Below are 72,089 nucleotides of genomic sequence, written 5' to 3' on the forward strand. Positions count from 1 at the left end.
GTACGCCTAGGAACTTGAACCGTTCCATCTCGCTTATAACATGCCCATTCTGTCTGATTAAAATGTCAGTTCTTGTTGAATTGTGGGTTAGAAACTGTAAAAACTGAGTCTTACTGTGATTTAGCATCAAATTATTTTCCACAAGCCACAAACTTATATCATGAACTACATTATTTGATAATGTTTCAATATTACACACAAGATCCTTCACTACCAAGGTGGTGTCATCAGCAAACAGAAATATTTTTGAATCACCTGTAATACTAGAAGGCATATCATTTACATAAATAAGAAACAGCAGTGGCCCCAGCACCGACCCTTGGGGAACGCCCCATTTAACAGTGCCCCATTGGGACTGAACATCATTACCACTCTCAATATTGCGGAGGATTGCCTTCTGCTTTCTGTTCTTAAAGTAGGAGGCGAACCAATTGTAAGCTACTCCCCTTACTCCATAATGTTCCAACTTCTGCAGTAATATTTTGTGGTCAACACATTCAAAAGCCTTCGTTAAACCAAAGAAAACACCTAACGTTCGCAACCTTTTATTTAATCCGTCCAAAACCTCACAGAGAAAAGAGACTATAGCATTTTCAGTTGTTAAGCCATTTCTAAAACCAAACTGTACATTTGACAGCAAATTATGTGAATTTAAATGCTGCAGTAACCTTGTATATACAACCCTCTCGATAACTTTAGCAAACACCGATGGCATAGAAATAGGTCTATAATTGTCAACATTATCCCTGTCTCCCTTTTTATAAAGTGGCTTCACTACCGAGTACTTTAATCGGTCAGGAAACCAACCACTCCTAAAGGAAAAGTTACAGATATGGCTAAGTACTGAGCTAACATACGTGGAACAATACTTCAGTATTCTGCTAGATACCCCGTCATATCCATGAGAGTTCTTGGTCTTTAGTGATTTAATTATTAACTCAATCTCCCTCTTGTCAGTATCATGGAGGAGCATTTCAGGTAACAGTCTCGGAACACTTTTTTCTAAGAGCGCTATATGATTCCCTGTTGGGACTAGGTTTCTATTTAGTTCACCTGCTATATTCAGAAAGTGATTATTAAGTACTGTACATATATGCGACTTATCAGTAACACGGACACCCCCACTACGCATTGATTCTATATTCTCGATCTGTCTCTGCAGACCAGCCACTTCCTTTACGACTGACCATATGGTTTTAATTTTATCCTGAGACTTAGCTATTCTATCTGCATACCACATACTTTTTGCCTTCCTAATAACTTTTTTAAGCACCTTACAATACTGTTTGTAATGGGCTGCTGCATTTAGATTTTGACTGTTTCTAACGTTCTGATATAATTGCCACTTTGTTCTACAAGATATTCTTATCCCTTTAGTCAGCCACCCAGGCTGCCTGTTTGTGCTAGTACCCTGTTTTGAACGTTCTAACGGAAAGCAACTTTCAAAGAGCACGAGAAAAGTCTTGAGGAAGGCATTATATTTATCGTCTACTGTATCAGCACTATAAACATCTTGCCACTCTTGTTCCTTGATAAGGTGTACAAAAGTCTGTACAGCAACTGGATCAGATTTCCTAAAAAGTTGGTAACTATATTTAACATGTGTTGCAGCACAAAAATCTTTCAGACTTAAAATTTGTGCATCATGATCTGAAAGGCCATTCACCTTTTTGCTAACAGAATGCCCTTCTAATAATGACGAATGAACAAAAATATTGTCTATGGTTGTTTTACTGTTCCCTTGACAATGTCTACCAATGTTTACACTATCTATTCTTAAATAGGTTCGATAGGCTTCTGGGTAATTGTCTCGCAGCTCTTAAAGTAGTACGATTGGAGCAGTATCTGTGCTGCTTCTTATTTATGTCCATGTCTGTAACTGCAATACCTCCTGTTCCAGTGATAACAACAGGCATTCGATTCACTTTAGGACTAATCATGGCTGCAATTAAGGTACTCAACACACAGGATTTTAGAACCGACGAAACACCGCACGCCAAAACTGCCCATATATATCTGTACACAAATTTCACCATTTACACACAGACACTTGTGCACAGCACTCCTGAATGCTGGCTTGCTCGCCCAAGAACACGTCCCTTAATCTCTATCCACACACCTCAGCATCTTTATTTTGTGTGCGTGCAGATCTGCCCCATTCTGTTGCACGGTTAAAACTGTACATCTTAGGGCACCTAACATGAAGCAAATGATCAATAAGGGTGCAATGCTTTATGGTTTCAGTATGTACTTAAGAAAAAGGGTAATATATTTGCATTTGGAGTCAATTATCAATTGTGTTCTGGTGAATAAAATATCTTTCTTGCTTTTCTTATGTGTGGTAATGGAAATACCTCTAACTATTGACCACAGTCTTCCGCTATTGAATGTCTCTTGCTGCACTGCAATGGTTTCTGATAAATTTTGCGATGATACCAATCCATGAAAAATGAAAATGAACTCAAAGCAGTGTAATTTACCATTCATTTCTAAATTACTAATATTCACTGACCTCATACCAAATTTGAAATGTTGTGACTGCAGTTGGGTTTAATGACTGGTTCATGCATATTGTTCTTTATACTATTTGTATTGTTTACCATACCACTGACAACACTAACTAAAATGCAACACACTACCTTCAACTTGTCAGCAACTTCATTAAGATCATCAAACCACAAATGAGCAAAGTTGATATTTTCCTCTAACTGCCATCCATCATTTTATAGAATCCTTCCCACTTTTAATCATTTTGAATTTGCAAGTAAAGTTTCTCAAAACCAAGTTTTCATGTTGCTTGCTTGAACGCCACCGCCCAGATACTTTTATCACATAGTATATTTATTGTAGCTGTAATAACATTAATGAACTACAAACCTGTAATTAGAGGCTCCACCTAATGTCAATTATATAAAAAAATATATCTTGTACATAATGAAATTAGCCTTTCAAAAATTATCACTGGCATTTTAGACAACAGTTATATGAAGTAGAACTTGTTACAATTTTAGAAGGAATTACAGAAGTTTTACCACCACCACCATCACTGAAATAATTTCAACAAAACTTCGATTTCCATGAACAAATTTGTCCAAAGAAGTTAGTGAATTTATGGACACTTCAGAATTCCTTGCAGATTGAAACAGTGCCAGACAGGGACTTGAACCCAGGACCTTTGACTTTTGCAAGCAACTTACATCAGTTACAGAATAGAATTTACAGTTTAGTGTTTACTGATTACATTCTCAAGTAGTCTCAGAAAAAAATAGGACAAAACAGGAGGTTAGGATAAGGAAGTTCACAAACAAATTAAAGAAGAAAGTTTTGTTCAGGACACAATCACTTTAGTGTCATTTCACAATACAAACTTTACAAGTCTCAACCAGTATTATCCATCACATTGCTACCCAAAACCATCTTACATTTATAAGATTTATCACAAGAGTAATGTATAACATTCTCATCAATTCACACCAATTCTAACTTTTGCAATCAAAGTCTTTCTTATTAAATCAGTTTAAGTCAGTTCACCAGAACTGCATTGACTTATGACAATAACTAAAAGTCTTTTACAATTATGATGTTCATTACAAATACGTCAAAGCGGTGTGGGTTATTTATTTGGAAGACTAACAGGGAAACACACAAACACACTGAATAAGGGAATTTGTTTATCGTATTCCTAAATGGCATGTAATGACTCAGTCGCACAGTCAATTTGATACTGGTAACACTGAAGTAATTAAACCAAAGACACACTCACTTAGGACTGGTGGTGGAGGTGGGGTGGTAATAAACAGTGTGACATAGTTCATCAACAATGTCTGCAATGTAAGTGAACCGGATGATTTTTGCCGCTCCTATCACTAAACTGTTGTTTTGGAAATAATTCACACTCATATTTTATATACTTACACAGTATTCTAATAACATCAATTTCATGAACAGTTCCCACACACTGCAATCCTCTTTTCAGAGCTCTATCCTTGGCCTACCCTAATACTCACGCCCTCATCTATATTATGTCAAATTACAATGTTTTTTTCAGGTCACAGTTCCTGCATTTTGATGTAGCATGTGTTCTTTTTTGACATAGTCATGTAATGGTGATCCACAATCTTTTGTTACAATTTAATTTGTTACGTAAATTCTTGTGCTACAGTCATCCAGGCAAGTATACACCAAAGGAAACAAAATATTTTCACTGACTTCTTTGTGGGGAATTTCTAATGTTTTAATATAATGAAATGTTACTGCTCTTCCTATTTTAAGAGTTCTCTTTAAATCCTAGGTGATGCATGCACACACACACACACACACACACACACACACACACACACACACACACACACACACACTTCAAAAAACTAATTTTTTGAAAGAAATACCATCTATACCACACAAAATACAGGAAAGGATATACAAAGGAAGTGCAAATACACTATTTGATACAGAAAGTCTGATTCTGAAAATATAACAGAGCTACACAATTTTTCCTACTTACGTAATTACAATTACATTACATCTGCAAAATATAAAACAAACACCCAGTGTGCAGGGAACTTTTTCGTTATTAGTCTGTATACTATAAATAATTAACAAAATAAACAGGTAATTTGGTGAAATATTAATTTACATCCCTACCATTATCAATATGCTTGAACATGTCAAATACAAGAGTTCAAGTGATTTCTTTCTTTTAAAAAAAAATAATTCCTTATAGTATGCCAAACAAACCTTACACTGTTTACAGTTTTAAGTGTGTGTGTCACCAAAGAGGAAAGGAAGTTACAAGAGATCACCAAGTTATATATCATTACATTAGGTTGTCTTGCTACATTCATCACTAAGTAATCAAATCTTGAAAGGTAATCAAATATATTAAGACACTTATCCAATGAAATTATAATGGAATTTTACACATTGCACATGCAATACTGAAACATGTTTGTTTAAAAACGTTTCCTGGCAATCGATCATGAATGCTTGTGTCAACTTAAGAGCTAGACAGCAGCACAATATGAGCTGCAACATTTTTAACACCACAAAAAAACCTACAACCAGAGACAAGAATGTATCCATCCAACCACCACAGTACTAACAGGTGGTGGTACACAATCAAGCTGCGTGTACTATTAAATGTAGCATGGAAGAAGAATGCATTACCATTATTTTCACAAGCCACTGTGTTACTCTGAATAATATACCTCCACGTGCAGTCATAACAGCTTTACTCTCAATATTTGTTGGTAAATTTTAGTATTTTCCACTACACATATTGTAATTAATGCCATTCACTATGGTGAATGACTTAAGTGACCACACAACAATATTGGTTGTTTTTATTATGTCAACTTTTGCTTTCGTATTTTCATTCCCTAATAAGATTCTCAAAGAAGTAGCAGTACCAAAACCACACCAGAAAATTTAAACGGCAGTAGCAAAACTCTGATAATGCTTTACTCTGGTGGGTGAGAATGTTTTGGGTGTACAAATGATTCTTCGTGCAAAATCATCTGCTGTCATTGACTTTGAATCAGTCCCATTTTCGAAAGAAATGATTTACTATGAATGCAATAGTAATCAAGAAACTATTTGTACACCTGTGAGTATTACACATGATCATTAAACGGTTTGTGACTACACCAAGTAAATATATCAAGTCAGCAAAGTAACCAAATAACACATTGACAGTCACGTATACATGGAAAGATTTCACGGTTTGTTTAAAAAAAAAAACTGTGTACCCTTGCAAATCAAACCACAAAGACCAAGTTCACTCATTATTAAGGGACATACAATACAAAATTACTTCTCTCTCTCTCTCTCTCTCTCTCTCTCTCTCTCTCTCTCTCTGTCACACACACACACACACACACACACACACACACACACACACACACACACTTTTTTTAATCTTTCTTTATTTTTTTAACAAAAACTTATAAATGCTATAACATCAACAAAGTTATGTAACCTGTCCAATGTAACTAAATTAATGCTATGTGATTTTATTATGAATGTGATTCAGAGGGGTTTATCTTTTGTGCAGTTCTTAAACCACTCTATTGCTATTCCACCCAGACTTCTTTCAGATAACTAAGAAGCATTATGCTGTGACAATTATGTCATTATTTTAACCTAAAACAATTCATTCACAAATAGTTTTTGTGAAAATTCTGATGACATGTCAGGAAATCTGAGAACTTAACACACACTGATATGACCAGATTTTGAAGCAGATGTAACATTCAATCTTTTCTTTGTCACAATTATGTCATTGTCAAGTCCAACTTTTTCACAGCAAATTTGACACAAATTACTTTTATCAATTTCTGAGATGAATGAAAATGTCAAACCTTTATTAATTTACTGCGCAGACAGATTTATAAAAGATGGTGTCACAGGAAAAAAACCTTGCAGGTATTCCTAATGCTATTACCAAGAGCCTTGGTAATGTGTGCCAAAAACATAAAAAACATTATAATCCTTAGGTAAATAACTTTCAAGAGATCTATCTTAAGTTTGGGTTACAGGGAAAGGAAGTGCCCAATAATTACAATCAGAGATAGGACACAATTCTTCCTGCATTTCAATCACAGTTGAGAACATTTGAGTAATGTTAAAGTGGTGTGATAAATTCAAACTTTGATATTTGTGGCATCTTTATCATCTGCTTTTATTGGTGGCGATCTTCATGTCACACTATTGACATACAGAGCAGAGAAGTGTCAACAGGCTATTGTTTCAGGTTATACATGTGCACATTGTGTCACCAATTGTCTCTTGCAGTGCAGTTACAGCCCCAAAAACAATAAATAATCAGGAACACTGATGTCTATGACATTTAAAACAATAAGAAACCTCCAAATAGTTCTGCATTACGATGTGACATTGAATTCCATACAGAATATAGTGGGAAATAGTCTGGTACAGCTACAACAAAAGAAAACACTTATCATGCATTTAACTATGTTTCTGATGATTCACAACAGCTACTCAACTAACAGCAGACACTGCTGTGATGGAACAACTTCATCCTGTACGTATGGTGAAAATGGTCTTAGAATAATAGTGTACTCATGCTGCCCATGTCACTCTGTTCTTTCACAAATATTTCAAAATACTGGTATATGATTGTTACAGCAAGGAGGATACCAGTACCAGAACCAATAGCACCCAAGAAGTCAGCTAGAACAGAAAGTGCTCCTATGCACAGACCACCGAAGGCTGCAGCAGTTGGTATGTAACGGTTCAACTCTCTAATCATGGAGTTGTCACGATGTCCACGCATTACCATTTGTTGCTCTTTAAGTTGCTTTGCCACCTGCAAGATAGGAAATATTCTTAGTTCAAGTACATGTTTAAGTAGGTAAGAGAGAACAATTCAGGGGAAAGTGCGAAAAGGGACACAAATGAAACTATGCAATGGTATATAGCCAGTGGGATTGCTATGGTACTATTTCCAATTTTTCTTGAACGATTATCTCTCAACACCACTGCAATATCTCTAAAAGCATGTAGCAAACACCGAGAAATTTTCAGGGGAAACACTTGGTGCAAGTATGTACTGCCTGAACACACAAATTATGGAAAGGCATTGAATTACTGACAAAATTATTATGCCAGCCACCATAGTTCTCGTTTTTTAGTTCATCTCTCTAAGGATACTGTATAGCGTGTCTGGAAAGTTGGTACAGGTGTCGTGAACTGTGAGGTAGTATAAACTCCACAGTGCTTTACATGGCATGGCTGTACTGGAGGAGGCAGGTCACTGCCTTCCTCGTATCTTTGAACTGACCTACTTAACCCTTTAACGCTCACAATACTCTATGTTCTGCGGTTGACAAATGGTTGCTAAATATTTGAACACTTCCACTACTGTCGAATATCTCAGCACATACCCATTAGATTTGAACCCTATCTACAATACTGCACCTGAACATTCTGTGGTCGAATATGTAGCCACTTTTGTTGGGGACAGTCGTCTAGTTAGTGCTGCCACCTATAGGAAATGTGGCCTTTCATTACAAATGATCTTCAGTATTATTAAATACACCACCGAAAATCTAACATAGAAAGGAATATAGTGACAAACAATAAACTACCCAAACATGGAGGAAAAAAAGGAAGAAGAAAAGGGGGGGGGGGGGGGGGGAGAGAGAGAGAGAGAGAGAGAGAGAGAGAGAGAGAGAGAGAGAGAGAGAGAGAGAGAGAGAGGAATGAATAAAATACATTCCATGACACACTTCTTGTACTACTTCACTATCTTGCCCACAACTTACAAACAAAAAAACTATGAGGGCTGCCCACAAAGAGTTATTAGCATATATGTATATATAACAATGAAAAGAAACACACACTGTACATTGCCAACAGTTACGGATTACAGACATTTCTGTACTGACTTTGGCACGAGTCAAACATACAGATTCGAATAGTTATTGTTAGGACAGGCTAGTCACCAATGGTGGCAGCATATTTACTGCTGTCTGAAATTCGGTAATATCTAGCGATTTTATCATGGATTCTGAATATGAATTTATCTGGGTGCAGTTAAGCATCAAACATCAGTCAAAAATGGTAATCAGATGCTTTTATAGACTGCATGGGCCGAGGACTGTAGTGGTAGAATATTTTAGAGAGAACTGACTTCCCTGATCATGCCTTTGTAATACTTCAACTTGATAGGTATAGAGAGGGAGACTCATGACATCAGAACTGCTACCAGAGACAGTCATTTGTGTGACATTATTCTGAATGTTTTTATTCTAAAATTACTTTGAGCAGATAATTAGAAAATAAACTTGAGGAACAAACTTCTCAGAACTCCTACCTACAGACAGACCTGAACCTATTGAATCAGTTAACACTGAAGAAGGTATCAGTGACCGTAAGGCTGTGATGCCCAATTGTGACTACACGTATTACAAGGAATGTTAAGAAAGGTGTGAAAGACACAGTGATTTAAAAACTATGTTAGAATACTGGTACCTAAACAGAGCTGCTCCATAGATTTGGAAGTCAAAACCTAGTATAGAAACGAAACCTGAAGAAAGCAGAAATGAGACTAAGGAGATCTATTACAGAAGCATTTTTACTTTGAAATTAAAGTATTGTCAACCAATCTAACTAGAAACCCTAGGATGCTTGATCTTACATGAAATCAGTAAGCAAGTCAAAATCATCTATTCACACCCACAGACCATAGAGGCACTGAAACAGACGATAGCCGAGATAAGGCCAAAATATTTAAGTCGCAAGGAGAGGACGCCTACTCGTCATTGCTGAATTTGTCCAAATTCATGGTACATGTAGGGCATGGTGAAAAAGTGCCCCAAGTGGAAACTCCAGATGGCCAAGTGTTAAGGAAATAAAAGGAATTTTGATACGGATCTATCGATTTGCATACACGATGTTCCCATGTACGCATTAACTACAATCTCTTTTTAAATGTTTGCAATCCTGCATTTCATCCTGTACCTATACTTCTCGTGCTTATATAGATTAATAAAATAACCTATATGATGTTGCAGTTATTTGTGATGTCAGTAGTGTACACATTGCCAAGGAGCACAAAAATATTTGCCACCTGGCAGAGTCGAACCTGCAACCCTTTCAATGCAAAATCCGATGTCTTACCACTGAGCCAAACACCGCTTCCTAAACACACTGTCAGAGGGACAATTGATATGGTGAACATTGTGATAGATCTGTATCAAAATTCCTTTTATTTCCTAAATGTTTCGCCATCTGGAGTTTCCAGTTTGGGCCACGTTCTTGTCTCACCACACCCTACCATGTACCATGAATTTGGATGAATTCGGCGATGACAAGTTGGTATCCTCTCCTTGTCAGTCTTCCAAAATTGTTTCACCCTCCTCTGAATTATCACACGAACAGCAAAATGACAGATACTGAGATAACTGATCTTGGCATAGGAAAGCATCTACAATTGCTTAATAGAGGAGAGGCATCAGCATCAGATAAGATACCTGTAAGATCCTACAAAGATTATGCGAAAGAACTTGCTACCCTTCTAGCAGCAGTTTATTGTAGTTTGCAGGAGTAAGGTACCTAACAACTGGAAAAATATCTAAGGTCATTCCCGATTTCAAGAAGGGTCATAGCATATATGCACATAATTGCAAGTCTATATTGTTGACGTCGATCTGTTGTACAATTATGGACTGTGTTTTATGCTCAAGAACTATGACATTTTTGAAGACTTAAAATCTCCTCTATTAAAATCAACATGGATTCTGCAAACATAAATCTTGCTGAACTCAGGTCACTCCGTTCCTCGATGAGACCCATATTGCTGTGGATAATTACTCTTAAGTTCATGCAGTGTTCCTCGACTTCAGGAAGGGATTTGACACTGTCCCCAACTGCTTTCTAGTGAGGGGGAAAAGAAAAAGGAGAAAAGAAGAAAAAAGGAAAAACTATGAGCCCACTGAGAATCAGATCAGTTTTGTGACTGGATTCAGGACTTCCTTGCAAACAGAGCTCAATGTGTCACTCTTAACAGAATAAAATCTACAAATAAAGATAATTTCTGGAGTACCCCAGGGAAGAGTGATTGTACCATTACTGTTTACAATGTAGATAAGCAATCTAGTAGACAGTGTCAGAAACTCAGACTATTCACAGTTCATGTGGTTGTCCATAAGAAAGAAGAAACACCAGAAGAGAGTATTTACAAAATGACCTAAGGAAAATTGATGAATGGTGCCATCTCCGGCAGCTGACCCTGAATGAAAATGAATCTAACATATTGCACATCCACAGGGAAAGAAATCCACTGTTGTACAACTACATTGTTGATGACAAACTGCTGCAAATCGTATATACCATAAAATATCTAGGAGCAACTATCCAGAGTGACCGTAAGTGGAATGATCACATAAAACAAATAATAAAAAATCTGACGCCAAACGGAGATTAACAGGAAGCATCTTGCGTAAATGTAACTTAACCACAGAAGTGGCTTACAAGGCATTTTTTCAACTGATTATCTAGCATTTTTCATTAACCTTTGACCCTTACTAGGCTGGACTGATGGAAGATAGAGAAGATCCACTGAAGAGTGGCACATTTCGTCATGTAATCATTTACTCAGTACAGGGATGTTGAACTAATTCCATTGACAGAAGCTGCAAGAGAGGCATTGGGCTTCATGGAAAGGTTTACTACTGTAATTTCAAAAGTGTACTTTTTGGGATGAGTCTTAGCACACGATGTCCTACCACACACATCGTGTGAAATGGTAATGATGAACATTACAGTATTAGAGGTAATACAGAGGTTTACTGACAACCATTCTTCCCACACACCGTTTGGAAGTGGAACAGGAAAGGCGAGGGATCAGTCAGTGGTACCAGAAACACCCTCCATAACACACCAACAAGTGTCTTGCGGAGTACTGATACGGATGTAGTTGTACCGATTCCAAACAATACCAAGTACCATTTGCGAGCTACTGTGTCAGTTTATGATAACATCATGAGGCAATACATTTTGTTGAACGTGTTTGAAAATTACAGTGAAAGTCCACTTTTACACTTTTCAAGGGACTTAAAAAGTGTCATAAAATGTGAGAAACAATATTTTAAGCTGTAAAAGTTACGTGTATGATACCCCTTGCATTTTTGTACTTTGTGTATGATACATGTACATAATAAGCATCAAAATACTTGTCACAGACTGATCTTTATCTAATAAAGGTTTATTCCCTAATAAAAACTGCTGACTTAATGGGAACTGTTAACTGTCTGGGAAGTAGAAATGTTTGCCTCTATTTCACACATCATAATTGACATTTTTGGAAGCCTGAAGCTGTCATTAATTATTTAAATAACGAAACACTGCATCAGTTATGTAGTTTTTCATGCCAGCACGAGTGTTTCGAAAAAATTTTCTTGTTGCCAAGAACTAATTTTTACGCATTGTTTGTCGTGTTTGCGTATGTGCAGTGCTGCGGCTCTTGCATTGTAGTCATCTTTGAGCTTATCAGGTACTCTGCCTCCTGAGTTTTGTAGAAACCCCGCTCATACTGTGTGAGATCACAAAAAACACACACACAAATACTCCATTTGACAATTTGAATAAATTCTTGAAACACATTTTGCTGAGCATGAAAAAATACCGAATTGGCACTGTGTTTAAACCAAAAACATTTGAGTGACACAAAGTGAGAAGTTGTTAACTAGCACTACAACAAAGAACACTAAACATGGTTCGACAAAGGTGTCAAGACGATCACAACAATCACTAAACTGTGCATGTGCAGTACAGACAGTTTGGAAATGTCTCTGATTGGTCACGATACCTTCAGTCACACAAATCAGTTACTCCTGTCAGCCACGACAGTGAGTAGAGCTTGGCTATAGCAAGAGATACAGTGTGAATTGTTCCAATTATTACCCGTTTACCAGTTCAAATCCGCTATTCGAAGAACCCTCTACCAGGCACTTAAATATGATTTGCAGAGTAACCATGTAGAGTGCTCTGGTGTCGAGAAACTCTGCCACATAATGTTTGTAAACACTACTTGATAGCCAACACCATGCGAGCGTCACTATGTCAGTTTTTCTCCATGAACATTTTTTACATAAAGCATAAATCACAAAAAATCATAAATTGCAAAATCGGGTGCAAATTAACATTGTGGACATAGGAAATTTTACGGGAGTAATAAAAAATGTCAAACACAGGGAAAACGTTAATTACGGAAACGTAAAAGCATGGTTATAATGTACATGATGTACAATGCACAATGATGGCCCAGTCTGTCATCTCACATGAACTACTGTGAAGATCCAAGGGTGGTAGATGTCAAAGTGACAAATGTGAATTGTATGCAATCCTTTTAGAGGTGCTCAACATGATATTTCACACAGCTGTGATGAAAATTAGGATCCAAGAAATCTTATGCCTTGGGCTCCCTAAACACTAACAGAGGAATATGAGAAATGCATAGGCTGCACATGTTATATTCTTGTTTGCTATGCACAAGAAAGATATTTTTCTTGGTCCTGTCATGATGGAACTCAAAACCACAAGCTTTAAACTATTACCAAACACATCTGGCACAAAATAAATTTTAAAAGTTTATTTTGATATCACGGCTTCAGGATCAAAACACTAATCTTTTTCATCTCACACCTTCTGGCGTCACCATCTTTTCTCCTGTAAATTCTGAAACATTACATTTGAAAATGTCCACTAACTGAAATCTCCTGCTTTAAAACAATTAACTTCACATGGTGAATGTCACCAATGTCTTTTCGCCAGCTTTCAATGGCTAGAATTGGAACGTATGCCACACAACCCAGGCTATGGGCCCAGGGAGTTCATTTTTCTGTATGTACAGAAGATTCTTTAAAAAATAAGAAACACTATTGGGATGCTTATGGGATTAAAAACCCCCCATGAACCATGGACCTTGCCATTGGTGGGGAGGCTTGCGTGCCTCAGCGATACAGATAGCCGTACCGTAGGTGCAACCACAACGGAGGGGTATCTGTTGAGAGGCCAGACAAATGTGTGGTTCCTGAAGAGGGGCAGCAGCCTTTTCAGTAGTTGCAAGGGCAACAGTCTGGATGACTGACTGATCTGGCCTTGTAACAATAACCAAAACGGCCTTGCTGTGCTGGTACTGCGAATGGCTGAAAGCAAGGGGAAACTACAGCCGTAATTTTTCCCGAGGGCATGCAGCTTTACTGTATGATTACATGATGATGGCGTCCTCTTGGGTAAAATATTCCGGAGGTAAAATAGTCCCCCATTCGGATCTCCGGGCGGGGACTACTCAAGAGGATGTCGTTATCAGGAGAAAGAAAACTGGCGTTCTACGGATCGGAGCGTGGAATGTCAGATCCCTTAATCGGGCAGGTAGGTTAGAAAATTTAAAAAGGGAAATGGATAGGTTGAAGTTAGATATAGTGGGAATTAGTGAAGTTCGGTGGCAGGAGGAACAAGACTTCTGGTCAGGTGACTACAGGGTTATAAACACAAAATCAAATAGGGGTAATGCAGGAGTAGGTTTAATAATGAATAGGAAAATAGGAATGCGGGTAAGCTACTACAAACAGCATAGTGAACGCATTATTGTGGCCAAGATAGATACGAAGCCCACACCTACTACAGTAGTACAAGTTTATATGCCAACTAGCTCTGCAGACGATGAAGAAATTGAAGAAATGTATGATGAAATAAAAGAAATTATTCAGATTGTGAAGGGAGACGAAAATTTAATAGTCATGGGTGACTGGAATTCGAGTGTAGGAAAAGGGAGAGAAGGAAACATAGTAGGTGAATATGGATTGGGGGACAGAAATGAAAGAGGAAGCCGCCTGGTCGAATTTTGCACAGAGCACAACATAATCATAACTAACACTTGGTTTAAGAATCATGAAAGAAGGTTGTATACATGGAAGAACCCTGGAGATACTAAAAGGTATCAGATAGATTATATAATGGTAAGACAGAGATTTAGGAACCAGGTTTTAAATTGTAAGACATTTCCAGGGGCAGATGTGGACTCTGACCACAATCTATTGGTTATGACCTGTAGATTAAAACTGAAGAAACTGCAAAAAGGTGGGAATTTAAGGAGATGGGACCTGGATAAACTAAAAGAACCAGAGGTTGTACAGAGATTCAGGGAGAGCATAAGGGAGCAATTGACAGGAATGGGGGAAATAAATACAGTAGAAGAAGAATGGGTAGCTTTGAGGGATGAAGTAGTGAAGGCAGCAGAGGATCAAGTAGGTAAAAAGACGAGGGCTAGTAGAAATCCTTGGGTAACAGAAGGAATATTGAATTTAATTGATGAAAGGAGAAAATATAAAAATGCAGTAAGTGAAACAGGCAAAAAGGAATACAAACGTCTCAAAAATGAGATCGACAGGAAGTGCAAAATGGCTAAGCAGGGATGGCTAGAGGACAAATGTAAGGATGTAGAGGCCTATCTCACTAGTGGTAAGATAGATACCGCCTACAGGAAAATTAAAGAGACCTTTGGAGATAAGAGAACGACTTGTATGAATATCAAGAGCTCAGATGGAAACCCAGTTCTAAGCAAAGAAGGGAAAGCAGAAAGGTGGAAGGAGTATATAGAGGGTCTATACAAGGGCGATGTACTTGAGGACAATATTATGGAAATGGAAGAGGATGTAGATGAAGATGAAATGGGAGATATGATACTGCGTGAAGAGTTTGACAGAGCACTGAAAGACCTGAGTCGAAACAAGGCCCCCGGAGTAGACAATATTCCACTGGAACTACTGACGGCCGTGGGAGAGCCAGTCCTGACAAAACTCTACCAACTGGTGAGCAAGATGTATGAAACAGGCGAAATACCCTCAGACTTCAAGAAGAATATAATAATTCCAATCCCAAAGAAAGCAGGTGTTGACAGATGTGAAAATGACCGAACTATCAGCTTAATAAGTCACAGCTGCAAAATACTAACACGAATTCTTTACAGACGAATGGAAAAACTAGTAGAAGCCAACCTCGGGGAAGATCAGTTTGGATTCCGTAGAAACACTGGAACACGTGAGGCAATACTGACCTTACGACTTATCTTAGAAGAAAGATTAAGGAAAGGCAAACCTACGTTTCTAGCATTTGTAGACTTAGAGAAAGCTTTTGACAATGTTGACTGGAATACTCTCTTTCAAATTCTAAAGGTGGCAGGGGTAAAATACAGGGAGCGAAAGGCTATTTACAATTTGTACAGAAACCAGATGGCAGTTATAAGAGTCGAGGGGCATGAAAGGGAAGCAGTGGTTGGGAAAGGAGTGAGACAGGGTTGTAGCCTCTCCCCGATGTTGTTCAATCTGTATATTGAGCAAGCAGTAAAGGAAACAAAAGAAAAATTCAGAGTAGGTATTAAAATTCATGGAGAAGAAATAAAAACTTTGAGGTTCGCCGATGACATTGTAATTCTGTCAGAGACAGCAAAGGACTTGGAAGAGCAGTTGAATGGAATGGACAGTGTCTTGAAAGGAGGATATAAGATGAACATCAACAAAAGCAAAACAAGGATAATGGAATGTAGTCTAATTAAGTCGGGTGATGCTGAGGGAATTAGATTAGGAAATGAGGCACTTACAGTAGTAAAGGAGTTTTGCTATTTGGGGAGCAAAATAACTGATGATGGTCGAAGTAGAGAGGATATAAAATGTAGGCTGGCAATGGCAAGGAAAGCGTTTCTGAAGAAGAGAAATTTGTTAACATCCAGTATTGATTTAAGTGTCAGGAAGTCATTTCTGAAAGTATTTGTATGGAGTGTCGCCATGTATGGAAGTGAAACATGGACGATAAGTAGTTTGGACAAGAAGAGAATAGAAGCTTTCGAAATGTGGTGCTACAGAAGAATGCTGAAGATTAGATGGGTAGATCACATAACTAATGAGGAAGTATTGAATAGGATTGGGGAGAAGAGAAGTCTGTGGCACAACTTGACCAGAAGAAGGGATCGGTTGGTAGGACATGTTCTGAGGCATCAAGGGATCACCAATTTAGTATTGGAGGGCAGCGTGGAGGGTAAAAATCGTAGAGGTAGACCAAGCGATGAATACACTAAGCAGATTCAGAAGGATGTAGGTTGCAGTAGGTACTGGGAGATGAAAAAGCTTGCACAGGATAGAGTAGCATGGAGAGCTGCATCAAACCAGTCTCAGGACTGAAGACCACAACAACATGGGATTAAAAATTAATCTGAAATATGACAGTGTCCTGGCTGAACAAGTGATTATCAACAACAACTATGGAGAAGAACTAAGTACACATTTAGCAATAATTTGCCATAAAAATTTCATCAGATAATACTGCTAAAATAATAAAGGGTCAGGAAGACAGCAGAATTTAGATTCAGAAGGTGTAAATCTCAACCCACTTCAAATAAAAATAATATTCCTAACTTTCTGAATTATATGTTCCTTTTACAGGAAGGAAAGAGGGATTGGCTCAGAAGTTGGAGGAAGGGGAGGAAGAGCCAGGCACGCAGACCCTACATTAAGAGGGCCTCCCATTTTGAGGAGAGGTAGGGATGCCTCGAAACAACAATTCATTTTTATCTTCTTTCTCACCAAGTAATTAAAAATATATGGTCACTGTTGAGACAAAATTATGGTTACGAAATACTATTACTACATACATCATATTAAGCTTTAATAAACTTACATCTTTTGCTGATGAGCCAGACACATCAATCCACGTCTTCGAAAAGAATGCACATGATCCAAGCATGAAAATAATGTACAGCAGTGCATGTACAGGATCTTCCAGGATATGCATTATGTTTTCTGGTGGTGATAAGTAATAGCAGAGGCCACCAACTGGATATGCACGAGCTGGGCCACCACCGCCGACATCAGCCCAAACACCAAGAAGGTTCACAAAGAAGTTCCCAGTGAACTTTACAGCCAACATCTGTAAAATCAAATGCATTACACTATGGCAAGCAATACAGCAGTTCATGGCTTTTACACAACTATCACAGAAAACCAAACTGGAACCCTTCAAAAATGTTTAAAGCCCAATCCTACAAGAAAAAAGCAAAATGCTTCCTAATTATCTCCCAAAAAGTAGTTGCAATAAATTTTTATATGTAACCATTAAGAGGTAATTTTTGTAACACTGAAAATAAAATAAACTACCACCACCAACCTTTCACAAATAATTAGTGTCAATATTTTGCACCAATGATTGTGCTGTATTTGCACTTTTCTCTGGAACCAGAATTTTTACATTTTTCTTGAAATCTGATGGTATTTCAGCTGTTTCTCATTTGAGGTGGAATAGTTTTGTCATAGGTGGCTCTCCCAAGCACCTAAATAATTCCGAGAGAATGTTACGTACTCCAGGTGTCTTGCTTTGCCCTTCAATGCTCTGCCACGTTATTCTCACAATATTGGATCTCGAATCCCTTCCTTGCCAACTACAGGGTGATTATAACTAAAGTTAAACTTCCAAAATGCTGTAGAAATAACACCACTGGTCAGAATGATGTCAAATTGAAACGGATTATCATCACAGGAGGAGGAAAACGTATGGCAGAAGAAAAAAGTATTATGAAAACTGATCAACTGATTGCACTGTGTGTCAGAATATGTAAATGAAAACACCCACCACGCACACGACCCATTGAAGTTGGTATAAACACGCTGGGTACACGTCTTTTCCTCCTTTTGCGTCTGCGACGTTCGCCATCACTGTCTCAATGCAGGATCGTGCTGTGCTTGTAAAGCTGTCTACAAGAATGGCGACTGTACACACATAATCTGCAGAAGTTCCGGACACTTAAGTGTTCGAAAAAAGGCGTTGGTCTGATGACTGCCTTGAGTCTGGAGAAAATGATTCGGAAATTCGAAAAGACGAGTTCCTTTGGTGTGCAACCTGGTAGATGAAGTAAAGGAATTGTTTCAAAGTCAGTGGAAGCAGTGACCACAGCAATGCAGGAGACGAGTGGTTATGTACAAACGTGTAGTGCACAGAGAATTGCCCAAACATTGGACAAAACGAGCACAGTGCGTAAAATCCTATGAAACATCCTTCTTTGCTATTCATTCAAAATTACCCATGTGCACGAGTTGTTGCCTGTTGACCTGCCAGAAAGAGACGTTTGCTTTAGAAATTCTTGCTTGCATGGAAGTGGACAATGATTGGTTGTGGAAGACTTTGTTGACAGACAAAGCCTACTTCCATTTCATCTCACAGGATATGTCAATACACAGAATTGTCAAATACGGGCAACGGAAAACTGACACAAATCAACCAGTAGCACCTCATCCTGGAAAGGTCACTGTGTGGTGCACGTTTACGGCATCAATTATCATACGGGCATATTTTTTCAAAGAGAGAGGTGCTTCCGGTCCTGTTACCTGTACTGTCACTGGTAAGCACTATTTGTATCTTTTGCGCAACCACGTCATTCCAGCTCTCTAACAGTGTGGATGTGTGAATGGGATCATTTTTATGCAAGATGGCACACCTCCACATATTGCAAATCCAGTTAAGCTGCAGTTGTAGTGCTATTTCGGAAATGCTAAAATTATTGGCTGCCATTTTCCTACAGCCTGGCCATCCCTATCACCTGATCTTAATCTGTGTGACTTCTGGCTGTGGGGCTATCTGAAAGGTGTTGTGTTCAGTGTTCCAATTGCAAACTTAGCCGCATTGAAGGCAAGCATTGCGCAACACATTCTGAACATGACACCGGAAACACTCCGATCATTTGTGGAACATGCTGTGTCTTGATTTCAATTTGTTGCAGAAAGCAGTGGACAGTATATTGAACATGTTTTGCGCCAGTCACACGGTAATTAATAATCCAATCTGATTTTGATTGATGCTTTTTATGCAGTTTGTGGCCTCAGGACAATTAAAAACTGATTTTACCATCCGATGTGGTATGACCTTGCTGTGGTGGATGGGCTTAGATAACAAACAGCATCACACCTGTACACCCATGCAGTAGTAGTTTGTTTAACGTCAAAACATATGGCTTAGGCATTGTTGTATGATTCATTTGACATTTGTAGTCTAATACTATTAAATTGTGATGCTTACAGCACCATCTATTGCTACATTTTGTAACTCTTTATTTTTCTCCTGCCATACGTTTTACCCCATCTCCGATAATATTCCATTGCAATTTGACGTCATTGTGACCAATGGTGTTATTTCTACAGTGGTTGGAAGATGAACTTTAATTATAATCACACTGTACTACTTCTAGCTCCATAATATTGTCTACAAGGTCATTTCTTTTATGGCCCTTCTATATATTTGTTCTACTATACAACTTTACCTTCTTTGCTTAGAACTGGCTTACCTTCTTAGCACATTATTTTCATACAGCTGCTTCTTTCTCTGAAGGGCTCTGAATCATATGGGCAATAATTATCTCTCACACAGTCATGCCTGTTTCTAAAGCACTTTGTCAATCTCAGCTTTATATTTTCTGCTTTTGTGAAATTCAGTATGTGTCATATTATGATGGTTTTCTACTGGGCCTTGTCATTTTCCATATTTTATGCTCTACTGCTTCCATTATTTCATCTCTCATAGCTGCCCATCGGTCTTCTCAGATTTCTTCCCCCTGTTTCAGTATGGTCATCAGATGTCTCAACAGTGTGGATCCACTATTTTTCGTCTTTCAGGTTTCATGTTACCCTACGTCACTGGTGACTGAAAAAAATGTTTCTCAGCAACTAGTGGAGGAAAAACAAGACATAGCATACTCTAACTTCAAGAACTGTTGTTCACACCATTCTACAAGATATTGAATTAAAAAATATTTCTTTAGATATAGCATACTTCTTGACAAAGCAGCACTTGGCACCCCCTCATACCCCATAGCCTTGTTTGCACATAAGCAAACACAAAAATATATCACTTTAATTGCCTGATACAGTCAAATTCTTACTAAGCATTACACTACACACATCCAATCAATATATGAACAGGTTTCTCTGCCTGTTTTGAAATTGCTACCTTCTCTGCATCACACAGCAAATCTAATTCAGCAGTCTAATGTAACACACTGTCAGTAAAAACTGGTGAATTCTGTTGATGATGCATGTGAATACTGTTAACACAGAAAACATGATTTCAAATCCCCTTGTTAAATTAGGAAAGTTACAGAAAAACACAGGTGAAACCAACTTCACACTGATCATCTCAGAAGGAGAAGCCCCCTTAACTAACTTCCCTTTTGTCTTGGACCAAGAAACATTCTTCCGAGGTAAGACACACAGTCTAGCACATAAGCAGATCATTCTGCAACATGAGACGTGAATGTTGGGTGTTACGGGCTGTGGCATCCACATTGTCGTATCAAGATTGACTGGCACTGTTTTAATGGGTGTAATGAAGTTTGTTTACACACAATATGTTTTTTCACTGAAACATTTGTTGTTTGTCTTCCATTGTCCAAAGATCCAAAAGTCATCCTCAACTGGACTGACATACCACACAGTTCCATACGGTGTCAATAGAACCACTCTGCTGCATTAATCAGATCATCCTCTTGATGCATGACAGAGACCTCTGAAAAAGGATGAATCTACTCATTTCTCTACAGCCAAGAAAGGGACAGTGGATGTTATAGTGCAGATTTGTCCTGCCAGCTATCTAAATTTACCAAATTCAATGCAGAGAATTACAGGGTTCAGTGCACTGGAGAAATTTTGTTCTCCAAAATGCTTACCTGCTGCACTTTACAAACTACGCTTTCAACAATAAATTCCTGGTATCAAATTCTGAAAGCTAGTAAAGGAGACCTGTGTTTCATGGTGTAATGCATCGAAATAACCACTTGAAGTTTTTGCAATGCACTCACTCAAAAAAAAAAAATTACTTTTATGACAATTCTGTGTAGGAGCACCTTGTGGAAGAGGATAAATACAAAATACAAATCACTAGAACTGGACTGAATATAAATGTCATACCTCTCTATAAGATGACTGTGTTGTAGGAACAACTTCATATTTAAGACACAACAGCCAGTCTGATCAATATGGCAAAGATCAGTATGCAATACAACTGTACACACCAAGACAAAGCAAAGGGTGAAATACCATTTTAATGAGTAAATAGCTCACATGGATTTTCAAATCCTAAATTTTGTAAGTCAAATGCAGTAGTGATCAAATTCAAGCATAGTATGCAAGAGACTGCTGAAGGTCTTAATAAAGCCTTTCAGGTAAGCACCACTTTCCAAACATAAGCAACAAATAGATTCCTCATGCCTAGGGACCTGAAAATATAGCATCCATTTTTGGCAAAATTAGTGTATTTGTTTTTCTCCTTGTAAATATTAAACATACCAATGTTAAAGATTGTCACCTAAGTGCTTGAAGACTAAAACTTAGTGCTTTGATACTGACTTAAACAGAATGGTGATTGGTGAGCTTCTTGGCTGAAATGTTTGATTTTGCTTTTTTCCAAAACGGTTCTTTGCTTTGTTTTCTTCTTTTGTGTAACATCGTCGAGTATGAGTATCACAGTTATGAGTGGCCATGAAAGGTCAAAATGAGTATTACACAGATTTTATAATTAATAAATTGGGTCGGAAAAGAAACTACCATAGGTTCAAAGTGACTGCCAATCCCTTCTGGTGATGTGGGAATCACAAACTCCATGATGGACCAGGATTGATGTCTTCACATAGTTCCAAATGAGAAAAGAAAACTACAAGGAACGCACAACACACATCTACCAGCATTTGACAATACCACAGTTCAAAGGAGCAATCCCATCCTTACCAAGTATTTACCCAGCTGGAATAACCACCCCATCTTCCACCAGAAGTTTTACTACCTTTGATTTAGTTCTGAAATGAACATCCTTCCCACCTATCCCAATGCATTCCACTCTATGAAGTATCTTTATCCATCCTTATGCCATACCTTATCCCAAACCTTTGTGACATGTCGATATCCATGTGGAAGACATGTGTGGGACTTATTCTTTGCACCCGACTAGCATATCTTATTCCAGTCACAACACAGTCATATCCTACTCTGTGGCAGAACATGCCACTGAACATATGCTCAGCTTCAGTACATAATTAATGATCTATACTATCCTCCCCTCTACGAGTTTTTCTGAATTTTGTAGATGGGCATTGCCCTTAAACACCCCTCTGATCTCTAAATCCCCTTGTCCTCAATCTCTGCTAGCCCATTCCATATCCACTTCCATCTATCTCTATATGCCTCACTTCACTAACCTACATTCACTTACCTCTCCACTTTCCTCCTCTTCCTCTGTTCTATACCCCTTTCACTTTCCTTTCAAACTACACCTCCACTATGCCACGCGTAATCTCCCTCACCAGCAACAATGAGCTCACGAGTGCCACATCGCAATCACATTCCCTTGCTGCTTCTCCCCCCCCCTCCCCCCCCCACAGCCCCCAACCTCCCATCCGCTCCACCACCACAGGTCATCTCAAACCCAGCTGGACTGCAGTACTGGGGGCAACGTAAGTGTGGAAGTATTTTGTTAGTCAGATCTGACGTAGGACGTCTTGTTTACGAGAGTGTTGACCACAAACACATTCCCACATTCTATTATTGGTTTTTGAACTCAGGGTTTTGCAGCATCTTAGTAATCCTTTCAGTCATTCTTTTCACTTCTGGGATGAACATTTTGTAATTTGGTAGCCAAGCAGAACATCTCTTTAAGAAATGTTTTGTATAGCAGAAACCAAAATTGGACAATCCAAATCCAAGTTCCGGATTATCCACATCAACTACGGAGGACACTGTGACAAGGTATAATTTTTCCTAGTGTTCAGAATTTTGTATTGTGTACTGTGACACCTGTTTTTAAAAGGAATGAAACATTTAAATAATACTCCTGTGAAATAGTTATGAAAGTATATTAGAAAAAGCTTTACAAAAATGAAATGGTGCTGGTGACACTGGTTTTTCATGGAAAGTGTATTTTGTATGGGATTGTAGAAAGCAGTTGTGCCCTCTTGCTCTAAGAGATGGAGCTCGAGTTTGGCACATTGTATGTGTTTTAGCTTTGCACTCAGGATTTTTTTCCATCTATATGCCAATTTCTGCTAATCAACGCATGGTAAATGATCCACAGAATCATATCCAATGTCCTCTATTGGTTTTAGTTCACTTCTATGCTTTGCAGGTACATATAAAGGTTCATCTGAAAGTCTGCCTCTCTTCTTTACAGTCCAGTTTCATGTCAATCAATGATACTGCAATACATTGATGAAAATTGTGTACCTCCAGAGTTTTCTTTTCACTGAGGACCAATTACAACAAAAATGCAAGCCTGGGTGAAAGTTTAGATCAGTCCCAGAGCTGCTGATGGGAATGAAAGGGTGTGTGTGTGTGTGTGTGTGTGTGTGTGTGTGTGTGTGTGTGTGTGTGTGTGTGTGTGCGCGCACGTGAGTGCGCGCGCACATTTTGCTTGTTCACATCACCAACGCACAAATTATTACATTTCAACCCAACCTAGAGCAAAGGCTACACTACAGATCATTTTGTCGACACAACCTTCATTTGAAGCAACTGGCAGCTGTAACACAGAAGAAAACCATGAAGCACCAAGTACAAAGCCACAAATCAAGAGCAAAAAGAATGGTTTCAATTTCAGCACTAGAAATGCATTGCATCTTTTCCCATCTCTCATTGGTTACATGAAACTATCCTCCCACTGGCTATGTGAAACCTATGAGCAGTAGAGAAACACCACCATGCATGGCACTGCACCAATTTACACTTTAGCCCACACCTTAATAACAAATTTTCACATTTTGTATTAAGAACAAATGAGAATAGTATGTACTAAATATTAAGTATAAACTAGTATGCAGAGAAAACGGATAGTTTTGTCACACTACACTATTTAATTGTGACAAAATATTCATTGTTTTCACTAGTACACACTTTAAGTCCACTAAGGCAATAGGTTAAAATAGTTTTACTTATTACATTTGATACAGTCAACAATATTAGTATGTGTAGCTACTGTCTGTTTCATTGGCTTTGGTTACAACATTTTATAACACTACTATTTGCCTATGAATTCTTGTTTATTGCACACATGGCAAGCATTTGAAACATACCTGAGATATGACATAGAGATTCGAAACAAGAGCTGATTGCAAGATAATAGGAATGTTTGATGTATAAAACAGCTTTATTGGGTAGCTGCTGTACTGGCCTCTATAGCGAGCAGATTTTATTGGCAGATCCACCCTGAAGCCCTGTAAGTAAGTAAAAAGATATAAGGAAACCAGCTACAAACTACTATTCATACATATCATCAGTAATATTTCAGCTGAGAACACACACTACATAAGTAGTTGGCAAAACAATTATGACACTACGACTCATCTAAATTTTTTAAGCCAGTGAAATGTGAAATTTCATTATCACAGCAGGTCTTCACTGAAAGTAGCAAATGGTAATCATGATCAATACTTTTGCAAACATGCAAAACATCTGAAAGCATACAGTAATTGTTCGGCCATTTGTTTCTCTGATTACACTTTGCAGATATGAGGAAAATGTGTAGTATGCAGAAACACCAATGTTACACAAGGTGCTGATGCAGTATCCGCCAATTTATCATGAATGTTAGATTGTACTACAACCACTAAAAATCACTGCAGAGTGCCAAAACCATCAACACTGATTAGGTGTTAACAAGTCATATTTGTTAAACATTATCACATATTAAAGTGAGATACATTACCAGTCTAAAGTTTTAAATCACCCATAAAGGAAGCTGTATGCTTCATTTAAATGTATGAACACATCACCAAACAAACTACACTGACCAATGAAATAAATATTTTCTCCTTCTATCATTACATACAACACAATATGTTATAGATTTAGTCTCTAAAGAATCCATCCTTTGTCCCTCAGAAAATCTGCACAAATTCTAGGAATTCTGGATTTAAGCTTTTGTAATGTTTCTGAAGATACTGCAATCCAAAATGTCAAAGTTATTCCACAGACCTTCAACATTAGGTGACCATTTTATGACCACCTTCATCACACAAGAGCTCAACAGGGTTACGTCAGGTGACTGACTTTGGCAAATCATGTGCCTCAGTTCCCCACATTTCTCTTTTCTACTGAAATATGCTTTTCACAATGAGAAGCATGTTGAGGATCACTGTCCTGCGGCAAAACAAACCCATGACCAACAAGGATCTTGCCAGATGGAACAGCATTGTTTATCAGTATCCTGTAATATCCTCCTTTCTTTAATGTTCCATTAATTTTCACTAGACCACTGACTATGATGTACAAAACATGCCCAGACCATCGCCGACCTCTCATCATGCTCCATCAGTGGCATCACACACTACTCGTCATATGTTCTCCAGTCAGTCAACGAACAAATATTTGACAATGGCCCACAAATACTTCAATTTAATTCATCTGTGAAAAAACATTTCTGCACACTCCAGATTTGATGTTGCTAAGCCCACTGCAATTGTTTCATGTTATTTAGTTTACATAGTAAAGACTTTTCTACTGCTATACCCTTTAAACCTTGCTCATGAAGACAGTGTTGCCCTCTTGAGACAGATTGCAGCAGCTTGCATACTATTCACTTCTTTGCGAATTTCAGGTGCAGTACAAGTTCTCTGATGTTTACTCTGTACACACATGAAATGATCTTCCCTGTATGATCTTTCTTGGTGTATTTCCTTCAGATAACAAAACACATGCATGGGCAACAGTTTTCTTCCATCACTGCAACGCACACACCTCTTTAGATTGGGCTACACTAACTTTTGTTGCTTGTGTCTTACTGGAATAGCCTTCTGAAGGGCTAGAATTACAGCACATTTCCAATCTCTTGCTTCCTTCCCGTTAGGAGGCATAATTGTATGAACCTGATCAGGTATCCAAACACACTGCTACGTGCACACAACATACTGTAAACTAATGCAAAGTAATTGTTACAGAGACGGCTGAAGGAATGAGGCCTATTTGAATGGCACCATCTTAGGTTAAGGCATGTCAGTGTTGCGGATACTCATCAGTGCCCCTCTAGATGAACAATCAGTCAAATACACAGAGGCACTTAGTCTTTACATGTTTATCCATATTTTGTTATCAGATGGGAATACAATTGAATAATCAAAATGAAATTCCCACTGTAACCACAAATCCATATTTGTGACAGGTGATCAAAAACTTTTGACTGCAGTCTTTGTAGACTTGTTGCATCACACAAAATGACAGAAAATAAACAGAAGAACTTGCTAAAAGAGTGGACAAGACCTCAGAATGTTATCACAGTAAAACCAACTGGACACAGCAAAAGAAGTGTACTCCTGAAGGTATCATCAACACACTTTCCATACACTCTTCACAGTCATTAGCAAGTCAGGAACAAAAATTTTGGTAAGTCAAATGTTGTGATTTTTGTATGCCATTTAGAATTTCTTCCTTTGAGTAAAATATACTTTAAAAATTAAATATGTTTCTGAACTATCAGGACCACCACATGCTGTTCCTGTGTAAGGTTAACCAATAATTTTAAAAGTATGAGAATATTCCTGTAGCTGCATTGCTTGTTTTAAGAACATTTCACTTTTTTCACTAGCCTTAATTCCATCACACATCCCCACAATGCTCAAATGATATAAAATACTGCAATTTAGGACTAATATTTGTGCATAATTTGCACTGAAGAATGTTTAGCTTCCAGCTCCCATTCAGCATTTAACATTCCAATCTTTTTGTAAATTAATAGTGATACTTACAGAAAATTAATGTCATTTTATCAAAATGACAAAGAAACAGCTTTATTAACACTAATTACCTCATGTCACATTTTAATGACAACTTAGTAACATTTTGGTTTCTCTTGCGAGAAATCCCTTAACCACAGAGATGTACTACAATATTTTACTACTAAAAATATATATATTTGGCAGTTACTGGTTGCATCTCACATGATATTCTTATTTGAAGTTGTCACTAACATATACTCCACAGTCCTCAAAAGTTTCATTTTTATATGCTATCTTTTGTTAATGTGCACCATCCAGACATTCTAAACTTTCATATAAATATTCCATATATATAATGTGAAATTCACTATTTGCACTTCCTAACCATGCAAGTAAAAGAATTACCAGAGAAACTTAACTTACTACTTATGGGTAAAGTGGGGACAAAATAATTATCTCCCAAAATTACCCCACAGAAATCAACTTCCATCTAGACTTCTGAATTATACATACATAACACCTCCATGCTACTCCAAAAAAAAAAAAAAAGACAATCAACCAAATTTAAGTATGAAGCACTGAACAAAAGTAGCAAAAGTTTATCAGTGATACTGTCAAATCCCTCTTAAATATGATTACTCAACACTAAGACCTCTTTAGTTATGGATGTGCAAAAGTTTTCTGCAGTTAGTTTGATTTCAAGAATGTTGCAAACATTACTTTTAACATCATTGACTGATAATGGTGTAAAGTTCAAGAAGTCGTGAAGATTTATGCAATGAATAAGTTCATAACAGGTACAATTACGTGTCGTTAAATAACATGACTACCGATTTCAGACAGTGACATGAATATCATATTACCTTCCCAATATGTGACCACTTTGAAATTTCACAATATGTGGAAGATAATCATTACTGTCAATTCTACCACTGTCCTTTAACAATTTAGTTATTCACAAGTGTTTTGTACTTACGTTTGGTAATGCAACCCCAACCCACAAAAAAGGAAACACACTTTGACATGACAATGCAACACACAAAAATGTCCTATTCTAGCAGCAAAGACTTATCAAAATGCTTATTTGAAACTCAATGCTGAGATATTTCATGGAATTATCTTCACTGAAAAATAAATAAATAAATTAGCTAGCAATAACATACACTGTACAGAACATTATTTCAGAACAGTTCATACCTGGAAGTAAATTACAATGGCAAAAACAAGAATAGTTGCAAGCAGATTCATCAAGTTCGGCAGATTCTGCCTATAGAATGCTTCCCTCAAGGCTCTCACTTTGTCCTGACGTGTTGCCAGTAAGTGAAACAGGGCAATCACTGCACCTTCAAATTCTGTACCACGTCCTGGAGTAAGAAGAGAGTAACTGTTAAACATACATTTGTCTAATACAGATAATACTAATAATATGGTATTTACATCTTTCAAGATGATATTTACCTTTTCCTTCCACCATTAGCAACATTAAAAGTTACTTACACAGTATGGGGAGGGGGGGGGGGGGGAGGAAGTGGGGGGGGGGGAGGAAGTGGGGGGGGGGGACACATACTAATATTTCATTAATACACACAAAAATAAATGGCTGTTACACTAACAAGTACTGTTGCAAGTATCCTCTGCTTTAGATGGCATAACTGTTACCTCAATGAACTGAAGGATTCAAGAGTAAATGTTTCTTGCAGCACACTAACAGAGAATTAAAGTTAACACTTTTACAACACTGTTACATACCTGTATTCACAGTAGTTGGACTGAATGCCTTCCACACAATTGTTTCACATATGTTTGTTGCAATGAACAGTGAAATTCCAGATCCAAGTCCATAGCCTTTCTGCAGAAGCTCATCAAGCAGAAGAACAATAAGACCAGCAACAAAAAGCTGAATTATGATCAAAAGGCAAACGCCAGCACCAATCTCTGAAGGATCACCATACATGCCAGTCATAACATACACTATTGCCTGTCCAACAGTTATGACCATGCCGAACACTGAAACAGAAAATAAAATTTTGTATACCTGGTTGAAAATACAATACAAAATCACTGAAAATGGAAAGTACTGCACTGTAAGCAGGAAACTGAATACTCTGGCTAAGTCTGCTGTTCAATGTACTGTACCACATGAATTTAGAACACACAAAACTGATGTTTCATTGCAATTTTGGAGGCATTTATTGCGACTATGAAATTTCATTCTGCAATAGCAACATTAGTACCATTTCCAAAACATCTGGCTCTGTCACAATTTCGGAGAGTCGTGAATATTTATATCTTCACAAGTTAAGGGTTCTTCAAGATCTACAAAGAAAGACAGGGCATTGTGCAATAAAATTTGCCCTGGTCACATTGTAGTAATAATACAAGGAACACCAGAAAATCATTCACGGGCAGAACTTGCATATGAGCGTCTTTGAGCCCAAGTGCTGTAACTCGGTCCTTTCTTGATATATTTAATGACCTATTAGAACTTTTACAAAAAATTCAATAGTCCTTTTTGTATCTTTTTGATCATGTATGTCATCAAGGTACTTTTCCTTACTCAATTATCAATGTCAATGAAAAAAATGGACATATGGCATTTACTGGCCGGGATATCCCCTTCGGGGTTCGACCGCCGTATTGCACACCTGTTTAGTTGGTGCCACTTTGGCGACTTGCCAACAATACCCAGTCCCACGTTGGGAATCGAACCCGGGCCCCCTTGTGTGGTAGGCAGTAACGCTACTGCTGCGCTACTGAGGCAGACATCAATGTCGATAAATTTTATACATTTATAGACTTAATAAAAGCGCCCAAATTAAGTTACATCACCTGTGATATAAAACAGGTGAAATATTTTATTTACTATATAAATACACATGACAATCAATAAAAATGTTTACATAATCTTTGTTACATATCAACAAAACTATCATTTCCATTCAGTGACATCTTCAGAATTGTCGAAAGAAAGACATCTCAAAGTATTGGTAATAAATAGGTGGACTGAAGGGCTAAAGTTCTCCCATGTCCACCTCCTCTTCTGTTACTACCCACTGTCTTGCATACAGATTACCTTCAACTATGTTAGTGTGCATCCTTTCAGATATCTACTTGAAGCCCAACACAAGTGAAATTCCATGTATATTGAAAGAATTTTCTCAAAAAGAAGAGTGAATGGATTCCTCTTTTGGTACCAAGTCCACAGCCTCTTCAGCCAGGACACTAGGTGCTTTTCAGTGCCAGTCTTTCTTTTGGTGACTGAATTCATGTTTTTGACAGACAAGACGTAATTGTTTGTCATTACAGTAACATGAAAGTGATTTTTTTCCTTGACTTGGCAATAATATTGAATCAATGATTGGGACAAAATACTTATTGTGTCTTGATGGAGTTTTCTACTAAGGCAAATTCATCTTCATTGAAGAGACTGAAATGGCCAGCTGTCATGAGCTTTCGATCTGTGATTTTTATGTTATTTTTTCACTTAAAACTAGTTTCCCTAACTTACCTATAGGTGCTACATCTAAGATGTTTTACTCAATATCCGTAAAAGCAACCAAACACAGGAGACTATCGATTTTCATGAAAAGTAATAAGGTAACAAGAAAATGGAACACACTGATCAGCACTGGATGACTGAATGTGATGGAAAATATTAGTCACTAGATCCATTATCAACCCATAAACTACATCTGTGATGCTGCCTTTATTACTGTAACCAATGGTGAATCACACTGAACATAATTTAAATGAACAAGTAAAATCCTGTAATACGCAGAATGAGAAGATAGAACATCCACAGTGAATTGAGAAAACTCTGAACAACTGCAGGCACAGTGGTGAAAATACCAACACAACTTCAGGGTCAACAGACATATGTCTGCATACAGCAGAAAATTGTGCTGATACACATGCAACTGATATGCGAGTTATGAATTACAACATTTTCTCTGTTGAAAAGAACACCACTTGCTGAACAAAATCTCACCCATATTAAATAAAAAAAAGGAACGTGGTGTTACACGTATGTTGCCTTCCTGTGTCATAGGATGAACAATGACTTCACATATTGCAGCCCAGGCTAGCCAGCATGGATTGGGAGGAATGTCAGAAATGCCCCACAGTGGTAACACAATGGTTGCAATCAATCAGCCCAGAACATTCGGTAAATTAGACTTAGATCTAGCAGGTGACCACACTTGACAAGCTGCCATATGGTTTGTGGTGGACAGTACATAGTTTATCTGTCCACCAGCACCCCCCCCCCTTTCCCATTCACAGATGGAATGTGGAAAAAAGACTACTTGCACCCCTCGATATGCAGTCAAATTTCCAGTGCTGTCATTTTGCAAGAAGCATGTAGGAGAAAGTAGTGTGTGTCTTGACTCATTTTCTAATATGGGCTCCCTGCATTGTGTAAAACTGCCATTGCTGTGCTGTATCTATCTACTAATATGTACCACTGCATTTTGAGAATTTCCATCACAAAACCATGACTAGTTGTGCAGCTCTTCTTTGAATCTTGACCATCACCGCCGTTACTCCAGCTTGGTAAGTATCACAGATTGCAACATTATGTTCAAGAAATGTTACAATGGTAGTAAGATGACAGTTTTACACCAAGTCGACAAAGAGGTCATTAGAGATGAAAAACAGATTTTTTTAAGGATGGGGACTATAACTGACCATGCTCTTTCAGAGAAACTATCCTGGCAATTACCTGGAGTGATTCAGGGAAATCCTGGCAAACCTAAATCTGAATGGCTGGATGCAGATCTGAACCCTCATCGTCCTGAATGCAAGTGCAGTGAACTAGCCACTGTCAAGAATTGGTCAAATAAGGGTTATTTAAACATGTGAATTACTACATTCTGGATTCTTCCAATAAATGAGGCTATGCCTTTGCCAATGGCTAGATTTATTTGGTCATTCCCTTTTAAATCAATTTAGACAGGAAATCTTGGATATTTTATGATTGTAACCAATTCAAGTGACTGACTGCTTGGCTAAACAGTATCGTCTGTCCTCTCACACTACATTTATTTATTTTTACAGCTGGCTACCAATCTTTGCACCAGGCACTGATCTCTTAGCATGTCTGCATTTTATACAAAGTTTCTAATGATATCAGCTTCCTGCACACAACTGTGGTGTCTCCAAAGAGCCTCACATAGCTGCTGGCATCAATTGCCACTTGTGTGATTGGGCATTACCATGCAGCATATGGGAACCAAGTTCACATACACCACGTTCATGATGCACGCACAACAGCAGTAAATAACGTGCAAAGGTCAGTTGCAACACTGTTGTACAACATATACAGTGCAACGAATGCTTCCAACAAAGCTTCCACCCCCCCCCCCCCCACACACACACACACACACACACACACACACACACACACACACACACACACACACACACACACACACACACACACACACACACGCACGCACGCGCGCGCGCGCGCGCGTTTCAACAAGATTACAACCCATCACAGTCGAATAAATGATAAGAATCACTCTCCTGGCTAAACTGTGGACAAAACAACGTTTCAATGTTCCTTGGGTCCACTCAGAGTAGTCATAACATCACATTCAGTGACGCATATGGTGCATTTGTGTATGTACAGAGGAACCTCTTTAGGCCAATGATACACAAACTGAATGAGGATGTGTGACACAAAGACTCATGTGAGATTTAGACTACAACATGTGGCACAGACTGCATGCCTAGTCACTTGGGCAAGGTAAAAATCCCTGCAACAGGCTGAAGGATACTGTCAATCATGGCCATATTGCCACACGCCAATTTTTCTCCTGCAATGGCCAACACCCATGAAGAAACACTAGAGGCAACATTCAACTTCTTACCCAACTCTCACTGACTGTAGTAAGCCTCTAAGTCTCCCTTTGACTTGGTCATTACTAAGGTCATTGTAATCTGCTTGCTGTATCTTCCTGTTACTTGATTCAAGTATGGTGTGTCCCAATGACTAAAATGCTGTTCAGCATTTCAATATCCAATACTTCCTCCCACATGGACTGTTGTAGGCACACTAACTGTAAGTGTGCCTTGCACTGATGTCTTAGTGTGAACAACAGTTTAGGGCTTTAGGCAGTACCGTTTCACAATGGTGCCATGTTTTCCCCTCATGGATATTTACAATTTCTTGACTTATGCGCATTTCAGTGGCTTAAGTGCACTTACTGTGTGTGTGTGTGTGTGTGTGTGTGTGTGTGTGTGTGTGTGTGTGGCCCTTTGATTGTGTACTGGTGACAACTTCTTGTTGCTTACAGCCAATGGGGTGACAGTGCATAGTGCTCAATGGGAATTGCTGGAGTTTATAATCTTTTATCATTTGACAGCACACAGTGCCCAATGGAAATTGCTCAAGTTTATTATCTTGATCATCACAAACATTTGGCTGTTTTTACACATGTCATGACTTCCAAGGTTCTGGTTAGGTCAGGATGTGATAGCACAGCTTAAGCAAAATACCAGCCAACTTAATTTGCAGTCAAAGGAAATTACAAAATACAAACTAGTAATGTCACCGACTACCCCACATGTGCAGTGTAAGTGCATTTTTATCCATCTCAGTTTATGCTGAACTATCATGATGTGCCCTTGTGCATTAAAAGAAGTGGCAGTATTACCAAAGCATTTTAGACAAATGCCTGAACTAAAAGCACAAAAATTATTGCATTAGGTGAGAACCAATTTAATGAATTACCTACTAATGATCTCATTAAAACTAATAGAGATTAAAAGTTATTAAAAATGTATGTGTGTGTCACTTGGCCTCTAGTACAATGTTGAATATTTATTCCAAGACTAATGTTCACACATTAATTCCTGTAATATTTCAAGCTGACTCACCTATGTAACACGACACAGTACTGCTGTGATAAATCTGTTATACAGTACTCTCCAAACAGGAGAACAAATTGAGGAAGAACAATATAATGGGAACAATTGGACAAAGCCTATAGAGTGGACCATTTCTAAAAGGCTGAAGTCTCAATCAGGGCCAGTGGCAGTCACGGCAATGTTTCTCTGCTGCTCATAGGTTAATAACATTTCAGTTTCGCTTATCCATTGGGATGGTACTTTCATGGGATCAATGATGGGTGTGAGAAAATGAATTTCTAGTGCTGAAATACAAATCACTCTTCTTCACTGCTGTCATAGGTATCTGACACTTTTCTCTGAACATGTCACAAATCACGAGATTATGACTAGGTTGGTGTGTGACAGCTGGGTTGTGATTTGGCAAAGCAACAAATGCGAAAGCTAAAATATCAGGTTGCAGTGCTAGACTGATCTACAACTTAGCCAGAGGCCAAGGTTACATTGGAAAATGATAGTTTTACTCATAAAAATTACATTCATAATCTTAATTGTCAAAATAATTGTTTCTTTTTAATGTGTTATGATTTTGAAGGCTGTGATATACTGACACAAAAATGTGCCTGTATTACTTTGAAACACATTGCCTGTCCACTGATCTCTCATTGGCTGCAAAAACCCAGCACCACACACATCCCTTACCTTCCCATCAACCCTCATGGCGAGCACTGGCAACACTGTTGCAGAGAACACAAACGTACACAACTGGCCCCGATCTAGAATTTTGCTTTTCTAAAATACTCCGATATTAAAGCTCCTAATATCCATAAATATTCATCATGGCCTACATAGAAATGAACAAAACTTAATGTAACTATAGGTGGAATGCCCTCTGTAAAAAACCTAGCGAACAATACTTTAAGATTCTTTATTTGGGGCAGGTAGATAAGTGACTGATAATATGGCCAAATATTGTAATCTATTATTTATAAATAAAAATTTCATCTTTGATGGAACAAAGATTCAAAATGTTAACATGGGTTACACACTTAGACCCACATTAAAAGAAATGCATTTCATTCAAGAAGAGCCAACTGTTTCATCTTTGGTGAAACAGAGACCTACTGTATCTTATAAATACAGCATTGAAAGTGTTGTGCACACCTGAAGAAAAGCTTGTCTTTCAACAATGACAACTGGGAACAGCAGAAATACCAACTAAATAGGAACACCATAAACAATGGTTTGATGAAATAAACTGGTGCAGATAAATATAGATCTGGCAACAAATTCTTCACTGGCTCGCCTCCACAATTCAACGGAGGATTTATTTTTAATGAAAGCATTCAGCTGTGGAAATTACACTGACATGTAGCATAAAATACGAGCCGAAGTACCAAGAAACAATCGGCTGAAAGTGTTAGTATATCTTAAGTACTGTCATATTTAAGCTACCTTTAAAGTAAAAACGTATATTGTCATTATTGTATGATATTCTTAACACTTTGGAGACCAAGAATAGCTCGGGTTGCAACTTTGTGTTATTTAGACTGTACCCGAGTATAGATCGGGCTGTAATTTTCTCAATGCATGACTAATTTTTCATTCATAAACTGACATTCCTGCTCAGGAGAAGCTATGGGGTTAGTTCTTATACATAAACACAGAATTACCATTTACAGAAAATAATGTTAATGGTAGTGCAACACTTCTATACTGACACAATACTGTTACAATTTTTAATGTATTGCTAAGTATGCTTACTTTAGGAAAATATTACCTGGCAGTTAATTTTCAAGTATAAATAGTTCATGGAGAGAAAAATAGTTCATGGAGAGAAAAATAGTTCATGGAGAGAAAAATAGTTCATGGAGAGAAAAATAGTTCATGGAGAGAAAAATAGTTCATGGAGAGAAAAATAGTTCATGGAGAGAAAAATAGTTCATGGAGAGAAAAATAGTTCATGGAGAGAAAAATAGTTCATGGAGAGAAAAATAGTTCATGGAGAGAAAAATAGTTCATGGAGAGAAAAATAGTTCATGGAGAGAAAAATAGTTCATGGAGAGAGAAATAGTTCATGGAGAGAAAAATAGTTCATGGAGAGAAAAATAGTTCATGGAGAGAAAAATAGTTCATGGAGAGAAAAATAGTTCATGGAGAGAAAAATAGTTCATGGAGAGAAAAATAGTTCATGGAGAGAAAAATAGTTCATGGAGAGAAAAATAGTTCATGGAGAGAAAAATAGTTCATGGAGAGAAAAATGCTAATCTCATCTATTTTGTTATTAAATGTTCCAAAAACATGGCATACAAGTTAGCATACAACACTAAGTAATGGAAAGATACTTACATTTCTGTGCTCCATTGAATAAAGCTCTGTCCTTTGGTGTGTCGCCGACTTCAATTATCTTGGCTCCAGCCAATAGCTGCATAATTAAACCTGAAGTTACAATGGGGGAAATACCAAGTTCCATAAGAGTACCTCGATTGGAAGCTAGAATAACACGTATCCAGTAGAATGGGTCTGCAGAGTCTGAACTCATTATGCCAAACAGGGGTATCTGAAATATCAAAGCAAACAAAATATTAGGTTTCCTTCAAATGAGGGTGCCGAATTCAAGAGTTCATGAAGTCTGTATCAAACAACAGGCTATTTTCCTATGTCGAAAATATGGTTTACACACTCGTCATTCTGAATGATTTTCACATTTAATAGAATTTTCAGTCAATATTCTCAATTTTTCTGTAATTTAAGCTTAAAAGTCATTAAATATAAAGATTTGGCCACATGATCAAAACTGTTTTGTTATTGGCTGAAGCTCTAGTGATGTCACAGGAATAAGAGTAAGATGAAGCTGTATGTATTGTAAGAGTGTTAGCCAAAGCTACTTCCAAAAAAATGTGTGTGAAAAGGGACCAAACTCTGAGGTCAAGGGTTCCTAGTCTTAAACAGTAATTAAACTAACTTATGCTAAGAACAACACATACACCCATGTCCAATAGAGAACCCAACTCTCCAGCAGGAGGGGCCATGCAGTCCGTGACAACGTGCTTCAAACCGCGTGGCCACTCCACATAGCAGTTGCATCTACATCTATACCCTGCAGACCACTGAAGGTCCATGGCAGACGGTATGTCCCACTATACTAGTTATTAGGGTTCCTTCATGTTCCATTCATGTACGGAGCATGGGGAGAATGATTGACTCAATGCCTGTGTGTGCAGTAATTATTCTAATCTTATCCTCATGATCCCTATGTGATGAAATGTAGGGGATTTTAATAAATTTCTAGATTCATCACCATTTAAAGCTGGTTCTTCAAACTTTGTTAATAGGCTTTCTCAGATAGTTTACGTGTATCTTCAAGAATCTTCCAGTTCAGTTCCAGTTGTATATCTGTGACACTCTCCCATGGATTAAACAAACCTGTGACCATCCGAGTTGCCCTTCTCTGTACACATTCAATATACCGTTAATACTATCTGGTACGGATCGCACACACTTTAGCAGTATTCTAGAATCAGCCAAACGAGTGATTTTTAAGCAATCTCCTTTGTAGACTGACTGCACTTCCCCAGTATTCAACCAATAAACTGATGTCTACCACCTGCTTTACCCATGACTAAGCCTATGTGATCGTTCAATTTAAAATCCCTACAAAGTGTTACCCCTAGGTATTTGGCTGAGTTGGCTGATTCCAACAGTGACTCACTGGTATTATAGTCATACGTTACTATTTTTTTTATTTTCATTTTGTTAAGTGCACAATTTTATATTTCTGAACATTTAAAGGAAGATGTCAATCTTTGCAGCACTTTGATATCTTGTCAAGACCTGACTGAATATTTATGCAGCTTCTTTCAGACATTACTTCATTGTATGTAACTCGTCTGCAAAAAGTCTCCGGTTACTGTTAATAACTGCAAGGTCATTAACAGCAAGAGTCCCAATATGCTTCCCTGAGGTGTATCTGAAGTTACTCCTGCATCTGACTGACACAATATCCAAGATAGTATGCTGCATTCTCCCTACCAAAAAGTCCTCAATGCAGTCACAAATTTAAATTGATACCCAATATGATTGTACTTCTGACAATAAGTGTATTTGTAGTTCTGAGTCAAACGCTTTTCAGAAATCAAGAAATACTGCACCTGACTGCCTTGATCCAAAGTTTTCAGTATGCCACATGAGAAAAGTGGAAGTTTGGTTTCACATGATTAATGTTTTTGGAATCCATGCTGGTTGGCATTGAGGAGACCATTCTGCTGGAGATACCACATTATGTTTAAGTTCAGAATATGTTCTAAGATTCTACAACAAATCCATGTCGTGGATATTGGACAGTAGTTTTGTGGATCACTGACTACCGTTTTTGTAGACAGGTGCGACCTGCACTTTTTTCCACGAGCTGGACATGGATTTTTGTTCGAGGGATCTACGACAGAGTCAGTTGCAAATTCTGTATAGAATCTGACAGGGCTTCCATTGGGCCCTGGGGCTTTGTTCAATTTTAAAGATTTTAGCTGCTTCTCAATAACACTGACACCAACACTTATTTCATTCATCTTTGCAGTGGTATAAGGATTAAATTCAGGCAATTCTCCTGGGTTTTTCTTCATAACAGAAAATTTTAGAAAAGGGTTAAGCACTTCAGCTTTTGCTTCGCTACCCTCAGTTTCAGTTCCTGTCTCATTTGCTATGGACTGGACACTAACTTTGGTCCCACTAATATCCTTTACATACAACCATTATTTCTTTGGCTTTCGTGAATAATCATTTGACAATATTCCGCTACAGTAGCCATTGAAGGCATCATGTATTGCTTTAACAGCCAAATGAGTTTCATTCAGCGCCTCTATCTACAACCCTACACTTTTGTAATCTCTGTTTCTTTAGAAGTTTCTTTACAGTGGATGTGTACCATGGATGTTCCCTCCCATTATGAACTATTCTACTGAACCATGGACCTTGCCATCAGTGAGCTGGCTTGCGCGCCTCAGCAATACAGATAGCAGCACCATAGGTGTAATCACAACATAAGGCTATCTGTTGAGAGGCCAGACAAACATGTGGTTCCTGAAGAGGGGCAGCAGCCTTTAAGGGCAATTATCTGGATGATTGACTGATCTATCCTTTTACCATCAACCAAAACGGCCTTGATGTGGTAATACCACAAAAAGCTGAAAGCAAGGGGGAACTACAGCCGTAATTCTTCCTCGGGGCATGCAGCATTCTGTACGGTTAAATGAGGATGGCATCCTCTTGCTTAAAACAAAACAGTCCCCTATTCTAATCTCCGGGCAGGAACTACTCAGGAAGATGTCATCAGGAGAAACAAAACTAGCATTCTAAGGATCAGAGCATGGGATGTTAAATCCCTTAAATGAGCAGGTAGGTTAGAAAATTTAAAAACAATTGGCTGAAGTTAGATATTGTGGGATTTAGTGAAGTTTGGTGGCAGGAGGAGCAGGACTTCTGGTCACGTGAAGACAATGTTATAAATATAAAATCAAATAGGGGATATCGCAGGAGTAGGTTTAATAATAAATAAGAAAAAAGGAATGTGGGTAAGCTATTATGAACAGCAATGTGAATGCATTATTGTAGCCAAGATAGACACAAAGCTCATACCCACCACAGTAATACAAGTTTATAAGCAAACTACTTCCACACATGGAGACAGAAAAAAAACTGCATGATGAGATAAAAGAAATTATTTACTCAGATAGTTAAGGGAAACAAATATTTAATGGTGATGGACTGGAATTCAATACTTGGAAAAGGAAAAATAGTAGATAAGTATGAACTTGGGGGGAAAGGAAAGAAAAATGAAGCACCCTGGTTGAGTTTTGCACAGAGCATAACTCACTCACTGCTAACACTTTGTTTAAAAATCATAAAAGAAGGTTGTATACGTGGAGGAGACCTGGAGACACGGAGAGGTCTGCGACTGATTATGTAATGGTAAGAGAGAGATTTAGGAACCAGGTTTTAGGTTGCAAAACAACTGTAGATTAAAATTGAAGAAATTGGAAACATGTAAAAGATTAAATAGATGAGACCTGGATAAGTTGAAAGAACCAGAAGTTGCTGAGATTTTCAGGGGCAGCAAAGGAATACAGTAGCAAAAAAATGAGCAGCTTTAAGAGATGAAATAGTGATGGCAGCAGAGAATCAAATAGGTAAAAACACAAGGCCTAGTATAAATTCTTGGATAACACGAGATACTGAATTTAACTGATGAAAGGTAAAAATATAAAAATGCAGCAAATGAAGCAGGTGAACAGGGACACAAACGTTAAAAAAATATCAAACGACAGGAAGTGCAAAATGGCTAAGCAGGAATGGCTAGAGAACAAATGTACGGATTCAGAAGCATATTTCAGTAAGATACAGATAAATACCACCTACACAAAAATTGAAGAGGGCTTTGCAGAAAAGAGAAGCAGCCATATGAATATCAAAAGCTCAGATGGGGAGCCAGTCCCAAGCAAAGAAGGGAAAGCTAAAAAGGTGGAAGAAGTATACACAGGGTCTACACAAAGGTAACAAACTTGATTGCAATATTATAGAAAGGGAAGTGGACGTAGGTGAAGATGAGATGGGAGATATGATAGTGTGTGAAGAAGCTGACACAGAGCTCTGAAAGACCTAAGTCAAAACAAGGCCCAAGGAGTAGAAGATATTCCATCAGAATTGCGGATAGCCTTGGGAGACGACACACTTCCATTGGTGTGCAAGATGTATTAGACAGGCAAAATACCCTCAGACTTCGAGAAGAATGTAATAATTCCAATTCCAAAGAAAGTAGTAGCTGACAGATGTAGAAATTACTGAACTATCAGTTTAGTAAGTCATAGTTGCAAATACAAAATGAATTCTTCACAGAAGATTGGAAAAACTGGTAGAAACTGACCACAGGGAATAGCAATTTGGATTCCACAGAAATGCAGGAAGATGCGAGGCAATAGTGAACCTGTAAGTTGTGTTAGAAGACAGATTAAGGAAAGGCAAACCTACGTTTCTAGCATTTGTAGACTTAGAGAAAGCTTTTGACAATGTTGACTGGAATATTCTTTGAAATTCTGATGGTATTAGGATAAAATTCGGGAAGCAAAAGGCTATTTACAACTTCTACAGAAACCAGATGGCAGTTAAAAAAGCTGAGGGGTGTAAATGGGAAGACGTGGTTGAGAAGGGAGCGAGACATGGTTGTAGCCTAGAAAAATCTGGAGTAGAAATTAAAGTTCAGGGAAAAGAAATAAAAACTCTGAGGTTTGTTGACGGCATTTTAATTCATTCAGAAACAGCAAATGACTTAACAGTAATTGAACAGAATGGGCAGGGTCTTGAAAGGAGCATACAAGATGATCATCATCAACAAAAGCAAAACAATGATAATGGAATACATTGGAATCAAACTGAGTGATGCTAAGGGAATTAGATAAGAAAATGAAAAAGTAGTAGATGAGTTTTGCTATTTGGACAACAAAAAATCAAATGGCTCTGAGCACTATGGGACTTAACATCTATGGTCATCAGTCCCCTAGAACTTAGAACTACTTAAACCTAACTAACCTAAGGACAGCACACAACACCCAGCCATCACGAGGCAGAGAAAATCCCTGACCCCGCCGGGAATCGAACCCGGGCGTGGGAAGCGAGAACGCTACCGCACGACCACGAGATGCGGGCTTGGACAACAAAATAACTGATTATGGTCAAAGTACAGACAATATAAAATGTAAACTGCCAACGGCAAGAAAAGCATTTCTTAAGAAGAGAAATTTATTAACATCGAATATAGATTTAAGTGTTGGGAAGTCTTTTCGATGAGTATTTGTCCAGTGTTTAGCCATGTATGAAAGTGAAACATGGACAATAAACAGCTTAGACAGGAAGAGAATATAAGCTTCTGAAATTTTGTGCTACAGAAGAATGCTGAAGTTTAGATGGGTGGTTCATTAACTAATAAGGAGGTACTTAACAGAATCACAGAGGCAAGAAGTTAGTGGAACTACTTGACCAAAAGAAGGGATCGGTTGATACAACATGTTCTGAAACATCAATGGATTACCAATTTAGTACTGGAAGAAAGTGCTTGGGGGGGGGGGGGGGGGGCGGGGTAAAAATTGTAGAGAGAGGCCAGGAGATGAACACAGTAAGCAGATTCAGAAGGAGTTTCGAGTTCCACCTCAAGATATGACACTACTGATTTTTTTTATCTGGTTTACTGATTATATATATATAATGGAGGGAAACATTCCACGTGGAAAAAATATACCTAAAAACACAGATGATGTGACTTACCAAACGAAAGTGCTGGCAGGTCGATACACACACAAACAAACACAAACATACACACAAAATTCAAGCTTTCGCAACAAACTGTTGCCTCATCAGGAAAGAGGGAAGGAGAGGGAAAGATGAAAGGACGTAGGTTTTAAGGGAGAGGGTAAGGAGTCATTCCAATCCCAGGAGCGGAAAGACTTACCTTAGCGGGAAAAAAGGAAAAAAGGACAGGTATACACTCGCGCGCGCGCGCGCGCGCGCGCGCGCGCCCCCACACACACACACACACACACACACACACACACACACACACACACACACACACACACACACAGCAGATGAAAAAATGTCTGCTTGTGTGTGTGTGTGTGTGTGTGTGCGTGTGCGTGTGCGTGTGCGTGTGCGTGTGCGTGTGCGTGTGTGTGTGTGTGCGCGCGCGCGCGCGCGCGCGCGCGCGCGCGCGCGCGCGCGCTAGTGTATACCTGTCCTTTTTTCCCCCTAAGGTAAGTCTTTCCGCTCCTGGGATCGGAATGACTCCTTACCCTCTCCCTTAAAACCTACATCCTTTCGTCTTTCCCTCTCCTTCCCTCTTTCCTGATGAGGCAACAGTTTGTTGCGAAAGCTTGAATTTTGTGTGTATGTTTGTGTGTGTATCGACCTGCCAGCACTTTCGTTATATATATATTCTTTGCGCTTTAGTAACCATTGTTGCCACAACTGCATCATGGTCACTGATACCAGTTTCAATGTGGGCAGCCTCAAAGAAGTCAGATCTATTTGTTGCCATTAGATGCAATACATTACCATCATGAGTAGGGTTCCTAACTACCTGTTCTAGGTAGTTTTCAGAGAAGGAATTCAGTAGAGTTTCACAGTATGTCTTATGCCCACTACTAACAAAACAAATTTTCCCAAGTAATAGTTGGATGATCAAAGTCTCCATCGATGATTACTTGGGTTCTTTTCCACTTCCTGCAAACAGTTATTCAGTAGTGGAAACTGCATTTACCACTTTTAAGTAAGAACGGAAACGAATTTTGTGAAGGTTGATAGGGGAAACCTTCCAAAAGTTGGTGTCTGAGGCCTCTTCATGCTTAGATAACAAACCAGACTTAAGGTCCAAAAGTAAGAAATACGAAAACTGCACTGTGTGGTGACTGGAACGAACGTACTGTGATGTGGCAGTAAGTTGTAGACCTGTCTTAAAACTGAGGAAATCTGCAGCTTTATTATTTGGTTGGACCATGCTGGAAAGATTTTCCAGGTCAACTTGTGAAAGCCTTCAGTCTTGCCCACAAAAGCTTCTACCTGAAGACACCAACCACTTTCACTTCTGGGAATCTGCACCCCTTACTTGCTGAATGTTCCACTATGCATTGTCCCCCACTCTCACTGGCCCAGAGTCACTAATGTCCAGTAGTGGCATCCTCATGATCTTTGCACCTGAATGCACTTAGCTGCATATTCCACACACAAAAGTCTATCTCTGGCAGCTCATCCTGATGAGTTTTGTCATATTTTGAGACACAGATATCCATATAAGACCTGTATCAGAGATATGGCTCAAACCAAGCACTGCCACAAGTTCAGTAGATCTAGAGGGCTACATCTTTGTAAGACACGACAGATGTAATCAACGACAGGCTGGAGTACGAGCGCACATATTGCTCTGATTTATCATCTACTGAGCTACAAATATCCAACAATATGGATGATAAACCAGTGGAATACATTCATTCACAGAGATCAAATCCCTGAACAGAAAGAGCCTGATGTGTCCTTCACAAACCTTGTAAAACAGGCAGGTTTGCCTGCTTCAAAACTACTCTTAAAGTCTCAAATCGACATACAAGCAGGTAACTATAGGTGGTGACACTAACAAATTTTCTATACACTAGTTCTTACAGTGTGAAATTTAAGCAGACACTTTCTTCTTCAAACTTGTTGCTACTACAGTTTGATCCTACCCATAACATGAACAATGATCACAATCTCATACATATATTTGCAATGAAATCCCCTAACAGAATAATTCATACCCCTCAAATATCTGCACCTCACATGTCTGCCCATAAATTTCATGACGTTCTTGATAGAATGCCTCAGAAGGAAACTGCAACTGACTACATACCAAACGCCAAACACATTACTTTATCTGGACTTGCAACTGAGGTGTAAGAAATAGAGCAATGTCTTCTATTTCTTTCTTGGATATAAACAAAAAACTTCATGGGTTTATTAAGAAACTGACCTAACTATATGACAAATATGCTTCCCCGAAGCCTGGAAAAGTAAGAAGAAAACCTGTGCCTTGGCTATCTGAACTAAAACAGCTCATGAATCTCAGAGATGTTGCACATCATGCATACAAACTATATCCATGCCTGAAAGCCCTACTGCTTACAAGCAGAAGTGGAACAGAGACAGTCAAGCTGTGTGAAACTGAAAACTCTTGCATGTCCATACAATAACAGACAGCAGAAAGAACAGCTGTGCTACACAAAAACCTACATGGTCTTAGTATAGGCAAAGTAAAAGCTGCAGCTGACCTGATTGGCACCGCCACAGAACTGAACTGGTACTCTACATTACTTACAACCACAGCTGAACCATAAATGAAAGACTCATCGCTTATTCATGGGGATAAATGACAAGCTGTGAAAAATTCTATCTAAAGGACATTACATTGAATACCATCACAAAAGCAACCATTCCTATCAGATCAGAACCTACCAGACAAAATGGCATCACAGTCCATATGATGAATTTTATTACTGACCCACTACTGCCCACTGTAACAGATATTAATCACTCCTTAACAACATGTGTATTCCCCGAGGCCTGGAAATGTGACAGATTAAGCCACTACCTGAAAAGGGTGTTGCATTCTTCCTGCAGTGTCCAAGACCTGAGAGCATATACGCCACTACCAGCTAAAACACTAAACACAAACAATCTACTAGACAAATACTGATCAGGTTTCTGTAAATATCACAGCACATCTGCCTTAATAAAGGTAGCAGATGACCTGAAGCTTGCCATAGATGCACAAGAGGCAAGCATCAAGTGCTTCTTTGACTTCCACAAAGCCTTCGACACTGTCAACTTTGACATTTTACTTGCCAAACTTAGCAGCCTTAACTTTTTGCCAAGCGCAGTGCAATGGTTTTGCTCATACCTGATGTCTCACCATCCATGCATCATATTCAGCCCCATAAAAGTTACAATGGGGGCAGGTACTACCAGATATCCTCGCAGTTTAGTATTAAGTCCTACATACTTTTCATTGTATGTAAATGATGTGCCATCAGTTTGTCCTACTGCAAATACCGCATGTACGCTGATGACCTGTAGTTGTATCCGAGTGCAAAACCAATTATCCTGACGACACCTATTGAGAATCTCAATATCGACCTGTGCGCACTACATAAATAGGTGCAGGATATAGGATTAAACCACAACCCATAAAAGAACAAAGTGATACTGACTGGTCATTCCAGCTCATTAACCTGAAGTATCTGGAATCCCTACCATCTTTAACCCCAAATGGGAGACAACTTTTCTCCTTCAGCAAACAGTCTAGGAGTAAAAATAAATGAAAATCTAAACTGGACTGAGCACATGACCCCAATATGCAAGAAGCCATCAGCATCTCTCCATGCCCTACAAAAATATAAAAAGCTATTCCCTCTTGACCTGAAAAAGAAACTTATACAAAGACTTATACTTCTAGTTACTGATTAGAGCAATGTTATCCTGCCAGGGCTTTCTCAGGAAAGAATGCAGCACCAATAACTGGTCATGATGCCTGTGTTCATTATATTGATGATGTTGAACTTTATCATATTCACAACTATTCTGTGCATGCAGACAAGTGCAGAGATTTTCATACCCTCTGTCTTGTCAACAGTCTTATCAATAAACACTGTCCCTCCTAACCTGTCTTTCCTCAACTTTAATAATCCTGTCCGAATGAGATGGCAGAAACCTCCATCCCCATCAGAGCAAAATCCTTTGCCACCCTCCAACGTTCAGCCATTTTCTCAGAGTCCTCAGTATCAGGAACCTGACTCTGGAATAACCTCCCACATTATATTAGAGAATTGAACAACATCTCCAGCTTCGGAAGACAGTTAATGACTTACTAATATAGCAACAATAAGGATTACCCTTCTACATCCTCCTTTCCAGCCAGATATTAATAATTTCCCAGTAAGCTTAGCTGGTGCAGTCTCTCTAAATTTCCTATCCCCAGAGCTCACCATATCAGGAAACACCTATTAATTCTTTTTATATCTGTCACCACCACCACCACCACCAGTACTATAAGCACTGTTAGTGACACCAAAATGACTGTCACAGAGAGAAACACAGTGACCATTCTCTCTTTTCAATCTCTAAAAGAGCTGCAACGATTCTCCTCATTATTTGGAACACTCAATTTCAGTAGTTTCTGTACATGCATTTGTATAATGTGGTACGAAACACCATCTGTAACCCATTTTTCAAAGCAAGGTCTCTCTGAATGATATTTAAGACAGTTAAGAGCAGAAATCTAGCCAGTGATATCACAGGAACCATACCTCAAATGGAGCATTTTAGTGGGGTTATGTATTTGTTTTTTGTTTTTTTTTTCCCTTCTGAAATTCATGAGGTTGGAGGGGAAGCATGTTATTAGCAAAAAATGACAATCATTTACAAGGATTTCCAGAAAACAGTCAAATACCCTATTCCAAAACTGATTAGAATTCACTAAGCTTGTACATGATACAAATTTCCTACATGACAGTTATATGTGATATTTTCTGAGTATTTCTATACTAAACACCAAGAGGGCCAATTCACATTTTCCAATATAACGTGGAAGTACCAATTAGGCTTCCCAACTGGTCAATTTGCTTTGCCAACTCAGAACCAAATTGTCCAGTCTATCGCCACACTGAAGATTTCAAACAAAGGGGGGGGGGGGGGGGTGTTCAGTACCACATTGTAACCCATGTTCCATACACTCTTAGCACAATATTAATGCCCAACACCCAGTTTATTCTTTGCCTTTAAGTTCGCATTCAGCACTGCTTGGTTGTCTCTGGATTGATTTTCCAGTGGCATTAGCTGTTTGTTAACAGTGACACAGTATTACGGATTTGCTCGCTGATTAAGAGTTGGCCAATACACATTTCACGTACGAGTTCACTGACTGCAACCACAGGACTGACACAATCATGCTACGCTTAGCTGTTGCTGCAAGGAGGCAAGTACATAATAAAATCATTCTGTGTTATGTATTTAACACTTTGGTGACAATATTACAGGCTTTTCCACTGTTGTATGTGTATTTCCACAGGAACAAAGGTAACTAAGGAAACAAACCAAATAAATCACAACTGCATTATTACTCTGTAATGAGCCACCAGAGACTGGACCCATTGTAGCAAAAATATCCCTAAATAACTTCAGAAATTCTGTCAGAGTCTGGTTTCACCCTTTATATCAAATAACTCAATATTATTTACAAATCTAGCAAAAGAATCTGCATAAACTATTCTTGCACTGTTGTTGTGGTCTTTAGTCCAAAGACCAGTTTAATGCAGTTCTCCGCAATTTTCTATCCTGTGCATACTGCTTCATCTAATAAAAACTGCAACATACATGCTGTTTACTGTATTCATGCATATGTCCCCTCTACAGTTTTCACGTACCACACTTCTCTAAATTACCTCCTTGATACCTCACAATGGGCTCTATGAACCGATGCCTTCTTTCATTTTAGATGTGCTGTAACTTTCTCTTTTCCTCAAACTGTTTGAGTAGTTCCTTATTAGTTAATCAACCAATGTAATCTTCAGTATTCCTCTGTAGCATCGTAGCCTACTTCAAAGAGTCTTTCCCTTTTCTGAACTGCTTGAAGCTCACATTTCACCTCCATACGAGGCCACACTCAAAAGATTTCCTGACAAATTTATATTAGATGTTGACAAGTTTCTCTTTTTAAGGAATGCCTTTCTTGTTAATACCAGTCTGCCTTTTACACACTCACTACTCCAGACAGCCAGTTACTTTGTTAGCCACACAACAAAACTATTTTTAGCGTAATTTCCTAATCTAAATTCTTGTACTATGGGCCTGAATATATTTAACTTTGGTACAAACACTGATTCCATAAACCACAGTAACAAAATAAGATAGTCACAAAATACCAAAAGTGTCACACGGAGACTTGCATGGGAACATGCTGTCACAGTATCAGCTGTTACTCCCTGCCAAAACTATCACATACCCACACTAACTCATCCTTTGTTTTTCTCCTCCCCTTCCACACCATCTGCTTTTCTACTAATGTCACCAGCCAGTCTATGGAATCAGTCTCCCCACCTGTCTATTATCCCTTCTCGAACATAGTCTTGTTCATAGCAGTTCCTCGCCTCCATTTGTGTTCTATTTCCTTTGAAAGCCAGTCTAATACTGAATTATTGATGAAGCAAACTAAATAGCTTACTTCCATTACTTGTTGCATCATTCTTGTAGCTCCCACACTCATCATGTTACATTACTGCGTGTTCTCTTTATGTATAAAAACTGTGACACCACAGGTTCTTAAAATTATGCAGTGTATTAGATGAACAATAAGTTTACCTTTTGCTTCAGAAAGTGCAGAACAAGGAAGTCTCATGGTACTTATATCTTGCCTTGAATACAGTATCAACAGCATAGCTAAAATGCTTGGGTTACAAATCTTACAGCCGTCAACTGTATCTCCACTATTTCCTAAATGATTCTGCACTCAAAGCCATAATACTAATTGAGATAGTGGGCTCAAATTTTACAGTGCTACTGACTACTTCCCCCCCCCCCCTATAAACAGCGTTGTTTACGTTTTCTCGCGGGGGGGGGGGGGGAGGGAGGGAGTAATCTGAGGTTTAGGTTAGTCGCCAACATTTGTTCCATATTTAACATTTGTCATTATGACATGTGAAGTACGGTACATAAACTATAAAAATAATTAATAACTGGGGGCCGGCGTGCGCATTAGTGGACGACGATAAAAGCATAGCTTTCAGCACGTTCTGTACTGACATTTGTACACTTTTCGAGTCCACCAAGCAATGAAATCGGCCTTTCGGCTGCCAATTTGCATGTTATATGCCAAACATGAACAATCAGTGATGGATACACTGCTGCATAGAAACACTGATTGAAACTGACGTTCGTCAAAAATATACGCACGTGTGACGCAAAAGCTGAAAACATGTCGACGCACTTACAAATGTTTAAAAACAACAATTCCACACACAAAACACGTGAAAACAAATTTAAAGCAAGTACTTATGGTAAATTCAAGTAACGGAACACTGTGAGAAACATGGTTGTCTAACCTACAATGAGGGAGTGGCAAAAAGTTGCAAGGCGAAACTACAATTTTAAAGACAAGAATAAATTTATGTATGTATTAACGAACAGTCACATTTTAATACTGACCTGGCAGCAGACTAAGAATATGAATAACGTTATCGCTGTCCATAGCACCTTCTCACGAAACTGAATCTGGAACAAACATATGGTTCGTTAGAAGCTTCATAATAAATTCGCCATGGGAGGTAAACACAAAATATATGAACAAAACGTATTAAAGCACTTAAACGTCATACCTTTCGTTCAGGTTTCGCGATTTCTGGAAGTATACTGCAAAACGGCTTGATTACCTCTAGGAACTTGACTGTAACACACGATCAACCATCGAAGTAATTACTTAAAATATGTCACCAAGCAATACATAAAAAGCAATAACGCAGTAATCACAGATCGAAATGTGAGATAATTAAACACTCACAAACAAACTGTGATTAGTACCAAATGAAGTTCAGCAAAACTTTTGAAACTGGAAACAAATCTGTCACATTTAGAACAATCAATACTTACTCCCCATATTTACGGTGTTTTACACTATTTATATATAACAATTCTTGTTTTACACGTTATACTACAACATGTGAAAATTAAGACACCGTCCGCAAGCCACCCTCTCACCGCTTCGAAAGACAACTATGCTTTACACGTCCACAGTCAACCAGTCACGTGACTCGTCGACGCAGGCGCAGTTTCGTTCTAAGGACCGCTAGAGAGCTCTGTGGTGGGGATCATCCGGTTCCAACGCGGCTACTGTTGGAGCATGGAAGTACAGTTACACGACGGCAGTATTCGATCAACGTGGCACCATTGGGTAGGGCGGTGGACACGGACGCTTAGTATATCTACGTAGTGCAGTAAACTTTCTTCAACTATGATTCATTCAGTTCAGCCATAGTAATGAATAAATGTTACAGATACAGCGCATCGCCTGCATTTGGGTCGTTTGCTAGTCTGTTTGTATATTTCAGCAAACTATTATCGGACTACCTCTATAACCCACCTCCCGCTAAAGGTCATTCATAAATGGATGTTTCGGGTTCCATAAAATCCATAGCACGACGTTATGAATCCTTCATGTCTCCACGTGTATATATATATATATATATATATATATATATATATATATATATATAGGGTGTTACAAAAAGGTACGGCCAAACTTTCTGGAAACATTCCTCACACACAAATAAAGAAAAGATGTTATGTGGACATGTGTCCGGAAACGCTTAATTTCCATGTTAGAGCTCATTTAATTTTCGTCAGTATGTACTGTACTTCCTAGATTCACCGCCATGATTTCATACGGGATACTCTACCTGTGCTGCTAGAACATGTGCATTTACAAGTACGACACAACATGTGGTTCATGCACGATGGAGCTCCTGCACATTTCAGTCGAAGTGTTCGTACGCTTCTCAACAACAGATTCGGTGACCGATGGATTGGTAGAGGCGGACCAATTCCATGACCTCCACGCTCTCCTGACCTCAACCCTCTTGACTTTCATTTGTGGGGGCATTTGAAAGCTCTTGTCTAAGCAACCCCGGTACCAAATGTAGAGACTCTTCGTGCTCGTATTGTGGACGGCTGTGATACAATACGCCATTCTCCAGGGCTGCATCAGCGCATCAGGTATTCCATGCGACGGAGGGTGGATGCATGTATCCTCGCCAACGGAGGACATTTTGAACATTTCCCGTAACAAAGTGTTTGAAGTCACGCTGGTACGTTCTGTCGCTGTGTGTTTCCATTCCATGATTAATGTGATTTGAAGAGAAGTAGTAAAATGAGCTCTAACATGGAAAGTAAGCGTTTCCGGACACATGTCCACATAACATATTTTCTTTCTTTGTGTGTGAGGAATGTTTCCTGAAAGTTTGGCCGTACCTTTTTGTAACACTCTGTATAGCTGCTCCTTGTGAAATAGACACATGCAATTTGTTTTTAGGTATACTACTAATTTCAAAATTATATGCAAAACACTGTGAAGTGCGTGGCGGAAGGTACTTTCTATCATACAACATTTTTATGGTTTCTTCCCGTTCCATTCTCATAGGGAGCACGGGAAGAATGGCTAAGTTGGGAGCTGTAATGTACGCCTACGTTGTTGATGTAATACTGGATCTTGCAACTTTGTAAACAGATTTTCGCAGAGTAATGGACTTACGTCTTCAAGCGTCTGCTAATTCAGACTTTTCAGCATTTCCGTGGCACTCTCCCATAGGCCATACGAACCTATGATTTTTCGTTCTGCTCTTCTTTGTATGCGTTCAATATCTCCTGTTAGTTCTGTTTTATATGGATCTCACACACTTAATTCAGTATTGGAAAATAGGACGTACGTGTGTTTGTAAAAGTCTCCTTTGTAGACTGAATGCATTTTGAAAATAATTTATTGTCTAGCACAATCACACTGTAAATGTATGGCATTATTGGATGGGAAGCCCCACGGGTCACAATCAGGCACCTGTCGGAAAGGATGTTCCTCCTGCCGCACATTGGCCCCTTTCCTTGCTGACATGTAGGGATGTTTGGTTGGTTAATTCGGAGGAGGGGAAGTAACAGCGAGGTCATCGGTCCCATCGGACTAGGGAAGGATGTGGAAGGAAGTCGGCAGTGCCCTTTCAAAGGAACCATCCCGGCATTTGCCTGTAGCGAATCACGGAAAACCTAAATCAGGATGACCGGACGCGGGTTTGAATCGTCTTCCTCCCGAATGCGGGTCCAGTGTGCTAACCAACGCGCCACCTCGCTCGGTGGATACGTAAGAATTCTGCCGTGTGTGTTTTTGTAGAGCGTAGGTTAGCGAAATGGATGCGCTCAACGTCGACATCCGACGGACGGATCGCCATCAACAGTGTCACATGCCCTCAGTTCTTAAGACATTGCGAAGAGGTTTGGAATTTAATCCATCTCTCTCTCTCTCTCTCTCTCTCTCTCTCTCTCTCTCTCTCTCTCTCTCTCCCCCCCCCCCCCTTCTTCTCCCCCCCCCCCCACCTTACCGGCCAAATACTGGTGGAGAAAAATTCATCCACCACCAAGATTCGAACCGGCTTACCTCGGAATCGAGCACCACAGTACAGGCGGTAACTGTACAATCACATTTACTTCTTACAAAATCGCTTGTTTCAGCTACAGCATTCACTCATACCATAATATATATCCCACCACCGCGGAAACCAAGTTGTCAAGCAGTATGTCCTTGTTACATCTCTGGACTTGTAGAGACGACTATGAAAAAAAAAAAAAAAAAAAAAAGTCTGCCGGTCGGAGTGGCCGAGCTGTTCTAGGCGCTACAGTCTGGAACTACGCGACCGCTACGGTCGCAGGTTCGAATCCTGCCTCGGGCATGGATGTTTGTGATGTCCTTAGGTTAGTTAGGTTTAAGTAGTTCTAAGTTCTAGGGGACTGATGACCACAACAGTGAAGTCCCATAGTGCTCAGAGCCATTTGAAAAAAGTCTACTGGAAATCAATGTTTATAGCTGCTGTTTAAAATACAGATGGTTACTTTTTTGTTTTGTTTTCAGCTGGAAGACATAAGTGTCGTCGTGGAAGACGTTAAATAAAAAGTTACTGATTTAGTACGTACAGTACTGAGCAGCATCATTATAGTGACCAAATAATTAGTAAAGTCGAACGTTTTAAATTCTTGGTAATGCGGACAAGTATGAAGACGAAACTTCCTGGCAGATTAAAATTGTGCATCGGGCCGGGACTCAAACCTGAGACTTTTGCCTTTCGCAGGAAGGTATCTGCTTGCTAGACTAGCACTCCTGGAAGAAAGGATACTGTGGAGAGAAGCTTCATAATCACTGGCGTTAAAACGCGATAACTTGTTTGGTTGGTTGGTTGGTTTGGGGAAGGAGACCAGACAGCGTGGTCATCGGTCTCATCGGATTAGGGAAGGATGGGGAAGGAAGTCGGCCGTGCCCTTTCAGAGGAACCATCCCGGCATTTGCCTGGAGGATAACTTGTTTGCCTGGATAGCTTTTATTCCAGTACAGGGTATCTCCGATGGTGTCATATTTTTGGGCAGTCCCGCCTATAAACAAAGAATGTTATTGGCGAGAAGCTGCCTGTCAGAACTATCTACAATGTCAATTTGCGAGCTTCGTGAAGGCCGTTGTTTAAGCATCTTCCAATAGCGATTCTACCATCTCTGAACATACGCGTTGCCGTGTGATTATCAGTTGACGATATGGAATCATCCAAAAGGAACTACAGCACTCTCTAAGCGAACAATCAGCAGAAAAATTATTTGGACGTCATAAACACTTCATCTAGATCTGCATAATTATATACTCCGCAAGGCACCGTAAAAGCTGCGGGGAGGATGCCCTGTACCCAAGGGCGCCCATACGATAGTTTGTAGAGGTTGGGGGTGGGGGAGACAGACCTGGGGATATAGTGTATTTTTAGTATTTTGGGAGACGAATGGCGACTTGGAAGTAGGCATAAAAATTTGAAAGTCATCTTGTATCCCACTACAGTCACTCAACGACGACTCCTTCCTGTCCACAACAGTATCATCAGCAAACAATGGCAGATTGCTGCCGCCCCGCCCCCCCCCCCCCCTGTCCGCCATAGCATTTATGTATATAGAAGATAATAGCGATCCTATCACACTTCCCCAGGGGCCGTCCTGACGATACCCTCATCTCTGATGATTACCTGAGCCACTGTGCAGAATGGTGTGCATTATGCTGCAGGTTTTCAATAAGTTTCCAGAAGAACTGAAAAATCTGAGCGATGATAAACCCTAGACTCTGAAACATAAATTGAAAGGCTTCCTTGAAGCACACTGATTTTATTTTGCACAGGAGTTTCTTTGCAGTCGTATAGAGATTTCCGCTGTAATGTGTTACATGTTTGCATATACTACTGCAATTGTTTTTTTTTTGTGTTATACATACTTCATCATTTCATCAATTAAGTAGTGAATCATTCCAAGTTTTCTCATATAGTCCCACAGAAATTAAGAAAGAATAAAATAATAAAACATGATGGGCCACATTCCTAATGAAAATAACACAAAATTTGTTGTATTCACATCAGGTCTCCACCCGGGACATCTCGTCATCTGGACGCAATATTTCGGCGGTCCACCTGGCCGCTATCTGCAGGTGAGTAGGCCGTCGCCTATCTCGCCGGCGACTCGTTTATACACCGACCGTGGGTCCACCGCGCGTGCGCGAAAAAACTGCCCTCTAGCGACAGACACAACACCGCACCCGGGATGAAAGCTCGCGGAAATGATAAATCGATATCAAACACTACTGACAATTTTTGAAGACCGAGACGGGGACGGTTGTTTCTTAATGTCAAACAGAACAGGGTTCCAACACTTACTTAAAGGATACCCCTTATCTCTTTATAATTTTGTTAGATAGCCGGATTTCAATAGCTTCTTTCACCACACAGTCCCAATACCGCGACGCGGGGGCAACCACTTGTGTCCCATCGTACAACATTTTATGTCCTTCCGTAACACAATGTTCCGCCACCGCAGATTTTTTTGGCTGAAATAAACGCATGTGTCGATGATGCTCCTCGCAACGATCCTGGACTGTACGAATTGTTTGTCCAATATAGACTTTCCCTCAATGGCAGGGAATCTTGTAGACTCCTGGGTCTCTCAAACCTAAATCATCCTTCACTGACCCCAACAGGGCTCTGGTCTTAGCTGGTGGATGGAATACACTTTTAATATTAAATTTGTTTGAAATTCTACCTATTTTTTAAGATACGCTCCCCGCAAAAGGTAGGAATGCCTCCGATTTGCTTGTACCTTCCGTTGGTTCCCCCGAATGTCCAATCTGTAGAGCACGACGGATCTGATTGTCAGTATAACCATTCTGCTTGAAAGCAGCTTATAGATGGTCCAGTTCCTGTGTCAAATTATCTGCATCTGAGATGGCGTAAGCTCTTTTTACCTCAGGGAAGAACGGTTAACTGATCCTCGTGCTCTTCGAACCTCGCAGCGTGCTGAGTGACATGTTGCATTGTCCTGCTTGTAGATGCCATCTACATCCACATACATACTCCGCAATCCACCATACGGTGCTTGGCAGAGGGTACCTCGTACCACAACTAGTGACTGCCTATATGCCTCGTGAAGAACGGTTAACTGATCCTCGTGCTCTTCGAACCTCGCAGCGTGCTGAGTGACATGTTGCATTGTCCTGCTTGTAGATGCCATCTACATCTACATACATACTCCGCAATCCACCATACGGTGCTTGGCAGAGGGTACCTCGTACCACAACTAGTGACTGCCTATATGCCTCTGTACGAGCCCTAATCTCTCTTATCTTATCTTTGTGGTCTTTCCGCGAAATGTAAGTTGGCGGCAGTAAAATTGTACTGCAGTCAGCCTCAAATGCTGGTTCTCTAAATTTCCTCAGTAGCCATTCACGAAAAGAACGCCTCCTTTCCTCTAGAGATTCCCACCCGAGTTCCTGAAGCACTTACGTAACACTCGCGTGATGATCAAACCTATGTCCTCCCTCAATCTGACCTGATAGGGATCCCAAACGCTCGAGCAGTACTCAAGAATATGTCGTATTAGTGTTTTATAAGCGGTCTCCTTTACAGATGAACCACATCTTCCCAGAATTCTACCAGTGAACCGAAGACGACTATCCGCCTTCCCCACAACTGCCATTACATGCTTGTCCCACCTCATATCGCTCTGCAATGTTACGCCCAAATATTTAATCGACGTGACAGTGTCAAGCGCTACACTACTAATGGAGTATTCAAACATTACAGGATTCTTTTTCCTATTCATCTGCATTAATTTACATTTACATTTTTGCTGCCATTCTTTACACCAATCACAAATCCTGTCCAAGTCATCTTGTGTCCTCCTAAAGTCACTCAACGACGACACCTTGGTTCAAATGGCTCTGAGCACTATGGGACTTAACATCTATGGCCATCAGTCCCCTAGAACTTTAAACTACTTAAACCTAACTAACCTAAGGACAACACACAACACCCAGTCATCGCGAGGCAGAGAAAATCCCTGACCCCGCCGGGAATCGAACCGGGGAACCCGGGCGTGGGAAGCGAGAACGCTACCGCACGACCAGGAGCTGCGGACGACGACACCTTCCCGTGCACCACAGCATCATCAGCAAACAGCCTCACATTGCTATCCACCCTATCCAAAAGATCATTTATGTGCTGAGGAAGAACGAAATTGCATGTAGGAGTGGACATGGTCCACAAGGATAGATGCATACTTGTATTGATCCACTGTGCCTTCCAGTATGACGAGATCACGCAGAGAATGCCACGAAAACGTTCCCTAGACCATAACGTTGTTGCAGGATGTTTGCTTGTAGACGTTACACGACGCCTGTTGCCACTCAGTCGACGTTCGGTTGTGATATTGGTGTGCAAATTCCAGTCATCGAGGCTGATGAACAGTAGTCAGCATGGCTGCGTGAAACAGGCCCCTGCTGCGGAGGTTCATACGCAGCAATGTTCGCTGAACGGTCGTTGAGGAGTCACTGAAGGTAGCCCCTTGGTTCATCTGGGCGGTCAGCTGCTCAACGCTCCACGTGTGTTCGCCCGTACACATCTCCGCAGCCTTCTTTTATCACTGTCATCTATGGCCCGTGGTACACCACAGTTGTCTCGGCGCCCGTTTTTCGATAGCGCCATTTTGCCATCCACGGTATACTTTAACAACGGCGGCAAGCGAACAGTTTATAAACATAGCTGTTTCGGAAATATTTCCACCCTTGACCCCGAAAGCCAATGATCAAGCCGCTTTGTACGTTAGATAAGTTGCTTCGTTTACGTATTACGACAACGCCTGCACCATTTTCCGTGTCCTGCGACACAGTTTGTATTCCCTCCACTTCTAGTGCTGACACCTAACGTCTGTGAGTGTTATTGGACGTTGAAGTCGGACATATGTGATGGTCACACTGATGTGACAGTACCGTGTACTAGTGCTACGTTCACTTTCTTAACAAAAAATACCGTGTGACTAGGGCCTCCCGTTGGGTAGACCGTTCGCCGGGTGCAAGTCTTTCGATTTGACGCCACTTCGGCGACTTGCGCGTCGATGGGGATGAAATGATGATGATTAGGACAACACAACACCTAGTCCCTGAGCGGAGAAAATCTCCGATCCAGCCGGGAATCGAACCCGAGCCCTTAGGATTGGCATTCTGTCGCGCTGACCACTCAGCTGCCGGGGGCGGATACTTTCTTAACAAGTCGTTGTATTACTGTACTTTATTCTTGCAATAACTAAATTCAAATTTGGATAAGGAGATGTTAAATATGTGTGTGAAAACTTATGACTGCTAAGGTCATCAGTCCCTAAGCTTACACACTACTTAACCTAAATTATCCTAAGGACAAACACACACACCCATGCCCGAGGGAGGACTCGTACCTCCGCCGGGACCAGCCGTACAGTCCAAGACTGCAGCGCCTGAGATCGCTCGGCTAATCCCGCGCGGCGATAAGGAGATATGTATAAAGAAACTGACTAGGATGAGTGGTCATGTGTCTGTCAGAGCGACTGATATTTTTTCAGCTAAGAGGTTCAGGAGAAGTATCTTCGCTACTGTGAGCTGTACCTCCTTAATTACTGTTTTGATGTTCATTTTTTTGCTTCTGCACCTAAGGCGAAGGGAGGAAGGAAGATAGGATTTAACTTCCCGGTGACATCGAGATTGTTAGAGACGGAACACAAGCTCGAATTGTTTCAAGGATGATGAAAGAAATCGACCGCGTCCTTTCAAATGAACCATACCGGCACTTTCCTGGAGGAATTCAGGGCAATCACGAAAAACCTAAATCTGGGAACGGGAATGAACCATCGTCTCTCCGAATGCGAGCCCAGTGTACGAAAGACCGCGCCACCTCGTTCGGTAACTACGGCAAGGATCATCTTACTTTGCATCTGACAATCGCAACGTGCGGTTATATCACGTTAATTTTTTGGTTTCATCAGATATTGGATGATACATATGCCAGTCTGGTGTATACGATTACACCAAGGCTATGCAACTAGATTGACAATGGCCACCTTCAGATTCCTATTTCCCTTAAGGTATCACTACTAAAATGAGAAAAAGAAAATATGTGCAGGGATTGCATTTGGAAAAGTGTCTCTCGCTTATACTGTCTTAAAAAGATCGAGGATTTTATTGCAAAGATTGCACCCTTTTCACCGTAGGCTCCGTTTGTGATGTTCGCGGAAATACTCCTCTCAAACAACTGGTCGCAGAACCTCTGAAGACTTACAACGATCTGCTTGGAGAAAGGGGGACTATCGTTACCCACCAGCAGAACAGGAATCTTCAGTGGGTTTTTATAACAAGGAATATCTTCACCCCTAAGCTGTCATCAGCCTTTACAAAACTTATTACAGAGACGCCTGAGATGAGTATTATCGTAGCCATCATCATACACAAGGCGTAAAGAAAACAAGTACACGAAATTTTAGTGTTTATAAGAGATAAAAGAAACACACTTTAATGTGACAAAAATGTCACAAATTCACCGTCTCCCAGATAGGGGCAACCAACTCTTCTGGAGTGTTTATCGTTGTCTCGTACACCAAACGCTTCATCTCCTTCCACAAAAAGAAATCAGTGGAAGTGAAGTTGAGATACCGTTGTGGCCACCGCAATGGTCCACCCCTTCCAATCCAACAATTGGGGAAAACACTGTTCAAATGCTTTCTGAAATCAACGGCAATGTGTGGTGGGGCCCCATCAGGCTGGAACCATAATTGTTACCTGACTGTTAGCAGTACATTCTCGGACATTTCCTGTAGTACTTCACGGAGGAAGATACAGTAATTTACGTGTTGTGCAGAAGATACGGCCCAATCAAATGATCGTGAAAAATACCAGCCTACGCATTTGTGGTCAGTCATTGCTAATGGTTGAACACACGAATTGCCTTATGATTTTCATTCACACAGATTGATCGTACAGACATAACATCGTTTGACCGTTGCACAGATTCCTATGTGGAGGACATAAAAAGAGGCATCCCTGGCATTGAGAAACAACTGAAAGAGTTGAAAACTAATCGATCGTCAGGTTCGGGTGCAAGCCCAGTTCGGTTTTACGTAGAGCCGCTTTGGCATTGGCTCCTTACTTAGCTTGCGTTTATCGCAAATCGCGGAAGTCCAAAGTGACTGGTAAAAAGCACTGGTAACTCCCCGTTTATAGGGAGGGTAAAGACAGGAGCCGCAGGCAACAGACCAATAACCTTATCGTCGACTTGCTGCAGAATTTTTGAGCGTATTCTAAGTTCGAATGTAGTAAATTTCCCTGAGACAGAAGGGGCTCGGTTCAAATGGCTCTGAGCACTATGGGACTTAACATCTATGATCATCAGTCCCCTAGAACTTAGAACTACTTAAACCTAACTAACCTAAGGACATCACACAACACCCAGTCATCACGAGGCAGAGAAAATCCCTGACCCCGCCGGGAATCGAACCCGGGAACCCGGGCGTGGGAAGCGAGAACGCTACCGCACGACCACGAGCTGCGGACGAGACAGAAGGGCTTCTGTACACAAATCAGCACGGATATAGAAAGCATCGCTGGTGCTAAACTCAGCTTCCCCTTTTTCTCGCATGACATCCTGCGAACAATGGATGAGGGGCAACAAGCAGGTTCCACATTCCTAGATTTCCGGGCAATGTAAGATACAGTGCCGCGCGGCAGACTTGTTAACGGATGACCCTGGCATACGGAATATGTTCTCAGATATGTGAGGAACTTCCCTGAATTTTGAAAAACTGCCATACAGAATACATTCAGCTATCCACCATCTTGTTTTCGAATCTTGTCAACAGTGACACAGTGAAAATTTAAAAGTGCAATTTTTCCCAGTGCAGTTAATGGGGGAAACCAGAAAAAGTAAGTGGAAATATATTGCACACACACACACACACACACACATAGTCTTCCGCAGAGAATAAAATGATGCTAATCACAATTTCCCCAATGAAAGAAAAACAACTGTAACGCAAAATAAAGGAAACCACAACATGTGGTAACAAGGTAGATATAAAAAAAAAATTGTCTGGTATCAAATTTGTCAACATGTTTTCTTAAAAATCGAATTTTCTGTATGCACAGATCATAAAAAGCAATATTCCTTTTATTTAATACAGAGAAAATAAAAGAAACCATTGGTGATACTGTAACATCAGCGAAACGTGTCTGAATAAAAAGAAGAAAAAATTGTGTTTGCTCAAGAGGAAACATATTCAAAACCAAATTTATTTTTAAGCAAACACGTACACAAAAGTGAGCCTTAACCTCAAAATGAATACTCTTATACTCATAGCAGTCATAATTATTAAACACTAATAAGTCTTTTTAGGCCTGGCCAGTCATTCGAGTTATGAGATTAACAACAATGGCTGTAAAGGTCAAGACTTTTCTTAATCTTCGGTTGACTAAACCAGATATTCATTCCAGTTACCCTGTTATCTATTACTGTCTGATAAGGATGTTCTCATATCAAAAATCATCCGCTGTAGGCCCCCAGGTGAAACCATGATGTCGTTCTGGAGACGGAGAAAAAATATGGGCATCATAAGCACCACACAATAAATGAGACGCTAAATTACAGCTTAAGCCCCCTACATAACACTACGTTACGTTAGACATATTCCATGGATGCTATGGAGAGGGGTGCCCAGGATGTGGAAATAAATTAAGGATGTGTATTTCGGAGCAATACAATGAAATGATTGAACGTTATGAAATATTACTGTATTGTAATGCTAAAATGAGTTATAATGTAATTGAGCCGCGACAAGCCAATCCCGATCTTACACTTCCCATTTTAATAAGCATTAAAGTCGTATTCAGACAGATCAATTTACTTTTAATGCCGGCCAGGGTGACCGAACGGTTCTAGGCGCTACAGTCTGGAACCGCGCGACCGCTACGGTCGCAGTTTCGAATTCTGCCTCGGTCATAGACGTGTGTGATGTTCTTAGGTTAGTTAGGTTTACGTAGTTCTAGGAATCTGATGACCTTAGAAGTTAAGTCCTATAGTGCTCAGAGCCATTTGAACCATTTTTTACTTTTAATTCGAGTTATGAGATTAACAACAATGATTGTAAAGGCCAAGACATTTTTTCAGTCTTCTTCTCTATACTCTAATTGGGTTTCTGTGCATGTAATGGTATATATTTCGCTTGTGCGAGCCGGTGTTATGCAAAAGCCAGGGGTTAGACAGACCACGGGACACTAGCCGAGATGACCCACTGTGGTACTCACTAGGGGCCAGGGGTAACTTGTGAACACTTCCACTGCTCTGTGTTTGTGAAGAACTCGCCAACCGGAGGTACGTCCAGGGGTGACTTGTGAACACTTCCACTGCTCTGTGTTTGTAAAGAACTCGGCGACCGGAGGTACGTCGTGTTGACCCCAGCCGAACATGGCAGCTATGCTGCCAGCAATATTGTTTTGACTCGGCGTCGCTCTGGTGCCAGTAGCAAATTTTTCCCTTGTGCTTTAGAAAACAGTGCACAGTGCGAGAGCCCAGCAGAAAGCTAACAACAGTGACCTGTGGAAACTCGCCCCAGCGAATAAATGGCCCTTTTACAGCTAGGCCCTACCATCAGAGCACTTTCTGTATAAGACACTGCACTTGCCTAGTGAGTTTCAGAAAGCAGGTGGAAGGGGGACCCTTTCTCTCCCGAAAGCAGCCAAACTATTTAGTCTCATACCCTGTGTTTTTCACCGCTTGGTTGAAAGTACGTTGTGACAAACAGACGCCAACACCTGGAAGGGGGGGGGGCGATATTTTTTCCACCCATGGTCAATAAAAAAACACGTTGGATCTTCTTAAAACAGCTAGAGGGGAAGGAAGGGGGTGGTGGGAGCCTCTTTCTGAGTTTTTGTATGAGGGAAGGCCGTGCATTGGTAGAATGAAGAGACGAGACGATGACGTAGGCTTGCGAGTCCGAAAGTCTCGGAACAGCGCAAGCGAAAAGCCATCTATTTGGAGAATCAAATTCAAATGGCTCTGAGCACTATGGGACTTAACTTCTAAGGTCATCAGCCCCCTAGAACTTAGAACTGCTTAAACCTAACTAACCTAAGGACATCACACACATCCATGCCCGAGGCAGGATTCGAACCTGCGACCGTAGCGGCCGCGCGGTTCCAGACTGTAGCGCCTTTAATTTGGAGAATCATTTTACACAACTTTTGGTAGGAGAACAATTACGCCACTGGTTAAAGCTGGGCGAACTTTTTCTCATTGGTGAACTATTTTTAGACACAAATTCTGAGAAGAGCAAATGCATTCTAACTCACTCGGTGGCAGAGAAACGAAGATGGCAGACTTACGGGCAGAGGTCCAAAGACTCCTTGCTGCTAGTGAGGCAGCCTGAATTGGCAGACGAATTCTGTTTGCATCCATCTGCACCATTCCCAGTCTAGTCGCCACCACACAACAATTACGGTGAGAATATCTAGCGGCAACAGTTGGTTAGGACGGAACGAAGTTAATGATTTCCCATACTTCAGTAATTTCACATAGTCCCATCCTCGACCGGGTGGAGAGATATGGCTACATATTTAATTTCATTTCTCTTTTCGGTACAATAGCACAATCACTGTTATCGCCTTGCGGCTATTTTGTGCTGAATTAATATCTTGGGAAGTTGATTGTCACTGATCCCGTTTCCTTGTCAGATAAATTTGCCGAACTTATCAACGTTTATTATAGTTTAATTTTCTTTTTTATGTGCTCAACTAAATTCTGTGTAATGTTCTTATTAGTTTCAAGAGATTCTGCGAAGATACTCTTCAGTAGAATGGAAGGGATTATCCATCAGATAATTAAGGCTTAAATTCCACCTCATTACTCACCAGACATAGAATATGTTCTACCGCGTTGTTGAATACATGTGTACCCATGTATCTGCCTCCTTCCTGTGCGAATGTTAAGCCCTTGATGTAATTGTAGAGGTTGCGTTTGGTCCTAATACTATATCCAAGCTTTAAAATAATTTTTGTGAAAAGGGAAACGTTGGTAATGACAGAGGAGGTCTTAGAGATGGAATATTTGTTCTGCTGGCAAGCGACGAGGAAGGGGAAGGAAAAAGGCGAAAGGTATCCAAAGAAACTATAGCAGCATTCAGCTGTGATTCGGGGAAGCAATCTGAAGCTTAGAGTTGCATGGCTGGAGGGGGATGTGAACGACGCTACTGAAAAAGACAGGTTCAATAGCTTAACCTCTGCGCCACTTCTTTCTGGTTTCACGATGGAATTAGACAGGTCATCAGGTGGTATCCTTGCAGCTTGACCATTTATAAGATGTAAGACCCTCACTGCTTGTCTTCCTGAAGAATTAACGTACAGAGGAAAAGTAGAGCCGTTCCTATCAGTGTAATGTTTATTTTACGTAAAATATAAACTTTCACGCTCGGAAAAGTCGCAGTTAATAAAATGTTACGGGTTATTATGCCGTGGTCGAATGGATTTCACATTGAAACCCAACGTTTCGTTCTCATCGGCGGAGGACATTTTCAAGGGGTTTCGTAGCTTGTTTGAAGCGAACTAGGGTGTGAATCGGACATTCAAAGAAGCTACGACCCTCCTTGAAAATGTCCTCCGCAGGTGGGGACGAAACGTTGGGTTTTAATGTGAAATACTTTCGACCACGGTATAATAACCCGGAACATTTTATTAATTATGTAATTTATGTATTTATTCATTCATGAAGTTCCGTGATATCATGTGATCCAGAGCTACTTAGTCATGGAACGAGTCTGTACATAGTTTACAGAACGCTGAATGGAAAATTTATAAACATGAATTTTATTGGTCCTCCTCCTTTGCAAATGAAGCTAATACAAGTACATAGATTAGTAGGACGAATTGATTCTTTTAATTAGCCTTGGGGAAATGCTATTAATAAGAGTGTCTGTTCTTTACATAAAGCTTTCTGTGGTGGAGATTAGATGGTTCTCCGCACCTGAAATAAGTTTTTAGATCCTCAGAATGTTTCTAAAATAACTGAATGCACTGATTCGACAATCATGCATCCGCGAAAATCGTACAGAGTAAGATAAACTTTGTTGTTGGCTGATGGTCGGCAACTAGTGTATTGTACGCAAAATCGAACTTCGGTGTAGGATTCCTAGTCGCTCGAACACTTTCCAGCAATTTGTCCTTCCATGAGTTACCTATCCTCTTTGACAGCATGAAATAATCTAAGAAAATCAAAACCTTTTTGCAACTTCTGTAGTTTTATTTATCTTGCAAGCATCTGTCCATCAAATGTTGTTGATGATCATATCACCTGTTTCAGCCTCTATGTATTGGGAGTTAAAAGCTGTCAAACTAATTTCTTCGATCGCTAATTCAAGAAAACGAGAACTTGTTTACTCTTTTCTGTGGCACCTCCTCACCATAATAATTCCTTCTTTATCCCCCCCAGCCCCAAAAAAATAAAAAAGAAGCCACGGAGTATGGAATGAAATCCAAGCAATGCTGAGCACAATGCACTCTCCGGAATAATTCATTATGCATATTGTCTTTGGTGCACGGGGCGCACGGTATTTCCCTAACGGTAAAGGACAAAATACGAAAAAGATTGTGAGAGAGTACACAAAATAAATAACATTTTGGAGAGAAAACCACTGCGAAGAGCTCCTATACAGAGTAGGAGCAGTATAGCAGAAGAAAACAGTTCGACCCTCATGGTTAACCATGCGCGTTAGCACATCGCTTCCGGGATTCGCGGAGGCTTGTCGGTCTCTGCTCACCAAATCCAGCATATCATGCTGATTCCGTGAACATACGGGATAAGGCCAGGAGACGAATAAAAGGAGGCTACAAGGAAAACTAAGGGGATAGACAGAGGTGAAGCTGGATTTTGGAAGCGATATTCACGATTTTTTCAATAAATAACATACGAATTACAAAACTGACTTTAGACTTATGTTGTACACCCTTAAGATTGTATTACGTATTTTTAAGTAAAAAACTTGCACCCGGAAAATACTACACAACATCGACATAAGGCCTTCGCGGAATGCAAGGGCGGTTGGTGGGAGCTACGTACGCCGCAATTTTCCACTTAGAACAAAATTTCGAAAACTGATTTGGAACGGATTATATTGTCTAACGTAGTACGCAGTGATATTTTTTTTTTTTAAAACTGGTTTTTGACGAAATGGCGGCACTCTGAAATAAAAGTCTGTTTTCGACACAAAAATCGCTACAGAAACGTGCACCAAAAATCGAAATTAAAATATATCGTAAAAATGCTTTGTACTGCAGCAGCAAAACGCCGACTCACAAGTCATAAAAAGATATAATGTAATTGCATGTATATTTCATGAGCTATAGCTCCCGAAAACTGTAAAAATGTTGTTTTGAGAAAACAATCGTTTAAAGTTTCAACTTGCGTTTGTTAATATTGAAACTGAACAAATCTTTAATCGGTAATGCCTACACCGAACAATTTGCCTTTTTTCACCGATGTCGAAACACTCTCATTTTGACGAAATTATATCGATTAACTGGCTTCCGCTTACAAATCGAAGCATTGTTTTGCACGACTAGGATTGGTTTTTGAACTTATCCATCCGTATATATACTCTTGTTTGTCATTTTCAAGCACTCGCATTTACTTCGCATAGTAAACAAGCAAAATGACAAGTTAAGCAGACGCAAGACAAGCACGTGCTTCCAAACCGTTTACCGTAAACGAATCACGTTACGGAGGAAAATCTTGTTGAGAATATCATTTTAGTTGGTGCTAATGCCCTCTGTGATACTATGCGAAACTAACAGGACCCCTATTCCGTCGGTAACTATTATAGTTTTACATCGGTTGCCATCGACCGCTCGGATGCGCCAGACCCCTATGTAGTAAATCGCTGTTTTAACATAATTTAATATTTATGGCACATTTTCTGTGAACGAATCTCAAAAATATACTCAACTTTTTAACCAATAAAAATGAGGCTAAAAATATTTCTGCCCTGGTCCACCCTCTTAAGCTAGGATTTGAAGACTCGGGGTTTACTATTCAGTTCTTTCAGTTCTGGTGGAAGCCTACTGAAAATGAATCCGGTGGACTGGTGCACACCTTTCTGTACATTGCTGAAGGAAGTGTTAACCACGAACACATTGTTTTTCTGTGTAGTGTTCAGTGAATGAACGTCGCAGTTTCTCCTGAATGAGCCAGTACTGTCAACGACGAACTCCAAGAGGCAGGATATGTGCAGGAATGGCAGAGGTGTTCAGAGACACCTGAACAACGACTTACAAGAAGTTTGCGAACTGAAACGGCAGATTTGCCTGATCGCACTTTTCTGGGCTGAGCGTAATCTTGCTGAGTGCACAGAGTTATCCCGAAATATGATACCATAGCAGGTAATAGAATGACAGTGATCGAAGTAAACGAGCCTTCGCGGTTCAGTGCCAGAGACGGTGGAAATTATTCTTGTAATGGAGGTAGTAGCATACATTTACTGCACAAGAGCTTGAACGAGATACTTCCAAGAAAGCTTTTCTTCTGCTTTCAGCCCTAATAATTTAAAATGGTTCATCTTCACTGACTGTTTGACCACCAAGTGACAATAAAATTTCCATTTTACAAGAGTTCAGTGTCTGAAACTATATGCATAGCATTTCGACGTATATGTTTATAAGAAATGTTTATGGGTCATGAACTTTGGAACAACACTGAAAACCATCTAAATCCGATCACAAGCTCGCTCCCGAGAAGGAGCAGTGGTGGTGCCGTTGCGCGAATGCCGCGGAATGCTGACGTAGCGTTGCCGGTTACCAGCTGGCCTACATTGGTGGTCGGCGGCATGTGGCGTGGCGCGAGCGTCTCGTCACCGGACTCCGTATGCTGCTTGGGCTAAGCCAGTCAGCCCACTAGCCGGCTCTCCAAGCCCCAGTTATGCCAAAGCGAAACGACGACGCGCCTACGACGGCATCCCAGATAGTTAACTGGAATTCAGCAAGACAACTCAGCCGTGCATTAAGAACCCTTCGTTTTTCTTTCCTTAGCTCTTCTACCGATTTATTGTAAGGATTTTAGGAGTTTCTAAATTCACATTAAACATATTACTTTAGGCAGGCGACGGTTCAGAGCTTTTAAATGATTTCAAAAACTAGTGCGTTATCACAATAGCAATAAATCACTTTATTAAAATTACCTGTTTTTATCAAACAAAAGGCTTTCTACAGGAAGAAAAAAACCGGACAGGTGCGAGTACAGCTCGCGCTCTGAGGGTTCCGTACAAACTTAATTATTTATATAGATCTATAAGTTTTGATGAGTATGTTCGCGAAGATTAAAATATATGACATAAATGGCTGTATCTTTTGATTCTATTGACTGAAGCTTAAATTCTGCACACCGCCAAGATAGTGTAGACCTTATTATTTGACATAAATATCAACTTGATAACTCTGCCCGTTCCTTAAAAAAACGGGTCTTAACACATGGACAGACAGATAGACAAATACCAAATGGTAAAAAAAGTGATATAATTACAAATTAACAGTTTTCGGGTTTTTTTCCGTCGCTTGTACTATGAAAACTTGCTTCTTGCCAAATTTCATGGTTCCAGGACAACGGGAAGTACCTTGTAGGTTTTGATGAGTGAGTTTGCGAGTATCAAAATGTGTGACATAAATGGCTGTATCATTTGATTGCTTTGACTTAGAAGCTTAAATTTCGCACACCGCCAGGGGACCGTAGACCTACCCGTTCCGGGGAAGAAGGGGCCTACACAGACTGACAGACAACAGTGATCCTATAAGGGTTCTATTTTTACCGACTGAAAGAACGACGTTAATAACAGGATATGCGTCCAGTCACAATATTTTTGAAAATACGGGGCGTGCTGCTATATGGAAAATTTTGAAATTTCTGTTGCTAGCACTAGACGATTGTCAACGCTGCGTAACATACAGAAACCAGCTGACGCTATCTTACTATTTAGTTAACATGGATACTTGGAGCGGTGTGCAACACGATTTTACCTTCAAGGCTTTTACAAAATACAATTACAGTGTGGCGGTAACTATCAGTTAAGACGTTACTGCTCATCTACACGTGCACATAACACATGGACACGTAATTTTGAAGAAACAGTTTCAGCAATGAAAAGGAAACATTCAGACCCTGTGTGAACCATTTGTAAACCAGAAAACATCGAAGCTGTTCACGCTGCTGTCATACTAAGCCAACATCGTTCAGTCTGTCGTCGTTCATCGTATTTACGGTTGTGTGATTCTTTTATTTTATCAGTGGCCTTTGGACATGATCCCCTCAGCCAATCTTTGATACATGATGTGCTACAAATGAAATGGCATATGCAGTCACACAAATACACTTACTCGTACACTCATGACTAGTGTTCGGATCGATATGGACTTAAAACCCACGAAATTTTCTCCAAAACTTCTCGAAATATGCAGTTAAAATATTCTCTTACTGCCAGTATAAGCCTTTAAATATGCAGCTAAAATTCTTTAATTATACTTTTCTCTTAGATAAATTCTTTGAAATATGCATCTTACTTGGGAGAATTAATGAATAACCATAAAATATTTTCAATAATGAATATAATTCAATGAATAAAATGAAGTATAACATAGGTACTTACACGATAAGTTTGGTAAATTCTAAAAATTAGAATTTGTTTGAATTACCAACATTTTTTCCATTTTCTCTACATGAAATTTTTTTATGTGGTCAGATAATAACATTTTCAATCTTGAAAATGATCGTTGAACATCACATGACACTACAGGTAAAAATTTAAGAGTAGCGACATCAGACGACGTGAAATCATCTAGATTCTCGGAGCGTTCCTCTCCTTCCAGTAACTGAACGATCTTCCGAATTGTAGGCCACCCAGGATTTCTATGAAGAATTGCATCCAATTTTCTTCTAAGTCTCTCACCGATCGGACCTGGCCAACTTTTGCTCTGTGTCCTGAGTCCTTCGACGAAAGCCACTGCCTTAGTAACTTCCATGTTACGATTCTCAAGTTTCTCAGCTAGGTCTGAAAGGCCACCCAAGTGCGCTCGGATGAAAGATATGCTTGTAACACGCTGGAATTCGTCAGTGCGTCCTTGGCTTTTGGTATATCTAAATTTTCGATATCTTCAAAACCCTTTAGGACTTGGAAAAAGAAAGTAGTAATTTAGTGGATGTCGGTTTCAAGCTGAAAACTGCTGTAGAGAAGTAAGCTTAATATTGGAATTCTATGTTGTGTTCGTTTTCTTTGCTTATTCAATTTATCCAGAACTACATACTCATCCATACATCTTCAACTTTTCTATGGTTGTCTGCAAGACAGTTTGCAGCTGAAATCCACGTTCCCCACCTCGTCAAGACTGGTTTAGGTGGCAGAGGACAGTCAGGATGAGCAGTCTTGAAAGCTCTCACTCGACTTGGTGCTTTGATGAAAAACTTCTTTGCAAAGATATAAGGCTGTTGACCTCTGGCAATGTGGCTCTGACCTCTTCAGCGACTCGATGGATGCCATGAGCCAGACACGTTAGGTGAATAATTTTAGGGTAAAACACGCGGAGACACTCTCTGGCCTTCAGCATATATGCGGCACTATCCGTCACAATGGCCAAAACCTTGTTCTCCCCACGATTCTGACCTTCACTTCTCCGTAGCACGCCTGAAAGAAAATCAAAGGATTTTACAAATTTTCCAATTTTTTAAATTATTTTATTATTGGCTCGGGACATGATATGGAAAACTAATTATTGGCTCGGGATATGATGTGAAAAACTGCACTCTCATATTACCTATAATTTATTTTAAACTATTCAATATTGGCAAAACTTACACAATCCTTCCTGCACTGTGCGTGCAGTCGTGGCGTGTGTCGTTCGTTCCACTTCTTTGAACAGTATGAGGGTTCTCGTGAAGCCTCGTCAGCAGAGGGTTTTCCAACTATGCTGTGCGCCGTATACCGACTGCAAGAATCAGTGGTTTCGTCAGCGGATAGCCAGACTGGAGAATCGCAAATGTCTTTCCTAATATTCTCCACTGTCTGTAACAGAGAAAATAAATTAAACCTTTCGCCAATGTCTTTCCTAATATTCCCCCATGTCTGTAACAGAGAAACTAAATTTAAAAAATACACTTACACATGTGGACACTACGTAGGAGACATACACACGAAAACAATTTTACAAAAATAAACATTCAAACATAATTTAAATCTATTTTTCGAGATTTTTAAAAATTAAACAACTATTATTTTGGTCCATGTATATACCAAATTATATCCATTGACTTCCACATACCTACGCTCATAAAAATTACCGAAAAACCTTACCTTCTCATACAATGGGTCCACATAGTTCTTTCTGAGCGTTGACTCGTGAGCAATATCTTTTCATGTGTATTTTTTCGAGAGGGTCCTTAATCCTTCATTCTCCAGCTTGTTCAAGGGGATGTTTGCTTTTATTTAAGCCTTGCAAAGATCCTCATTGAACTCATTTTTGTAGTCCATATGCTTCGAAAATGAGGAGATGAACGGATGCTGTGAAGTTTTCAACCGTGTCTTGGTTACGTTGTTCTGGTGCTGAGGTGTCTTTTTATGCTAATCCAGTTGAAATTTTTTTCTCAGCCCTGACCTAAAGCGTTGGAGAAGTGAATAAACATCAATAAGTACGTACAATTGTACAAAAATGTAAGAGAACAGTGTGTACCCGCGAGACGGTCACTCAAAAGTGAATTAAGACTACAAATAAGTTTCTAAAAATTGGAAATTCGATCCCCTCACAACATTTAACCTCTTTTTTTATTTGCAAAAACGCCGAAGGTAATTCCTAAAGTTTTTTTGTTCCTTCCCATTTGTACATAGAACACACGCACGCAAATTTACATATGAACTTAATAATTTTTTTACTTTCTTGGAAAAATTATCGAAAAAGAAAAAAAATTAAACTTACCTCTTTTCCACATAGTTCGCAGAATATTATTTTTCCTTTCGTTGTGAAAGCACAATCGCTCCCGATCCATTTCCATAAATTATTGGTGTTTGCCCTGGGCATATTCGTAATTTGAAGAAGGTTGCAAAGAGTCGATGTGAACAGCACGGAAACACACGCAAGAATGATTCATATTGCGAAATGCCAACACTAACTAGTAGTGCATTGTTGGCGCACTGCAGAGATCAGGTGAGCGACATGAACACGCATAAACTGCAGGCAACAAATACTGAAGCACGTTTCTGCTCCGATAATCCATCTTTCAAC

At 39.7% G+C, this 72,089-nt stretch overlaps 1 protein-coding gene across 1 annotated transcript; it reads right to left on the bottom strand.

Moving 5' to 3' along the window:
* Positions 1-3,322: 3,322 nt before the first annotated feature.
* On the bottom strand, positions 3,323-50,460 carry LOC124723230 (protein transport protein Sec61 subunit alpha). Its single transcript, XM_047248420.1, has 9 exons — positions 50,315-50,460; positions 50,044-50,111; positions 49,874-49,939; positions 36,455-36,665; positions 29,003-29,260; positions 28,451-28,617; positions 24,617-24,757; positions 17,197-17,445; positions 3,323-7,327 (listed from the first exon to the last, which is right to left on the bottom strand). Exons 1-9 carry the CDS (start codon positions 50,319-50,321, stop codon positions 7,064-7,066), a joined length of 1,431 nt encoding a protein of 476 aa, XP_047104376.1. The 5' UTR covers positions 50,322-50,460; the 3' UTR covers positions 3,323-7,063.
* Between the last annotated feature and the right edge of the window lie 21,629 nt (positions 50,461-72,089).

Source organism: Schistocerca piceifrons, chromosome X (genome assembly GCF_021461385.2).
Source record: "Schistocerca piceifrons isolate TAMUIC-IGC-003096 chromosome X, iqSchPice1.1, whole genome shotgun sequence".
NCBI lineage: Eukaryota > Metazoa > Arthropoda > Insecta > Orthoptera > Acrididae > Schistocerca > Schistocerca piceifrons.

What these genes read in the sequence shown, in the direction of transcription:
- LOC124723230 (XM_047248420.1), bottom strand. An exon ending in ATTCAATGGAGCACAGAAAT is followed by an intron (nt 29,261 to 36,454) that starts GTAAGTATCTTT and finishes TTTCTGTTTCAG; the next exon opens with TGTTCGGCATGGTCATAACT. An exon ending in TCCAACTACTGTGAATACAG is followed by an intron (nt 28,618 to 29,002) that starts GTATGTAACAGT and finishes TTCTTACTCCAG; the next exon opens with GACGTGGTACAGAATTTGAA.